Genomic DNA, 72,089 nt, shown 5'->3' on the forward strand with positions numbered 1-72,089 from the left:
TCAGGTTCCACGCAGGGAGGCTGATTCTCTCTCTACCTATGTCTCTGCCTCTCTCTCTCTCTGTCTCTCATGAATAAATAAATAAAATCTTTAAATTAAAAAAAAAGCAGTGCAACCAAATATCTTAGTTTTTTGGGGGACTATCTTGTCCTGACTCAAAGTTCCTAACAGTTATAAATATTTGCTTTTAATTTATTTAAAGATTTTATTTATTTATTTGAGAGAGGAGAATGAAACAAAGAGAGAGCTTGAGCAGGGTGGAGAAGCAGAGAGAGGAGAAGACTCCCTGCTCAGCAGGGCTTGATCCTAGGACTCTGATCCCAGAAGCTGAAGGCAGAAACCTAATTGACTGAGCCACCCAAGTGCTCCTAGATATTTGCTTCTAATGGCTATCTTTTTGATGGGTCTTCTACCTTTGTGTAGCATATAACTTCCACCATTATTGCATAAGCAACAATAGAATAAGTTGAGACAACTCTGGTATTGAAAATGTGCATCAAAAAAAAAAAGAAAAAAGAAAATGTGCATCAATTGATTAATTAATTAATTAATTTGCATTTCATCTTTCAGCAACACTTTTTCCCAAGTGGACACTGGAAGGGGGGGAAAAAAAGTTAATTTACCAGATACATTTCCAGTGGATTTTGGACTATTTGCATAAATCTACTTAAGATTCATTACAGATTTTCTGCTTTGAATAATACGATCATCTTGAGATGCACAAAACTGGCCCTCTCCTTCTAACATCCCTTAATCCCTTGGCAAGATGACTTACTTTAGTAGCATAAAATTATGGCAAGTAAAGAGTTTATTTGAAGTTGGAAAATCTGTGAAACCTAGTGTCAATGAAATAAAAACTTTTTAAAAGAGTTAGTAACATTTTTAAAAAGCATATCAATAAGGGATGGTTTCTTTAATATCATAGGACTTCTAATACAAAGAATTTCTTAATCAATTAAATCTTTAGCACAAGTGATCCCGCCTCCCATTCCTTTTCCCCTCTAATTTTAGTGTCCTGAACAGTTAATCTTTTCCTCTTCTTCTGGGTATATCAATATCTTTTTAAAAGTATAAACATAAAAATTCTTTTGCAATGTGATTTTATGCCTATGGATTATTAATCAATTTTTAAATATACTGTCTTTGGTAAAAATGAATCTGCAAGTGTTTTGATAACCAAATAAAGCATAAAGATAATATGTAAACCTGGAGAAATGTTTGACCTCAATTACAAACAATCACAACAATAACAACAGAAAAACAAAACAAAACAAAAAAAACTTTTTCTTTAAAAGGAGAGTGAAAAAGGGTTGGGATGACTAAATCTAGTCATCATTAAATCTAGAAAATTGGGCCATTCAAGGTTAGGAAGACCACCAGCCAGATATTACTTTGGAAAATATAACAACTGGATTAACTAAGGTACTTAATATTTTTTATGAGTAAGGAAAATAAAAGGAGTGAAACAAAAAACCCACAGGTGTTGGAAATACAGGAATGCATTGTTCATTCAGTTTTATATGAAAACAAAATATGAAAATAATACACATACAATAAGCTCATTCTGAATAAAAAGGGGATTGGGAGTAAAATTCAAATTACTATAGATTATTTGTTATTTGGATGTCTTTGGTAACAAGCTTTTCTTGCCAATGAATTGGATTACCTTCATGCCAGCTTTCTATCGGCAATGAATATATCATTTTACTTTAGTATTGGTAGCTACTCTCAGGAATAGATGTGCCAAGGGCAACATCATAGTAAGAAAGTAAAAAGCCGTGGGCTTCATCATAAAGACTGAAAAATAATCACTCACTTCTTTCACTTAATTGGGGCTGAAGTAGATTCTCAAAATTTTAAAAGGTATTTCTTTTTAGGAAATACAATATTATTGTATTTGTATGTATTTGTTTGTATGAAAAACCTGCAGCTATTTTAATCTCCATGATTCTTTTGAAAAAGTAACATTAGAGAATCACTTAAAAATATAATAAAATGTTTTAAGTTTGTCTGTTTAATAGTAGTCTATTTGAATGTTTCAGTTTTTAGATAAAATAGTTACATGGCTGACACAAAACTCTGAAATATTGCATAAGCAAAAGAGGTGAAATAGTTTATTATAACATGCACTGTGTATCTTGCACCTTCCCATAAGTTAAGGTTTTGGTTTTTCTCAAAGGTGGTCATTCACTGGACTACTAATCTATTTGTTATTTGAATCAAAATTTTAAAATAAACCTCAATTAATGTCACCAACATTGTTGTGACTTCTGGACAAAATATTCACCACCGAAAGTCATCATGGTTGTTCTAATATCTCTCTCAGACAGTACACACAATTTTGTACATTCAGGCCATCATTCTTGCCATAAATAACATGGGATGATAATCCATGCAGAAGAAAATGGAAGACGAAGTTAAAATAAATACTCTGCATCTACCATTGTTCCAATGTGGTACCATTTAACTTCAGCACAGACAGTAATGTCTATCATTGACATTTCAGTAAAGAACTGAAAACATTGTAAACTATTTTCTGATGTAAGAAATTATGGTACCCAAACAACGCTCCAGTCTAAGAGGGGAAGGCTGATGACTCTAACATAAAACAAAGCTCATCATAAAACCTGCTGTTACACTCCTGTTATAGGATGCATGTGAAAATTCACTAACAAGAAATTCAGCTTCTTTTCTACGGTTCTCAGATTTGTTTAGGCTCTTTCTGTGGCCACAAAATCGAATAGAATCCAACATGAAGGCAATAGTAAGGAGGGTATTATGGCAAAACTAAATACGCAGTAACTGTCCAAAAAATCACCAATCACATCCTTCAAGGCATATTAAATACTGACAACTTTTTTATTCTATTTTAATAAAGCCCTTTGTAATTTAAATAACTGAATCATAACACTCTCATGTTTGGTACATACACCCTTAGGAATCCTTTTTAAATGTGCCTAATTCTACCTACACATAGGTAGTTATGTTTGAGAACACTGGGGATAATTGAAGATTACAAATCGAAAAAAATAGGAATTTGATCTAGCTGGTGATAATGCTAGTGAACATGATAATGCTAGTGAACTCTTCAAAAATGGGATTTTTATTTAATGTTTGTGTGTATGTGTGTGTGTGTGTGTGTGCGCGCGCGCACATACGTGTGCCTTCATCTATTTTGGAAGATGGCAGATGTACACTTTGAGGGCTGTCAGGTTTTCTACCCAATAGAGTTGTTGAAAAGTACATTTTCATAATTCAATTTGCTACCCTAGGCCAAAAAAAAATGTGACACTTAAAGAGTGATATGATAAATTAATTGATTTCTCCACATCACCAGGCACAAAGATGGTTTCTTTTATGTCTGTGGAGGCAAAGTGAGGTCCTGGCAACTGACAGGATTGTAAAAATACTCATCAGGCTTTTCTTCAGCAATAAGTTACTAACAGAAAACAAATATTCCTGAGTCTTTTACACGGTACAAAATTATACTATTTATTCCCCTTTCGATAAGGAATATCTGAGGTATTTAGATATGGAAAACTGTAACCTTTGTCAGAGATAGAAAGTGAGAGGGGCAATCAAGTCTCACTCAATGCAGATTAAAATAATCAGCTTATTTATTTAAACTGAAATTCTATTTTTTAAAATCATTCTCAGTGGTTATTTTATGTTCAAAACAACAGGCAAGTAATCTAGCTGCAAAAGAATAATTTCTAAAAAACTTTAGGAAATACTGTGACTAATTTAGTGAACAAGTAGCTCAAAATATTTGCATTACATCGACAGAGAGATGATATTACTTTTTATTTATAATTACATAAAATTGAGGGGAAAAAGGGAGCCTAAAACCCCTTAAGCTGACAGGCTGCCGAGCTATAACTGGCAGAGTGAGTACAGAGAGATTCAATGTGAAAAGTGGAAGATAATGTGCTCACACACTAATGGGCACTGAACTAGGCATAGGCTCATTTTTCACATCATGTCATCTCTAAGGTTTGAAGAAAAAGTAATGGCCAGAATGAGCCTGGCTCTATCTCAGACATTATCATTTGCCTCCTCAGTTTTATTTGTGTTGACTTGTACAGTCTAAAAAGATGACAGTCTCTAGGCCTCTGGATCACTCAGAGTGATAATACACAGCACATTACACTGTTGGTGACAGGTTCTGTTCTCCTGGATGGCATCTGAAAGGAACGCATCTCCCTCCGTCATTTCAAATGCTATAAACTGACAGAAGAAAGAATCTTGCAGAGGGGACATCACAAACCCTGTCTGTTATGATTTTATGAGATAAACTGGAGTTTCCAGGGTATCTTGTTCAGGAAATTAGTGTCAGTCAAACTTTAGTGGTTTTTTTTTTTTTTTTAAGAGATAAATAGCAGACTCTCAAAAGTAGCCTTGCCCTATTTCATACTGCGAAACCTCCCAAACCATGTGTTCAATACTGTGAAAAACTGGTTTTCCTCTCTTTAAAAAAAAAAAAATAGCTCCTGGGTTACTAGTTAAAGTGCAATAAACTATCCGGGGCTTCAATGAGAAATAAATGTCTATACATCGACGAGATCTTTAAAGAAATCACTAGTCTGGTTGTATGAAAGAATAAATCAGTACTTTTAAATATTTTGGAAGGCTCATTTTTTGCTGAATTGCTAACTTAATATCCTGTTGAACTATAAACATGCCAAGACTATAATGTTTTTTTCTGGGTACATTTATTCAAGGTTTTATCTTCTTTCTCTTTATTTCAGTAACTATTACAGAATTGATTTACAGTAGTTTGAATTTAACTGAAGACTCCACAAAAATATCACTAAGGTAGATAATAATATGCAGAATTTTATTAATTTATCCTAAACTGAATAGCATATGGAGTCCCCACTCTTACGTTTTTTAAAACATTACAGTGTCATAAAAATTTACAGGTGCTTGAATCATAATCTGCCAATTGTCGTAGCTTTTTCCCATGTAATTTCAAGTACTTCTATTATAATAAACGTTCCTTCCACGACTTAAGTTTAAGTGATTATTTAAGTTAGACTTGCTCGTTGTACTTTTCTGTCCATTTCCATGTTTGAAACTTTTTTACTGTCAAGAAGAAAAGAAGTGAATGTCAAAGAATGTTTCACACATACATTTATAAATGTCTTTTAGTTAAATTTTTTTATTATAAACTTATTAAAAAATTATTTCAAAGTGGAGTTTGACCACATACTTGTATTTTAAGTATAGGATAAACCTGATGATTCAGATGACTTGCTATTAAGCCATAAGAGTGTTTTAGAAATTAAAGATCATAAGGATAACACTCATAGTGTGGTTAAATAAATGACTTTTAAAAAGAAATGAGAATTTATTTCACGTGTATTTCTTTTCTTGGATGTCTTATTAATTAATTAGTACTGAGACTGCATAGTACTTTGAAATGTAGATCTAGGTTCCTCTCTTAAAAAGGGAAAAAATATGAAGTATGAAGCCACTAGTCAGAAAAAGTATGAAGAGGGCAGCCCGGGTGGCTCAGTGGTTAAGCGCCGGCCTTGGCCCAGGTTGTTGTCCTGAAGACCCGGGATCAAGTCCCACATCCCGCTCCCTGCATGGAGCCTGCTTCTCCCTCTGCCTGTGTCTCTGCCTCTCTCTCTCTCTCTTAAATAAATAAATAAATAAATAAATAAATAAATAAATAAATCTTTTTTAAAAAAAGAAAAAGTATGAAGAGGATGTCTTTCAATATGTTCACATGGAACATTGCAAAGGTGTGATTTGTCATCCCACAGGTGAATTTTCAGAATTTTCTGGTGCTTGGAAGATAGATTTGAAATTCCCTGAATTTCAGATCAAGGAATGATGTGACCACTGTAAGTACCCAGCAGTGTTTGATCAGATTCTTCCTCACCTTACAAGAGGGCATTTTCATTCATACAATCCCCTATTCGGATTCAGACACCTGTCATCTGCTTGACATACCTAACAATACAGTCACTCACTCTTGTTTTATGGAAGACGTAGAGAGAGAAAGAAGAGTAAAGGGTTTAATAGAATTAGTTTGAAGAGGGACTATCTTGTTTTTTTCTTGGTAATTTTTAGAGTTGCTCATTTTTTTTTATGAGACCCAGCATCACCCAGCATCAGTCTCCAACCTGGAGATCTTCATTAGCTCTCTTCTCTTCTTGAGTAAAGTTAGGACTTGAATATAGCCTATATTTTCCTACTTACATTGTATCCTACAGCTTGATGCCCTTTTTTGGAGCCTACCTGTTCTCTCATGTTCTTATGTGATTTGTCTCCAAGTATCCTATTCTGAGAGGTGAACAAACACCCCAAATTATTATTTATTGTACGCACACGCCCTCATTTCCTCAAAACAGAGCTTCGTAAACAGTGAACACATAACTGGGAGCTGATGACCCGAGGATGGCCAAAGAACTGCTTTCTTTCTTGGAACTAACTAACCCCTCTAAGGGTGAGTTTTATTGAAAACAATTTTGACTTCTGCAGATAGACCTCAACTTTGTAAGTATACAAGAGGATTTAGAACCTGAAATGTTACTTTAATGAAATCAGTCCTATAACCTAGTAAGCAGCCCTATTTTAAATAATAACGAGACATAGCCCACTTCATTCCTCGACTAGCAACATCTGGTAAAACCCACTTATTAGTTGAAAATAGAAATAAATATAAAACTTTATATATATATTTATATATAATAAACATATATAACAAAGAACTTGTAGATATCCTTCTATATTATATATGTGAACAAAAAAAACAGAATTGAAGCCCTTTAAAATCATATCCTGAGTAGGCATACAGACATGTAGATAAAAGGGAATCTTTTTCCCCCCCACCTTGTTTCCAGGTAAATAACTGTAGCTACAGAAAAGAGAATGAACTGTAGCTCCTAGCAGAAGTGTGCAAATCCACCACGTTCTATACCTCAGGCAGGGTCACCACCACCCATCTACTGGCACAGGGACATGGAAAACGCAGTCACTTAAAAGTCATCTTTGCTCTTGGAAATGGGAATCGCTGCCCAATCCCATTAGGCTTCCACCTCCTGTCCTTAGGCTCACTTCCGCCCTTCTTTGTTGAGGTCTTATCCCTCCTTGTGGGTGTTGAACTCGCCTTCCAGACGAGTAAGCCTCCTGCTTGTAGTCGGCCCATGGAGTCACCAGGTTAAGGGTGTATCTACTCCACTCCTGATAAATGCCAGTTTTATCTGCCCATTTCTTTTGTGTGTCTCTCAGTTAGATAGCAGGGTTAGGACATATCAAATCTTGTATTCTCCGTGTCCCTTTTATTTTGGAAAGCTTTTGAGAGCTTAACATTTCCCTGTTTCTTGTTGTTCAGACCAAACCATTGCCTTCTGAATCCGTTTACTCGTGGCCTCTTGCCTCCTACAGCAAATCCAGGCTTCCTCTTGTCATCTTCAAGGAACCCGCCCCTATCTCGCCTCTCTGTCCTTGTACGCACTGCCCTAGCTGTCGCTTTTATCTCTAGTCCATTTTAACCATGTAAACAGCGGAGAATCATTATAACAGTTAAGAGGAAGTCAAGTGATTTCAAAGACAAACTCGGATTAAAAAGAATGGGATCCAAATTTCTCCAACCTAAAGGGTGAATAAATATTTACTAAAACTTTAACTTCTACAACATAAAAAAAAAAAAAACCTTCCACTTCTCCAGACATGCTTGTATCTAAACTGGAATAAGCATAAAATATATATAACATACATGCACATATATGTAAGTATTCGGTATTAGCTCAACCAATTGGTCTTGACTTCTAGAGGATTTTCATTTAAATTGCGTATGAATTTAAAAGGCCCACTAAAGTATAATGTTCCAAATCTCTTACTTTTCCTCCCAACTCGATAGATAGATCCCTTTTTATGTGCAACTTACAAACTGTTGTCTATAGTTTTAAAGCCCTTCAAGCATTTTTCTCTTAAAAAGCCCATTTCATTTTCAGATCGTTTTATTTAAAGAAACTTTTTCCTTAACTTGAATTTAAATCTGTCCCTTGGTAACATTGAATTGTTGGATTTTATTCTTGCCTCTGGAATCATATAAATCTTGGCTAAATAAAGTTTTACATGCAGTCTTTCAAATATTTAAAAATTTTATTGTGTCTCATTTAAACTCTCTAGGTTAAATAATCTCACTACTGAAACTAAGCATTTTATCATTTTTTGGGGTCTTTGATGATCTTACTTTGTGTTCTCTATTCCTGTTTACTAAAATTCCTTTCAAAATATAGCGATCCAAACTAAGTATGATGGTCTGGCCACATCACACTCAAGGTTAACTAAAACTCCAGTGCGATTGTTACATAGGTTTTTTTCCTAGGCAAGCTTTCCTTATTGTGTTCTTGTAAAGCTGGACTTTTTTAGACTTTAGAACAAGTTGACCTTACATTTGATGGTACCACATTATGACAATAATGGTTTATCTACTTTTTTTTTTGCCCATCAAGATTTTTTAGATATTGATAATAGGTACACATTTTCTATATCTCATTCAGATTCACACAATTCACAAATATAATCAGTATGTTGTCTCGGTTCTCATCAAAGCCCTTAACAAAATAGCCTATCAAAATTGTAAATTTCATTTTTTACAGGCCTAGAAGTTTATTTTGATCAAGAAAATAAACTTCAATTGATTTAAAGAACCGCAAAAATTTCAAAACTCCTATTTTAAACTATGATTCTCATGAAACGTTGCTATAACACGATACTTAGTTATTAGAAATAGTGTTCATACATTTTCACAACTTTTGTTCATTCATAATTTTAAACTTTAAAATGATTGTAAAAGTTGACAAATTTTTATAAAATTATCTACGTATTTTTCCAAAGAAGTTATGCTCAAAGGTTTCTAAAGAATTCCATGCACTAGACAATATTCTTACAGCTTCCTCTGTCTGGCTCTTCTGGTACAGAGACTACCAGTCCACCAAGGCATAAGGAGGCACCAAAATAGACTTGTAAGAGGAAAATACAATAGTAGTTCAATTACTGGTTTGTAAGCAAGGATTTTCAGAGTCATAATACATCAGAATTAATGGTAGCAAATATATGTGTTGTTGCCTTATTTCAAAAGCATTATTCTTACTTTTAGGAAATATCCATATCCGTTATGGTGAGCACAGTCTATACTATAATGAATTACATAACTTTTTTTTTTGCCTGATGTATCAAAAACTTAGGTGAGAAGTCATAGTTCTAGGTAAGCAAAGCCAGACATCCCACTGAGATTTACCTGTGGCTCTGGTTAAGTAACTCCATCTCCTGTCAAGTTTCCTTAACTATAAAGTAAACTAATGATATGTCACCTCTTTCAAGGGAATTTTGGAGAGTTAATGAATGCACAGTGAGCAATTTAAGGATCAAACACACTGGGCAAAAGACTAAATTTTTATTATAGTGGATACTCGCAGCCTTATGTAATCTGCCAGTCTAAACCATGTGCTGCTTTGGCACATACTTACTGAAAATAGCAGACCAGTTTGTGAGCTGGCAAGCTCTCAACACAGCAGATGGACATGCAATGAAATAACTAGCAAAGAGACCTTGTTTCAACATCAAATATGTTTCCTCAGGGCCAGATTCCTGGGCGAAAATGTTTTAGTGATGCTGCTGCAAGTAAGGTACGTGGTATGTGTCCTTTCCATTAAGCCTTAGCTAACTTTTTCCATCTCTTGTGGGAAGTTATTTCAGGCATTCACGCATTTCAGATATTGAAAAATTCATATTTAAAAGTCACAATGGCTTGGATATTTTGGCGAAGAGTTGTGAAACACCAGTGAAGAATGAGATTTAAATAATACTTATTTTTTTCATGATAAGAAGCTACAGTTATCTAGTCCCTTGAGCAAATGGGAGATTTATCGCACACTCTGTCACAATACTCTTTATTCAAAGTTTGTAATCTTTTAGTGTCTCAGTGCAATGTCATTGCACTCTTTACTAATCAGAATATTCCAGATATTTTTGGCTAGCTCCTTTGAAAAGTAATACATCCACACGGTGAGATAAAAAGAATAGAAACTCTCAAAATTAAGGGGAATCTCAGATAATTTTCAGCTATTGTCAAATGGGATCCCTTCATATTTTAACAATATTATAATTAAAATCAGAGAAATGTATGTGGAATATATGTCTGCAGAAGCAAATGGATATCTTAAAATTAATAGTACAGTCCACAATTTAAGGAATTAAATCATTAAGGTGTTTCATAGGCTTATCTGAATTTTTTTTGTTCTGTAATAAGTTTTATTATAATATTTGTTATTGATACAAATTTCATTGTGATTCCTAGACACATCATAAGCCCATCAGCATTGGGAAGCTTTTTGAGAATTCAATTAAGAATAGAAACTAAATAATACACACTTATGACAAAAAGGCAATCAAACAATGAAAAGTACAAATTTTTTTTTCTCCAGTAGAAAACCACTAGTGCCTCTCTGAATATATAACCACTTAATAGTTTCTTTTATTTGTTCAGAAATCCTTCATGTGTGTTTTTAAATTTAAAATTTTATTTATGTTTATATGTTTAAAATAGTATATTTTGGAAGTCTGCATATGAAATGCACATCTATTTTTAATAGCTTCATATTAATTATTATATAAAAGAACTAAAATTTATTTTAAAAGTCCCTCATTAGTGGCCTTTTAAATATCTGATAAGGGTCTCATTACTGGTCTTTTTCTGAAATTTCTTGGATATTGTCACATATTTATTCCCCCCTATGAACCCTGGTGTCATTTTGTCAAGTGCCCCCAAGTGAAAAGTCTGATGGAATTTTAATTGGTATTGAATAGAATTTATGAATTTATTTTGTAAGAATTATAATAATATAGCTTCTTATCAAAGAACATTGTCTTTCTTACTACACCTACAAGACTATTGCTATCATTTGTAAAATGCCTGGCATATAATAGATCATGGATTTATAGTGTTTTTCATATAGATTTCATGCATATCTGGTTAGGTATACTCAACGATTATGATTGTTACTAATATTATTTATGTGCATATAAGTGATAATAATTTTTTTCTTTATATTTTAACCTGCCATTGTTTATATATAGGGAAGCCAATTTCTGTATTAATTGGCTCTCTATTCACTTTGTTAAATTCTTTCACTGCTTGTTGATTATAGTTTATTATCTTGAGTTTTCTTGCTTATATAGTCATACCATCTGCATAAAGTGTTAAATTGTCATTCTTGCAAATATGTATGCCACTTATTTCCCTCTCTTCTTTAATTGCGCTGGCTAGATTTTCCAGAATATTGTTCAATAGTACTGATAAAGGAAGCATCTGTTTCATTTCTAGCACTTAAATAAAATGTGTTTAGTGTTAAGCTGTTAAAATGTATGTTGACTTTTGGGTTTTAATAGCTCGATCTCTATATTATTATGTCAAAAAAAATCCATCTATTTTTAGGATAGTAAAGATTTTTATTTGGCCACTAACACATGTTTATTTTGAGGGACAGATTTTATGGTGGCTGTTTCCCTTCACTCATTGTACACATTTCCACTCTATGGATTTTGGAATAAGTCACATGACTTGCTTTGACCATAGGTGCAGAAGCTTTAAATGGGTTTGTATCGTTTTGCCCATCCTTACCTCTCTGTCCCATGTCATTTAGAACAGCATGCTCCAGATGTATTTGTCCTTCACCCTGGGTCCTCAGAGGATCCTGTCGGTCCAACTCAGCTCAACATAGCCTAGCAAAGCTCAGTAGAATCCAGTCATATGGCATCCCATAGAACTAATGTGAGGAGTGAGTGACTAAATATTTATTAGCTTTCCTGTAGATACAAATTCAATATTTATAACTGTCTTTGGTTGTATGATAACTAATACATTATTTTAGCTTGTTTTATGAAAGTAAATGACCTTTCCTATGTCTGGGATGAAACCTGTCTGTCCACAGAATGTTATTTTGTACATTTACTTAATTTGATTTGATATTTTCTTTTGAAATTTGGTATCATTTTAGTAAGTGAGATTTGTCTATAGTTATTTTGGCTGTCTGGCTTGGTATCTTGGTCAAGTTTTACTATTGGTGATATGACAGGCTTTAAAAATGAATTTAGAAGCTTTGTTCTGAAAGTTATGTTTCAGATAAGTTGAAATAATATTTGGATTTGTTTATTCATTGTTTTTATTTGAAATAACTTACCAACAAAACAATACAGACTTGTTCATTTTTTATAGATAGCTCTTTGATAGTGTGACAATATAGTCTTTGTTTATTGGTCTATTAAAAGTTTATATATATTTTACTAAAAACATTTCACAGATTTTCGAATTTATTTGCCTAGCATTTTGCAATATACTCCCTTATAATTCTTTCCATTTTTGTTCCTATATTTAGTTATTTCCTTATGTTTATTTTAAATTTTATTTATTCTCTTGGACTAATTAAACATATATCTATTCTGACACTTATGAATATATTGCCTAATGTCCATCCAGTGGCCAAGAAGATATATTTACAATAGAAATTATAGTAACTCTTTCTCCTGATTAACCATTGCCAGATGATTCCCATTAAAACTGTCATTCTCAAATCACCTTGTGAACATGTTTATTCTTTCCATTAGAACTGACTTTCTTGCTAGTCTTGAAAACATGTTGTCCCTGCTTGAGGTCTTTGAATTTGCTCTTTCTCTGGTCTAGAACATTCTTCCTCTATAACTCAGATTCTAGACTTCAGCTGCACGTGGAAATCAACTGAAATGTTATGAAAGAATATTGATGCCTGAGACCCACCTTTAGGGGTTCTGATATAATCCATGTATGTCGCCTAGGAAATGCAATTTTTGAGACCCTCTTGATGCCTTTTAATGTGTAGAGAAGTTGAAGATTCACTTTCCAAGTTCAATGATTCCAACCACAGATGCACGTTTCAGGCTGCCAAGGGAGCTTTAATATAAACATGGCTGCGCTCTAACCCAAATCAATAAAATTAGATTTTTGAAAATGGGAAGTAGGAATGGTTGAATATTTCCAAAAGCTTCTCAGTTGAATCCAATGTGTAACTGGGTAGAGGTACACTTTCCTCCATATTCCTACGCAGATTCCTGTCACTTCTAAGATAACAATTAAAAAATTACTTGAGAAAGTCTTCTCTGACCACTATATATAACTTGCTTCAGTATTGTGAGTCCTCAACCTTAATATAGGTTATGTTTATTACCTAATTTTTAGAACTTTCCACAATCAAAAGAATATTGAATAGAATAAATGAATACATTTATTTTGGCCTGAGTTTTTTCTGCTATTTTTTCTCTATGTATTATTAACTCCTATGACTGATGTGCCTAGAACAATATCCAAAATTGAATTAATAAATTGTATGCTCTCTTGGCTTCACTCAGTAAACTTGGAATAATTTGTTATTAATTTTGTAATTCTTGCTTTGTTTTATTTAGAATTTGGATACTATATATTTGTACCCTGTACTTTATGTACCCTGTACTTTATATCATGGTATCATTTTGTTTTTGATGTCTCCTGTATAGGCAAGTAGTTGGCTATAGCTCCAACCTTTTTGGAATTGGAAGAAGGTATAAGTTTCTATTCATCTTCTGTCTTTTCTTATGTAAATTATCTTGTTCTTTATAGTTACATCTAGTAATTTTTTTAAAAAATTACATATTGGTATCAGTTTTGAGTTGCATGGTTGCAAACAAGAGATCATCCAGTATTTTATGTAGTGAATAACTTTCATAAAAATTTAAGCACCTCATAAAGAAAAACTACAAAAAAGCCAAGAAAGACCTTCAAATTTAAGAATAGGTATCAGTGCTCCATCTAGGTTCTAGGTTCTAGGATGTACCAGGTTGGAGAATTATTTTAGACTGAATAATATGGAAAAAAATATTGGATAAAGTATCAGAACTGCAAGATGAAATCTAACATACTTTTCAATGCAGAGGTAAGAAATGAGGCCATGACTTAAAATGAAGAAATCAGTTTGTATTAGATTCTACGGTTGTTTGACCAAGAATGAAATTAGATCAATTGGATAGAAAGATATGGTCAATTTCAGGAATAGGGTCATGAGTCTGTGCCCACATATGCTGGACTATTACCACTGGGATTTCTACAAAAACCAGTAACTTCAAAAAACCATGCCCTGAGGAAATGGATACACAGGAAAAACATTCATCCTTTAGTATTAAGAGATGGAAAAGAAAATTATCTTTTGTTACCTGGTCTCTTGTTAAGAATGAATATGTCTCCTCAAAATTTGTAAAAGTTGGCTTGAACTTTAAGTAGGTTTCAGGTTCAAATTTATTTTATCCACACAATCTGAGAATCTTTCAAACAACAATTAAAAGTAAATTTTTCTCTCATAATAATGATGGATCTGTTGTGTAACACAGAACAAAAACAAAGTCATTCTAGAGCACTCTAGGGTTACTTTGGGTAGTGATCTGTGGATTGGTGCTGGTTCATGAACTGATTGCTACTGATCAGTGATAAGGTAAGTACAGAAATTGAGAGTGTTAGAAATGTTATAGCTATTTGATAGAATAATTAATGTAAAATTGATCTAATATATTTTTTAAAACCTAGCAGTTTTATTTTTAAGTCTCTGTTAATCCAATTTATTCTAATAATTACTTTTTATTTTTTTAATAAAAGTATAGATCTATGATGATTTGAAATAAGTGGCTCTTCTACTGGTACTTTGAGAGGTAAACATGACCAATGCAAGGTGGAAAATAATTCAATAGATAAAATCTATCTCACAATGCAAAATTACAAAACACATGGAGAGATAAAAATACACTATGATTAGGTGTTTGTACAAGAAAAATAGCAAGATTAGACTCTAGATAACATAATTCATATGCTTAGTAAGTGGAAAAATTGCAGAATAGAAAATCAAAAAAATAGAACAAGATGATATAAAATAAAGCATAAGTTAATTGAACAGAAATATTTAATTTTAAGAAATGAAAACAGAATTAAATAAAGTCTTAGTTGACAAGTTAACCAGCTGACTAGACATAGTTGAATAGAGAGTTAGCAAAATAAAAGAATTTGAAAATTGTTTTGAATATAGCTAGAGTAAAAGACATGAAATATGAAAGAGGTTAAGATAAAGGTTAGACACAATGAATAGCCTCTAAATAACTGCGCAATGTTCTAAAAAGGAAAGTATAGAAATAATTGTATTTGAATTTGAATTTCAAATACAATTTGAATAATTGTATTTGATGGCTGAAAATTTCTCAGCATTATTAATCCATGAATTCTCAGAAGTGGGATACACTGAGGCACCTGGCTGGTTCTTTCCATGGAGCATGTGATCCTTAATCTTGGGATTGTAAATTTGAACCCCATGCTGGGTGTAGAGATTACTTAAAAATAGCTTTTTTTTTTTTTTTTAAGTGGGATACAAAATAAATCCTTAGCAAGATAATTAAATATATTATAGCAGGGCAGCCCAGGTGGCTCATAGGTTTAGCGCTGCTTTCGGCCCAGGATGTGATCCTGGAGACCCAGGATCGAGTCCCACCTCGGGCTCCCTGCATGGAGCCTGCTTCTCCCTCTGCCTGTGTCTCTGACTCTCTCTCTGTGTCTCTTGTGAATAAAGAAATAAAATTTTTAGGAAAAAAATATTATAGCAAAGTTCACTAAAAAAAGGAGGAGACCATCTTAAATGCAAACAGAGATTATAAATAGGATTACCTGAAAAAGAATGATATTTAGGATTACAGGTAAATTTTCAAGAATACCACAGAAGCCATAAATTAATGGGAGAGGGTAGGTGGGAGATATCTTTAAAGAGTGGAGAGAAGGGGTGCCCTAGGTAGCTCGGTGGTTAAGCATCTGACTTCTGCCTTCCTCTCAGGTCATATCCTGGGCATCCAACCCCATGTTGGGCTCCCTGCTCAGAGGAGAGCCAGTTTCTCGCTCTTCCTCTACCTGCAGCTCTATCAAATGATTAAATAAAATATTAAAAAAAAATTTTTTTTAAATAAAGAGTGGAAAGAAAATATTTGTTAAGCCTCAGTTTTATATATACTTAGCTTGTAATTTAGGGAGATAAAGGAAAAAGAGACAGTTTCAGAAAATGAGATAGAGGAAAGGCTGAACGATCAGAGAATAAATTAAGAGAATAAAGGAATGAGATACATAAAGCAAAGATGAACAATAAAAACTGATACATGTGTAGGCAAATGAATAGTCTATTACAGTAAAAATAGTTATTTTACTAATGAATACTGAATATTATATAAAATGTAAATAGTTTTTGGATTTGGGGATTTAAAAATTGGAAATTTTGTGAGGATGGGAAAAATAATTACTGTCATTTGCCTAGGCTATTTAGAGAGATTAAAAGTGATTAATATCCAAAGAAGAGAAATAAAATGATTAATTTCCATAGCAGTATAACAAAAATGTAATAGAGAACACTTGACCAATCTAAAAAAATAAAAGTCATCAAAATATAGGGGAAAGGAAAGCAAATGAAGGGAAATAGGAAGCAAAAAAATAATAATAATGTGGGAGTAAAAATCAATAAACATAACAAATATAAATGCACTGAACATTGTATTTAAAAGATAAAGTTATTTTTAAACTGATAAACCAACAATCTAAATAGCCCAATATATGTCCAATAATATGAAAATAAATATACTTGTAAAGCTAATATACAGATCTAAAATGGATATTTAAAAATAAAATAGGAGGAACATACCCCATAACACCTCTGAATTTTTGTTTCATTTAACATAGCTCCAAATAAATACAGACACTGATTGGCAAAATTATCAGGATAAAAGGACAAATCCACCACTACAGATTTTAGTATATATATTTAGTTATTAATAAATTAGGAAGAAATTAAATTGGTAAGACAATAAACTACTGGAATAAATATACATTCTTATGGATATATACAATACCCCTATCATTTAGAGAATTTGCATTTTTCCAGGCACACATTATATACTTAATGAAAATTGAACACGTACTAGGTCACAGAAGCAATCTTAACAGCAGCAACAACAAAATTCTAGGGGAGTAATTGTTGCTTGGAATGTGTTTTCTAACCTAGAAGGAGCTAAAATAAAGATAAATAAGAAAAAGTCAACCCCCAAAACCTATTTAACAATTTTTTAAATTTGTTTTTTATTTTTATTTTATGATAGTCACAGAGAGAGAGAGAGAGAGGCTGAGACACAGGCAGAGGGAGAAGCAGGCTCCATGCACCAGGAGCCCGACGTGGGATTCGATCCCAGGTCTCCAGGATCGCGCCCTAGGCCAAAGGCAGGCGCCAAACCGCTGCGCCACCCAGGGATCCCCCAAAACCTATTTAATAGGTTATTTTTGAATAATAACTGGTGGGTCGTATGAGAAATTATAATAAAAACTAGAAATATTTAGAATTGTACAATAATGAAAATGTTAAATGTGTGGGATGTTGCTAAAGTGATAGATACCCAAAGAAAAATCTAAGTTTTAAATATTTACATAAGAAAAAAAGTGAAAACCTAGAGAGTTTCTAAAATTTATAACATAACCAAAACTCCTCAAAAAATAGACTCTTTTATAGATGATTTTATGGGTATATTGTATATTGTATTTAAGCAATATAAGACCAATATTATAAAAATTCTTCTAAAGAAGGAAACAATTTAGTGCTTACCAAATCGTTTTATGAGGGTGATATACATTTATATTAAACAATGCAATATGTATCGGAGAAACTATAATTAAAACCAATCCTATTTATGAATATAGATGAATACATCAAAATTTCAATAAATGAAGGAAAAACTAATGATAAAATGTACTACATATTGTATCACTAGAAATGGAAAAAAATATTTTCCTTGATAAAGGTTATTTACCATAAATTTTCACAATATTATTCTTCAAAGTGAATGCAATAACTGCCCCTAAATCTATATACAAGGTAAAATGCCTTCTATCACACTTCTGTTCAATAATGAACAGATATTAGGTATTCTAAACATTGAAATAAGTAAAAGAAAAACATAGAAATTTAAAAAGAAAAGAAAAAGATAGTTTTCAGACAGGAATTGTCTACCTATAAATTCCAGGCATATCTATGGAAATATTAGTGGATACAATATGTTATTCTAAATCAGACTATATTTTATGCCAGCAAAGCATTATTAAGACATGTAAGTATAATTTAATATAAAGATAATACCAGAAAAGTAATAAAGACTATAGAATACCTAAGATTAAATCTAACATCAGTAAATAGTATAAAATGTATACATAGAGGATGAGATGTAAATAGATACGTTGATAATTGGGGACACTTAATATGATACAATGCAAACTCTTCCGTAAAATTCAAACAAAATTTTAAAGATTATTCTGCATAACAACTGATCCTAAAATATGTGAAAGAAATAAGGGCCTATAATAAGTGTGGTGATTTTGAAGAAAAGGGACAATATTGGAACTGTTTTATAATTAAGAATAAGTATAATGTTAATACGATTCAGGTGACTTAGCATTGGCAAAAAAAAAAAGGACAAAAAATCAGCATTGTATTACTTAATTTCATTTGGTTTAATATCTCTATAAATGAATTATTTGCAATTTGTAAATTAATTTCAATTTGTAAATGAGACCCACCTAAATATGGCAATTAGATGTATGTAATTGAAGACATTAAAAATCAATGGGAAAGGGGCACCTGGCTGGTTCAGTGGTTGAGTGTGCCTTCAGCTCAGGGCGTGATCCTGGGGTCTTGGGATTGAATCCCGCATCGGGCTCCCCCACAGGGAGCCCGCTTCTCCCTCTGCATGTTTCTGCCTCTCTCTGTGTGTCTGTCATGAATAAATAAATAAGATATTTTTAAAAATCAATGGGAAAAATAAATATTCAATAAATTTTCCGGCAAAAAATTGCTTGCCCCCCATTTACCCCCAAATAGGAAAGAAAAATTATTCTTATTTTAAAACATTCACAAAAATAAATTCCAGATAGCTTAATCACCCAAGATACAAAACACTTACAGAAGCAAACACGAAAAAAAACATAAATAAGAGAAAAATACAAACCACAAATAGAAATATGTGTAACACATGTGACTTTCAAAGATTAGTGTTATAAAGACTGCATATGTATATTAAGAAAGAAAGACCCTATTAAAATAAGTGGTTAAGTTTTTTTTTTAATTTTATTTATTTATGATAGTCACAGAGAGAGAGAGAGAGAGAGGCAGAGACACAGGCAGAGGGAGAAGCAGGCTCCACGCACCGGGAGCCCGACGTGGGATTCGATCCCGGGTCTCCAGGATCGCGCCCTGGGCCAAAGGCAGGCGCTAAACCACTGCGCCACCCAGGGATCCCTAAGTGGTTAAGTTTGAATAGGAAGTTCACATAAGTCGAAAACCAAATGGCCAGTTAATATATAACGAGGCATTTAATTTGGCTATTAATCAAGAAAACACTAATTAAACTACAATTAACTATTTTTTCAGACCAATTCGGTTAGCAATCCTTTAAAAGGATTGGGAAAGGGAAGGAGAAATGAATTCTCTCATACAATTTTTAAGACAAGAAAAGAAAAACAGAAAAAATACCATTGGAGGTGGTGAGATAGCTTTTCTGTCACCAAGAGTTTTCATGGGCCACGCTCTCTAGAAACCCTAATCCCCTATCACAGTGCATGTCTTCCACTCTCTTATTGCTCTTTGCCAAATGAATGATGGTTCTCTTTCTAGCTGCTCACAGGTATTTGGTCCTTGTTCTGTTGAACACTACAAAAAACTGTTCCCATGCTTAAAAATAACAGATGACAATGACAGCATAGTTTTATATTCATAATTATGGAATGATTTCTGAAGCTAATGCCTATTATTTACATTCAAGATTTAATAGATCAATCAGGCATTTACCAATTGAAGCAGCTCATTTATAGAGTGTATGAAAATAAATGGAAATAAACAAAATGACATCAATTTCTCCAAACCATTTTTCTGTTCCCTTTCAAATATTCCAAATTTATTTAAAGATTACCTTTTAATGAGATCTATTCTTTTCTTAAAAAAAAAAAAAAAAACCTTTGGGTGAATTTTATTTATATACAATAAAATACACTCATTTTAAGTATAAGTTTAGGTAAAAGTTGACAAATATATTATCTTGTGTAACCCATTGCCACAATCAAGATATAGAACATTTTAATCACCCCAAAAGTTTCCACAAGCTCACTGGCAATCAACTCCTTCCTAGAGTTTCCATCCTCCTCCACTCCAGCAAACCTCTGATCCATTTTAAAATCTACTTGAGTAGATTTGCCTTTTCTATTATATACATACAGAACCACATTGTATTTATGTTATCTTTTGTAATTGAGTTTATCTACTTAGCATAATGTTTTTGAGATAATCCATATTACTTTTCAGGCCAAGTAATATTTCATTATGTGGGTATGCCATATCTTGTATATCCATCTCTCTTATCATGTACATTTTGGTTGTTTCTAGGTTCTGACTGTTAATTAAATTGCTATGATCATTCCTGTAAAAATCTTTATGTAGGCATATATTCCTCTTTAATTGAATTTCAAAATAAATAACAAACTCAAAAATATTAAAAGATGAAGAATGAAAAACCTCCCTCCAGCTCAATCCAACAAGTAATGGTGTTAGTGGGTTCTTTATTCTTCCAGATAATTATTACGCAAACAGAAGCCAGTAGAGTTGTATGTCCTTTTTTCTTACCCCTTCCCACCAAAGGTGGCATATTATACACATTTTTTGTAACTTGCTTCTTTACTTTTTATTTTTTTTTAATCAACATAAAATTGTTTTTTTTGAGGTACAGTTATTTGAATTTTAACAATTCAATTTAATGTGTAGATTTGTGTTATCACAATCACAGAAAAAATATAAACTATCTCCCCTATATCATAAAATTTCCTAGTGTTATCACTTTGTAGTAAAATCCTTCACCGACTCCAAATGCCTGAAACTCACCGAGGTGTTCTCTATCACTATAGTCTTGTTGAGAACATACTGGAACCATACACCATACTTTTTGATACTGGTTCTATTACTCAGAGTAATGTCTTCAAGATTCATAGTTACCTATCAAGAGCTAATTGTACATATCAATAGTTAGCTTCTTATTTTGTTTTGAAATATTTTCTTTCACATTTGACTTTAATTGTAAGGTTTCTTCCCATGCACTTAAAGATATTTTAGTGAAGTTTACATTGTAAGATGACCTCTTTGATAAAGAAAATATAAACATAGTATACAGAATCCTCATAAATCTCATACCCACGTTGTCCTATTGTCAATTTCTTTTTTTTTTACATTTTTTTATTTTTATTTTTTATTTATGATAGTCACAGAGAGAGAGAGAGAGAGAGGCAGAGACACAGGCAGAGGGAGAAGCAGGCTCCATGCACCGGGAGCCGGACGTGGGATTCGATCCCGGGTCTCTAGGATCGCGCCCTGGGCCAAAGGCAGGCGCCAAACCGCTGCGCCACCCAGGGATCCCGTTAATTTCTTATATTAGTATATTTATCACTATTAAGGAACCAATATAGATATTACAAAGTCCTTACATTATTCATTTTTCTTTCATTTTACCTTTCGTTAACGGAATCATGTCGTGTTCCAGTTCTTTCTCAGGTCTCCTCTCTTTCTCCTGTCGTCCGTTCTCCTTTCCCATGTGTGTTTCTCTCGGTTCCTCCACCATGACAAGTGTATAGACTTGAACGCTCTGTGGTGTACTTGCAAGAACTGTGAAGTCCATATTCTTCCAAATGAAACCAAAAAAGAAGTCACCCCACATGTCTAAAAACTGTTGCTTCTCCTCCTCTGAAACTTCAGACTCCAACAATTTCCAAATATAATAGCTTTGTTCTCTTTAGTTTCTGTGATGGAAAATGTTATAAAGGAAATTTTACACCAGGCTTCTGGTTACATTAGAAGTCAAGTCCATTAGGGATTTTCTTTTCTTTCTTTCTTTCTTTTTTTTTTCAATTGGTTGTTGAGATGGTTCAAAAACCAGTTTTTAAGCTGTGGTCTTTTCAAACACATCTTCTGCACATAAATCACACATTCCAATAAAGCATTTTTCAAGACTGTTGACCACTTGAATTCCTTTGCTGTTGATGAATTAGCCTAACCGTTATTCAGGGATATTATTATATCTCCAATCCAGGATTTCTTTTTTCCTTTTTATGCTTACTTAACGTGGAGGTCCTGATTTTTTTTTTTGGGGGGGGGGTTCCTGATTTTGTGTGAATTCATTACTTTGGATATGAGAAGTAGAAATTGCCAATAATGTGCTTTCCCTTTTCTGCACAAATTCTGGGAATATGTAAAATCCTTTCTTTCTTTTTTTTTTTTTTTAATTTTATTTATTTGTGAGAGACAGAGAGAGAGAAGCAGAGACACAGGCAGATGGAGAGGCAGGCTCCATACAGGGAGCCCAACGTGAGACTTGATCCCAGGTCTCCAGGATCACACCCTGGGCTGAAGGCAACACTAAACCACGGAACCACCTGGGCTGCCCAATCCTTCCTTTTTAAAACATGGTTTGAAGGAACAACTCTAAGTCCATTCAGGGCAGTACAATTTAGATGATCAATTGAATACTTCAGACCTAAAGGTTCATAAGATTCCATCTCATGTAGAATATTGTATATTAATTATTTTTACCGGATACTTTACAAATACTTCACCTCATCTTGTATGTAATCAATAATAATGTATTTTAGGGTAGAAAGACACAGATAAAATAATGTACTTTATCAATATAAAAAGTATATTTAAGTCCTTCAAAAGAATGCTTTTTCTGTGCCAAGTATCAATTCATGATACTGCATCACATTTGCTGATGTCTCCTTAGGCTCCTCTTGGCTGTGACAGTTTCTCGGACTCCCCTTATTTTTGACGGTCTTTATAGTTTTGAGGACATTGGTCAGGCATTTTATAGAACACCTCTCAATTGGGAATTGTCTGATGTTTTTCTTATGATTAGAAAAAGATTATGGGTCTTTGGGAAGATGGCAAAAATAAAATGCCACATTCATCACAAAATATCATGGATACTTACTATCAACTATTGATATTAACCTTGATCACCTGGCTAATCCATTCCTTTTACAGTGCTGAATAGCATTCCATTGTATGGATACAATACTGTTTGTTTAACCATTCACCTATTGAAAGGCTTTAAGGTTGTTTACAGCTTTAGAGATTATGAATAGTGTTACTATAAATAAAAACTTTACATGGGTTTGGGCAAAAACACAAATTTCCCTTTCTGTGGGGTAAATGTCCACTAGTAGGATTATTGGGACATAAGGTTAGAGTAGATTTAATTCTGTAAGAACCTGCCAAACTGTTTTCCAAGTGTACATTTGGCATTTCCACCAGCAGAAAATAAGAGTTCCTGTTCCATATTATTACCAACATTTGCTCTTCTTGGTATTTTCTGAAAGAATATTTTAGCCATTCAACCAGGTGTGTAGTGCTAACTCATCATGGTTTTTATTTGCGTCTTCCAGATGGCAAATGATGCTGTAAAACTTTTCATGTCTTTCTTGCCCAGCTGTACATCTTTGGTGAAGTGTCTATTTTAGTCATTTGTCCAGTTTTTAAAGTTGGTTGTTTATTTTCTTACTGTTTAGAGAATTTGGTACATATTCTGGATATAAATCCTTTGTCATATATGTGATTTCCAAAAATATCCATTGATTTTTTTTTTCTTTTATGGATCATACTTTTAGTGTCATATCTAGAAACTCTTTAGCAAGGCCTAGTTCTCAAAAATATTCTCATATAATATCTTCTAAAAGTCGTATAGTTTTACATTTATATTGAAGTCTGTGATTTCATTTTGAGTTAATTCTTTACATAAGATATGAGGTTTAATTTCAAGGTTTTTTTGTTTATTTGTTTGTTTTGCCTGTGGATATTGGATTTCTCTAAAACTATTTTTTGAAAAGAATATTTTTCTTTCATTGAACTGATTTTACATCTTTGTCAAATGTCAGCTATCTGTATTTGTGTGATATTATTCTGGGCTCCTTATTCTGTCCCACTGATCTATATGTTGATCCTTCCACCAATACCACACAATATTGTTAACTATAGCTGTATAATAAGTTTTGAAATCGGGTATGATAATTCTGCTCTCCTTATTTTTCTGTTTCAAAATTCTTTTAGCTATTTTAATTCCTTTGCTATATAAATTTTATTTATTATTAATTTTTTAACAAGAAAAAACAAATTTAATAGGCTTACATACAGGAATCACATAGGCATGAAATTCTGAAGACAATAGCCATATAGATTATAGAGTAATCTTGCTTATATCTACAAAATATTTTGCTAGGATTTTGGTAAGAATTGTGTTAAACTTTTAGGTGAATATTCAGGTCTTTGAACTTTAGTTTTCAAATCATGAACACATCATGTCTCTCCATGTAGTTAGATCTTCTTTCATATGAGTGTTTTGTAGATTTAGCATACAGGTCCCATTAAGTGTTTTGTTAGATTTGTAGGTATATGTTTCATGATTCAAGAGCTACAAGATATGTTATTTAAAAAAAAGTGTTTCCTGGGGATCCCTGGATGGCTCAGCGGTTTAGTGCCTGCTTTCCGCCCAGGGCATGGTCCTGGAGTCCTGGGATCGACTCCTGCAGGGAGCCTGCTTCTCTCTCTGCCTTTGTCTCTGCCTCTCTCTTTGTGTCTCTCATGAGTAAATAAATAAAATCTTGAAAAAAATTGTTTCCAATTATTCATTATTAGTATATAGAAATATAATTGCTCCTTCTGTTTTTGTTGACCTTGTATTTTGTAATTTTGGTGAACTCTTGCATTAGTTCTACAATTCTCTTTTTGGTAGATTCCTTAAGATTTTCCATGTAGACAGTCATGTCCATACAAAGGAAGAGTTTTATTTCTTCTTTTCCAATTTCTGTGTATCTTATACTTCTGGGTTTTTTTTTCTTCATATTAAGTTGACTAAATCTAATAAGATGTTGTATAGAAGCTATGAGACTGATATTCTTGTCCTATCCTCTATCTTGAGAGGAAAGCACTTTTTTTAAGATTTTTTATTTTATTTATTCATAGAGACAGAGAGAGAGAGAGAGAGTGAGGCAGACACACAGGCAGAGGGAGAAGCAGAGAGGAAAGCATTTAGTCTTTCACTAGTAAGTATGATATCAGCTGTAGGGTTTTTTTTTTCTCTAGAATTCTTTTTATCATATTGAGAAAGTTCCCTTCTACTTCTTGTTTGCTAAAAGTTTTATCATAAATTGGTTTTGAATTTTGTCAAATGCTTTTTCTGTACCAATTGATATAATCCTGTAAATTATGATCAACTAATTGATTAATTTATAAATATTGAATATTGCATTCCTGGGATAAGCTTCACTAGGTCATGATGTGTTGCTTTTTTAATATTGGATTTGATTTGGTAATACTCTGTTCAAGTATTTTCTATCTTCATGGGGATATCAGTATGTAGTTGTCTTTGTTCTGTCTTCATTGATTTTTAAATCAGGGTATTTCTGGCCTCATAAAATTGGATAAGAATTGTTTCTCTTTTATTTTCTGGACTATATTGTACAAAATTGCTTTTTATTTGTTTTTTAAATGCTTTTAGAGTTCATCAGTGAACCATGTGGGCCTAAACATTACTGGAATGTTTTCTAACTGTAAATTTAATTCCATCTCTTTAACAGTATAGGACTATTTATGGTATCTGTTTCATCTTGAGTGAGTTTGGTAGCTTGTGCTTTTCAAAGAATTGTTCTATTTTATCTAAGTTTGGAACTTATGTTCATAGTTTCATAGTATTCCTTGCTATTTGAATATCTGCTGGGTCTTTAGTGACACATTTTTATTCTACTATAGACATATTTAATAATAGAATGGCTTGATTGGACTTATGTGCATTTAAATGTATTTTAAAAACTGTTAAAACAGTTTTTCAAATAGTTGTGCCTTTTATATTCCCATGAAAATTTATAAAATTTCTGCTTATTTTAGTTCTTTTCAATTCTTGGCTTTGTTTTTATTTTTAATTTTAGCCAAGTAGTTTACAAGCTGTACTATTTTGCATTCCAGCAAGCAGCGTATCAATTTCACATCTATGTCAACACTTGGTATTGTCAGTCTTTTAAATTTTAGCCCCTCTAAAGTAGATGCATAGTAACATAATGTTTTCAATAAGAATTTTTATGGGGAATATTAATGTCAGAATCTTTTCATTTGATTTTTGGCCATTCAATTTTTGTTTGTATTTGTGTGAATTGTCTATTAAGTGTCATTTTGAAAAAGTCAAATTTTCATATTCTTTTGACTATTTTTATTGTCAAAAAAGTCTTCTACTACCTTTTCACCTGTGAAAATATTCTCCGCCATCTCATACACTACACTGAAGATAAGAATGTTCATATAGTTTTATTTTGCTTAACTTTTATTGCCAAACATCCCTGACCAATACTCAAACTTCTATAATCTAGAATAATAATTTTACACTGTTATTAAAGTAAATACTTAATACTTTCAATATTTATATTTAGACTCATGTTTAATTGGGGTTGCTCATTGTTTTTTTTTTAAGATTTTATTTATTTATTCATGAGAGACAGAGAGAGAGAAAGAAAGAGAGAGAGAGAGAGGCAGAGGCACAGGCAGAGGGAGAAGCGGGCTCCATCCATGCAGGGAGCCTGACATGGGACTGGATCCTGGGTCTCCAGGATCACACCCTGGGCTGAAGGTGGTGCTAAACCGCTAAGCCACCCGGGCTGCCCTTCATTGTTTTTTTAACTTGAATTCATTTTTATTGCTTTTTTCTTCTTTCTTTCTTTTCTTCTCTACTTTCTGAAGTGAATTTTCTACTAGCATTATAATAGGTTAACTCCTTTTGTTGCTGTATTACTAAAATCTATTTTGTCTTAGTTTTTGTATGGTTATAGGGCTAGGAAAAGCACTGTGGATTTAAAGTAATTTCTCTTTTTGTTGAGAAATTCGAGGCCAAATTTTTTCTCATTCTGTTGTGCATGAACTATAAAAACACTGTGGTTTGAAAAAAACGATCTGATGTTTCTTAGTAAAATATTTTCTTGTGTTTTGTGAGGAAAAAAAATGTAAGCAATCTTCTTCTCTCCACCCCCTTTTTATTAATTCTATTATCTTATTTTTTACCTACTCTTAGACATATATTGGAACTTTTGAATATACTCTCTATACTTCTCAACTTCAATTTCATACTTTATGTCTTTTTATGTTGTTCAGGCAGATTTTCTTGTCTTCTTATTTACATCCATTCTACTATCTAGAACTCATATCATGACAAAATTTTTATTTCAATAGGCATATTGTTTCATTTCCAAACTCTCTCATTTTCTTATAATCACCTGTTCTTATTTGATATATATGCTAACTATTAACTAAACTTTTATATATATATGTATATATATTCATTTTATTTTATTTTATTTTATTTTATTTTATTTTATTTTATTTTATTTTATTTTATTTTTTTAGATTTCTCCAATGTGTTATCCTGGCTACTAGTTTCACTTAATACCAAGGTGTGGTCCAACATCAGATGTTTGGTGATATTTCTGTCACATAAAAATTCCATGGTTGAGAGAATTGTATAAACTCTGCAGAAGATGTTGTACTGGGATGCCCTATAATAATGGAGGACCCATTGCTTTCTCTAGGTAGCTGGGGCAGTTGTCATTGTTTCCCATTAAGTGGCTACAGAATTTTTTTAACAAGGTACATTTTAACTCCTGAAAAGGTTAACCCTCAAGGCTATTGGGCACTATGCTTCACCATTTTCCCAGAGAAGCAGCTTAAAAGTGTTTCCAAAGAAAAGCCTCAAGATCATGAACATGGCATTGGCTTTCTACTTTGGTTTTGCTTTTGCTGATTCTTCTGAAACAGCATCAGAGAATCAGTCCAGACATAATGTCACTTTTTGGCATTTAGAAATTATTAGTTCATTTACGTATTTGTTTTTCTATCATGTTGGAGTTTGTTGTGTATTAGAAGTAGAAACTGCCTTGAATTTCTGTAGAGGAAAATGTAATCCGTTAAACTCTTACAAGTAAAAGCCCACCATGTAAAGACAATTCTCTCCTAAGCAATATATTATTGATACACTTATTAAAGTAGAATTTCAAGTAGGCTGTATTTTAATATGTCTACCCATAGTAGACATAAACACTTTGAAGTCCGTGACTGTATATTAGACACAGTATGCTACCAAATAGTCATTCTTCCTTTCTTTACTAACAGAATTCCAACTTATTTGGAGTGTATGTGTGCCAGATAAAAATACATTTCCTACTTACTTTGAAGCTAGGTGTAGACATCAGACACAGTTCTGGCCACTGAGATATAAACATACTTCATTGGGTATGGTTTCTGGTGATTGGAGGCTGACTCAGTTGCATGTGTACCCTTTTACTCTTTGTCCTTCTTCTAGTTTGGAATGTAGACATGATGTCTACAGTTCTAGGATCCTTACTGCCTTCATACTAATGGAAGAAAGAGTTCACTATTCTGTTGACCATGAAATAAAATCTCTATCCTGCAGTATGACTGTCAACCAGGTCATGTACTCACAAGTGAAATAAGATAAGATGTCTCTAAAGGCTTCATTGTAAGATGATTTACATAAAGCTAAGTTTCTAGAAAAATAACTCTCCATAGAAATGCAAATACCTTAATTTGGCTTACTCTAAGCAACGTATATCTCTGTACCTGGGACTAATTTCTTCCAAACTACAGGGCTGATATACAATGGGGAAGTAGTAGAATTGGTGTTAAGAAGTAATGCACACTGTGGAATCCATAGTTTATATTTTCAGTTACCCATCATACATATAAATCCCTTCCCTTACACATTTAAAAACTTCATGCTTACATAATATAGTCACTCTATAGGAAGATAATCTAACCTTCAGTTTATGTAATTTATTCCATCTCTTCCCTTAAGAATACCCTTAGGCATGACTTTTCCCACAACACTTTCCTTGAGCTCCTCTTCCTCCAAGCCAGGTTATCTCCCCTGCTGTGTGCTTCCAACTCAACTTTACTTACTTCTTGTATTTTACTAGTCTCACTGGTTGGCAATTATCATATTATTCATCTGATCACCTCAACTAAAAGATCCATCTTTTTGTTTCTAGATCATGTCATATTCATCTTTGTATAGTTATTAATTCAACATTTGGACTGCATTGGATATTCAATAGTTATTTGGTGATCTGTAAGTGATTCTATTGAGTTCATTTCAATTTATGTTTTATTTGAACCTTTGTATTATTGGAATATCAGGAAAGGGGATGGGGACTGACTATAGCTGTTTTAAGTTTAAAAAAGTTCTCGGTCTTTGTAATATTTAATAATTAAAGTGTCATCATAAATATATTAATTGCTATAAGCTTAGAATGACCATATAATACTCCGAGAAATTTAAAATATAGCTGTATTCTGAAAAACAGGGACAAATTTTAGGCCTAAAAATAATCTATTAAAATAACTCTCTGTTCAAGTGTGCATGTGTGCCTCTCTCATGCAACCTGCACACACATTCAATGAAATGTCAGCATTTATTTCCTTAGAATGATTAGTTAGATTGTGATGCTACACAAATATAATTATGAGATATGATAGCAGCATAGCATGCCTACTTCCACTCATTTTCAGTGTTTTTAGAAAGTGGTTCCCATAATTATTTTATTAAAAAAAAAGAACAGGAGTAATTAAGACCTGGCAATATATCACTCTTAAGATTTTTAAATAAGAGGACAAACACTCAAAACTCAAAATATTATTTTTTCTGGAAAGAAGAGCATTTTATTTTCTAATTAGAAGTCATGAAATTAAATGAATGTGGAAACATTCAATTTAGGAAGATATGAGTATAATGATGAATTAACTTCTATTTAGAAAAAAAAAAAAACAAGCAACGTAGCTACACACACAGCACACACCCCATTGATATTTAAACAGCAACAATGGCCATAAATATATTTTTAAGATTCTGCTTATACATCTCTCTCTGTGGCTACAAATAATGTTCAGGTTAAATGAAAATGTTCCCAATTGAAGTGTACCGTTATCTCTTCTATCCTTTATCAGCCTCACATGTACAGTTCTAAGGTAAACATGTAATCGTACACTTGGAAATTTTGATTTTGAATCTTGACAGCACATTTCCAAAGGTATAACATCTTAATCAAATTTAAAAATAAAACATCCCAGTGCTGAGCTTGGTTGTAAACCTAAAATTATATAACATACATGTTTTTATGCTTTGTCAATTACATTTGAAATAGGGGACTGTTTGTTTCAGCCCTTCTAAAAATGAGACGAGGATGAGAAAACAACCTATTTCCTTATTAGGTTCAGAAGTCAAAGGACTCAGCCAGGAGCCGCAGGCTTCAAGAGCATAGAAGATTAAGACATATATTGGATTCATGATGGAGGGCAGAAAGTTCATTTTCAAAATAAAACAGAATTTTATTCATATTCCTTTTAAAATTCAGATTGCCATTTGCCAGCTGACCTGTGACACGGCAGCAGTGTATTACATTTTCAATGAGCAGTCTGTCTGGAGCTGCTAGTGGGAGAAACTGCTTCCTGGTTTCTAGGTTTGTATTTTTCTAACTAAGATATTGTTGTCAGAATTTTAGATGGTGCAAACAGGGGCAAGGTAACATATTTATTTTTAATAAGGAGGAGATATAGATAGTATAGTCATCAACATTATGCATGGAATAATCCTATGAAAAAAATCATAACAGCTCAGGTAAAATGTGTATATGGGACCGTCAAAGATGGGGATGCCAGCATCTCAATGAGAAATAAGGGCAGGCCAGAAAAATGCATCTTTATTTAAAAAATAAATACATGTGAATGCCTTTTTAAACAAGTTTTGGTAGAGTGCAAGTCAAGCCAAGGTTTTCGATAGTCAGGGACTAGATTTATCCAGCTCACCATCTGTCAAAATTATATTATAGATGACACATATGCATAGATACAAGACCACTGATTTTCATATATATTAAAACCTGAAACTACTTCAGGATATGAAAACCTACAAACTGTTAAGCCAAAAGGCTTACATCTAGAACTTTTTTTTTTTTTCCCTCCACATTGTTTTAATTCTATTTTCTTCCTGACCTGCATTCAGGAGAAAGGGACATGTAGTCAATGGAAATCATAAAAATTAAATTTCATTTAGAAAATATCAAAATAGAAACTTTTAGAAAAAATGAAAATAGGACAAAGGATTTATACTTCATTTTTGGAGCTGCTCTTGTGAGCGAATAGATACAATACATATTTTTAAATGTAGGACAGTGGCTTTAAGATGAGAATGAGAACAATTTTTAATGTCGGATAGAAAAAGGTAATATTTGTTAAAACAGAAAACTAGCAATAACGATAAAACATGTGACAAGTTGAGTTAACTTGAACCAAGACACTGCTGTCCATATTTCACCCTTGAGAATAGCTTTGTGATAAGAGTTACTCGTGTGTTATTTTTGTTAACCTCTCATAGGAGAAACAAAGGGAGAAAAGGCAGCGATTTTCACAATTTGATTTGGCACTATCCTTTTCAAGTGGAATCAGATAGTGGAAGGGAGCATCCTTCACCTCATATTTACCTTGAACAAATCATGTTTATAGATTTTTCTCACATATTGGTAAGAATAATATGTTTACCAAGTAGGAAACATTGGCTTTAATCCATTTGCAGCAATTAAGTGAATGATTGGTTTGTAAGTAGAGCTCTGAAGCTTTTTCCTTATAAATGAGATGTGAAATCATATCCTACCATTTCACATTTTTGAAAAAACCTTCCTATTGAACTATATAATTATCTTTTCTTATCAATAACACAAACTTTCCATATTATCCAAATCAGTATCAATACTCATTTTTTATTAAATAAATATTTTCAGGTAAATATCTTGATAATTTGTTATGTTTTAAAAAGAAATGACAGTAGAAGTAAATTGAATGACAATGGATTTCACTTTAAGAACAGCTGTTCTAAAAAAAAAAAAAAAAAAAAAAAAAAAAAAAAGAACAGCTGTTCTAAAAGCAGATCATTTCTATCATAATTTAAAATGCATGCTAAGAAAGGAAAACTGGATATCCTTCTCAGACTCTTCCCAAATGTGTTTGCATACTTTATCACTGTAGTTTAATTTCTATAAATCTCCTAATTATGATCTGTGAGCTATCAAAATCCATCCAACTTCTTAATGGATAATCTATAATTAAAAATGATCTCTTTTTTGTAGTTTTCAAGTTTAAATTAGATAAACACATTGTCTTTCTATGAAATGTTTTAATGCCATTCATTTTAAACATTTGGCTTTTTTGTGTAGGTTTGTAGCCAATGGGAAAACTTTAGAAATCATGCTATCATAAGGTTTGCTGCTTTTTTTTTAATTGCTAAAACGCATTTTTGAAATGCACACAATTTCCACAATATTCAAAGCAAAAGGAAAATCTTTTCATTTTTCTTAAAGGAAGAAAAGGAGGAAAGGAAAGAAGAAAAAAAGAGACTCCTCAAATAAATTCTAGATGCAATAGAACTACTTTGGGATAATTTGATTTGCATGTGCCATATGTTAAGTCATACACTCCTTTTCCTCCAAACGCACACCTCAAATACTACGAAAAGCCTGCAAATCCTGATATTCTGGCTCAGTCTATGCCATATACTACTCCAGCCTGCCTAGACCAAGTGCTCATGGAACAAGTTTCATTAGAGAGCATGAAAAATTACTGTCAAAATTGATGAAATTAGTATCTTTGGAGGTATAATGTGCTTGGCATATGCCACTGGGCATGTTTTCCAGTAGCTCACACAGTATCAAACAAAATTTTGAATTTCTTTCTTTGACTAGCAATACATTGATATACTTTAAATCATATATATATATATATATATATATATATATATATATAGTTTCAAGCCAGAGACTTCACCAGTTGAACCCTGAACAGAAAATAGATGCCAAATTTAGCAATACAATGGGATTGAGATTGCTTCTTCACTGAGCTAATTTTCCCAGAATCCACCGTTCATCTCATCACTCCTTATAAAATACAGAATCCTTAATTGGTCTCTGCTTCTCCAACATGTTTTTAATGAAAACGCAGCACATAACTCTTAGTTTGTTGGCTGCCAGAGCCCAATTTACAAAAGTGGGAGTGCGAGATAAGAAAAGTACATCTGCAGAGCAGACTGCGCAATGAATCACACGATGCCAGAGTTGAGTAGAATATAATTGAGTCCAACATCTCTGAGCACTTTCACCATAATTAATGATAATCTGTAACAGAGGAATCTGAGATTCCAGTTCAGAGAACTGTTTAATTAGGCCAAGTAATGAAAGCAGAAGCAGTACAAGAATATGGCCTGTCTCATGATTAATGATTCATGCTACTGAACACAAAAGTGCCGCACCGTTAACTCTAACGGATGCTGCATCTCTCTGGCATTTACAAAATAGTGAGATGCATGCATTTTTGTATTTTAAAGATGTAACTGGCAGTATCCTTTCCTGAGCTATTTACATGATAAATATGGTTCCGAAGGTAACTGTCTTCTTCACAGGTTCTTTGCTCTGGGGTAGTTTAAGATAAATATGGTATCTGCCTTTACATCAGTATTAAGGTAAGTGCTGTTCCAACACAGGATAATTAACACTTTCACTTTCTGAGTCAGTAAAACATCATTTTCAATATTACTTTTTTTTTTGGGGGGGGGAGGGTGTTAAAATGTATGTCTCGTTGACCAAAACAGGCATCTTAAGGTTTATATATGCACCTCACTCATGGATAACACAATGAAGAAAGAAGTAGGTTAAAGATCACATTTAAGGTATGGAAAAATAAAACACGTTCAATGGGTATTATTTGGGGGGCCAGAGTATAAAAAATCCTCTCAAGGTACAGCAATTTGACTTTGGGATTGCTCTGCAAGTGTGGGGGACAAGACAAAAGAAAGGATGGTTTATCCGAAGCTTTAACATACAAGCCAGCAAATTATATGGGCTTTATGTCACTACTTACTGTTTTTCTATAAAATAAGAAATAGTACTTATCAAAGGCATTGCAGAATTGCGCTGTACGTATGCAAGGACTGTGATAAGACAGCCTCCATAACACAACATGTGCATTCTGTCGTCAACAAAATTAGGTCTCTTTATGTGTCTGCTGCAGAAGCTTCTGTGATTCGACACCCACTGAGAATTAGACTAATTCAGAAGACACCTTATCTGTGATATGGATTCAAAGAAAAGATTTCTGGATTCTCTTTACCATTTACCCTGCCTTCTAATACATGGGGACACATAGTCAATCACAACAATGCAACTCATTCCTGACATGCAGATATCTCCTTGTTGGCTCAAAAAATATGTAATCTCATAGGCAATGTAATTCCAGGGTTGTCAGTAACTTTGGATTCACGTAAACGAGTAAGGATGTGAAATTTCAATGGCTGGCTTCCAGTAGGCTAAAATAAAATCCCCCATGTTTATACATTTTTCACTCAACCTAAAAAGTGGTTGATCTTCCAGGAATATTTTGTAGAAAATTAATGACGGAGCCACTGTAAGTAGAACAATTTTATAGGTATTAAAGAACCACACTTTATTCCAAAATTTTGAACATGCATATTAAAACTTTTGCCTAAATCACTGTATAGTACCTATGCTTAAAAAAAGACAAATAAAATTCTCTTAGTTTCCTCTACAAAAGTCTGAGTGGACTTTATTTATACATGGAAGGACTGTACTGTACGGTAATCATAAATGACATATGCATCATATACAAGAAATAATTTTCTTTCGAACAAAATAACATTTAATAAAATGCTTTGAAAAGGAATAAAATATATTCTTTAGCTAGTCTGATAAATTTTATATGTTCAAATAATTTTCAAATCACACTATTATTGGCTTCATGGATTGTAGAAGATAAAAAAGAGAGAAATATGGACTTCATGATAAATGAGGTTCTCAAAGGAAGAAACCACCTTACCAATTGTTTTACAATGCATAAAAATAGCTAACATTTTTAAAACAGGTTTTATTTGCCATGAACCGGGCTTCACAATTTAATACATTACCTTATGTATTCCTTACAACAAACAACCTAATGAAATAGTTACTGTAATTATACAAATGTTACACATGAGAAGATGAAAAGTTAAAAGATGATTCAGCTAAGATTAGCTCATCAGCATCTAACAAGAAAACATATCAGTGCCTTAACAAAATTACATATATACAGCCACATAAAAAAAGACCAGAGCTGGAGCTACCATGGTGACTCCAAAGTACCATCAGGAAATCAGAATTCTCTCTTTCTCTCCTGCCTTACTCAGCAGATCACCAAGTTATCAAAGATATCAAGTAGAGATCCAATCGTTACGTTGATATTTCAACCAGTAGGAAAAGTGAAGAAGGAAAACAGGATTTGTCTCATCCTCTGAAGGCACCTTCCAGTAAGTACCACACAACTTTTCTCCTTATATTAGATAGTCCAGAATCTATCTGCATGGTCTTCTATATCTATAATGTAGGCTGGATAACATAGAATTTATTCTTGGTAGCAATGTGTTAATCTCAAAATTAGGTTCACGTCATTAGGAAGAGTGGAAAAATAGTCTGCTGGCATGTGCCTGAATCAAGTGCCATTTTCTTAACCAGTATCATATATATCTAGTGACATGGCATAGTAGCTTCTCAATAAATCCTGGTTTGGGATCCCTGAGTGGCTCAGCGGTTTGGCGCCTGCCTGCAGCCCAGGGCATGATCCTGAAGTCCCGGGATCAAGTCCTGCATGGGGCTCCCCCAAGGAAGCCTGCTTCTCCCTCTGCCTCTCTCCCTCTGTGTCTCTCATGAATAAATAAATAAAATCTTAAAAAATACTGGTTGATTTTTATTACTTTTAACTAAATGACAAATGACAGAAAATTATATCATCATTTTATTTTAGCTTATAAGTATTTTTTTTAAGTAAAATATGATCCATTTGGCCCTATGAAGTGTCATTTAGGGATCCCTCGGTGGCTCAGCTGTTTGGTGCCTGCTTTCAGCCCAGGGTGTGATCCTGGAGACCCGGAATCAAGTCCCGCATTGGGTTCCCTGGATGGAGTCTCCTTCTCCCTCTGTCTGTGTCTCTGCCTCTCTCTCTCTCTGTGTCTCTCATTAATAAATAAATAAAATCTTTAAAAAGAAAATGAAGTGCCATTTAAAGGTAACATATGTAACTATGAGAAAGATAAGAGGTAGGTATGATGCATGGCCAGTTATTTGGCATTCACTAAGAGCAATATAATTCCATCTTTAAACCCAAAATCTACATGAAGATTTTTTAAATGAATGGACTCACAAACACTCTACAAGTTTCAGACTAAGGCTTTTATTATACATGTGGAAACAATGACCACTTAATAATAACACACATTTGGTGATAACAATTTTAATATGTAATTATGTATGAAATATATCACAATTTCAGAGGTGTTAAATATAAAAACATGCATGTTAGAATAGAAGAAATACTACAGTGTACTCACTGAAGAGAAGAACCCAATAGATGGATTAAAATATATACAATTGATGGATTAAAATAGATGTATTCAGAGAAAATAAGTGAATTGTGTAACAGATTTGAGGAAATGAAACAGAATTCAGACAAAAATGCTAGAAAATATGAGGGATTAAAGGCATGAAAAGTAGAATGAGAAAATCCACCATGTATTTCTTAACACTTCTAGAAAGAGACAAAGGGAAATTGGGAAGAAGACACATAGAAAGAAATAATGGCTGGGAATTTTCCAATATGTAAACAAATAAGCAAAAAAGAGGAGTTCTCAGGTTTGTTCTGAAAACTCACTGAGCTCTGAAATGCACAAGTTAAATACAACAAATAAGCAAGCAAACCAAAAAAACCCTAGATTCATTATAATAGAATTTCTAATTTTAAAGACAAAGAAAGGGCACCTGGTATGGCTCAGTGGTTGAGCATCTGCCTTTGGCTCAGGGCTTGATCCTGGAGTCCTGGGTTGGGATCCAATGGAGTCCCTGCATCGGGCTCCCCGCGGGGAGCCTGCTTCTCCCTCTGCCTGTGTCTCTGCTTCTCTCTGTGTCTCTCATGAATAAATAAATAAAATCTTAAAACAAAAATAAGCTAAAGGCAAAGAGAAAACAAAAACAGTCAGGAAGAAAATATAAACTACCTAAAAGTATCTCTCTACCTAAACTGTAAACTGACAATGCCATCTAAATGAATACAGAAAGATTTTATCAGTTACATATAATTTATTAACAATTAAAATACTGGGTCATCTGGGTGTCTCAGTGGTTGAGCATTTGCCTTTGGCTCAGGACATGATCCTACTGTCCTGGGATCGAATTCCACACCAGGCTCCCCACAGGGACTCTGCTTCTCCCTCTGTCTGTATCTCTGCCCCTCTCTGTGTGTCTCTCCTGAATAAATAAATAAAATCTTTAAAAAAATTAAAATACTAAGATATACTTCAGACAGAAGGAAATTGAAACTAAAAGAAAAAAATGAAATCCAAAAAATAATGAAGAGGAAAGAAATCAACACATTAACTGGTTAATGTGAGAAGTATGTCATTGCTAACAAACTACTTCTGGTTTCTATCTAAGGTGGAGAAAACTAAAAAGTGTAGCTGTCACTCAATAAAAGAAAAAGCCAGTTAATCCTCAAAATCATAACTTTTGTTGAACGTACTAAAACTGAAGTCTCAAGTTACCACGTTGTCTGAAATCAAATGAAAGAGAGATACACCTTCATGGGGAGGTGAGGCAAGAACAGTGGGTATCTGTGGGAGCAAGAATCAGAAGAGCTTTTGTTTCAAGTAGGGAAAAGAATTCACCTAAAATCTCTAATGAATGGATAAATGATGAATGCGGGAGAGCATGAGATTACAGTCCTAGAATCCCTGGGAGCAGCAGACATAAGCGGAGTTCACATCCACTAGTGGGATCTTCTCTACTGACCTTCCGGGGTGCATAAGAAAAAGATTAGGGCAGGGCAAGAAGTTGGAAAAAAACTACCTTAAGAATTTCAGATCTGTGAGAGAGGAGAGGCTGAAGCCCCTTCAGGCCTCTTTCCTCTTAAGGAGCAAAGCTATTCAGCTACGCTGGTGAGGAACTAGCAGCAAACCTGGTCAGCCCCACGAAGTTGAGCCCCACGGAGTTGTTGAAGACCTGTGGTCCCTGGGGAAAAGTTAAGTAAAAATTCCTATTTTTTTTTTCTTTTTTGAAAAAACAGAATGAAATTGTCCTAAGTGTAAACTATTGGATGTCTTGTGTCACTGTGGCACAGGTCTACCTAAGACTGGTCTGAATTGGACCAGCAGAGACCCCACCCCCAAGCAGGAGGTTAGGTAGCAGAGTTACAAGCTAGGTTGGTCTCCTCAGAGAGGGGCAAGACCTGGGATAGAGATCGTCTCTGAGATGCAAGTACCCAGAAGAGGTCTCAGAGCTCTTAAAGGAGCAATACTGAGAAACATCCTCCAGCAAACAGTCCACACTCTAAGTGCATGATTATACCAGAGAAAGAGGAAGAGGATCTGTGGCTCATCTAAGAATTAAATTGACAAACAAGATTCACAGGAGAAAACAGCCTATTTTAATTACGTACCTATGGGAGTTCCACAAAAATTTGAGACTCAAAATCACCCACACCATTCCGATTTATACACCATTCTCAACTAAGGAAGAGATAGGGGTTTGGGCCTTCTGTGGTTGTGGTATTAAATACACTGGTAGGTGAGAGAAGGAAATGTTTGGTAAACAAAATGCTCTGGGGGATCCCTGGGTGGCTCAGCAGTTTAGCACCTGCCTTTGACCCAGGGTGTGATCCTGGGGTCCTGGGATTGAGTCCCACATGGGGTTCCCTGTGTGGAGCCTGCTTCTCCCTCTGCCTGTGTCTCTGCCTCTCTCTGGGTCTCTCATGAATAAATAAATAAAATCTTAAAAAAAAAAAAAAAAAAAAAAAAAGAAAACAAGAGTTGCTCTGTTACCCAGGTGAGTTTTTGGGTAAAAGTTATCTTCTCTGATAATAGCTCACTTCCTGGTACAGACCTCCTTAATAATGTAAATTTCTTCATATTGCTGATTTCCCCTTCAAATGAAGAAATTTATACTGCATTATACTGCATCACAAAAATTTTAAAGGAAGTTTTTTAGACATAAAGGACTACAGTGCCATGCAGAAACAAATCCATACAAAGAAATGAAGATTTCCTGATAGTTGGGAAAATTAAAGTATTTTATCTTATTGTTTATTTACCTAAAAGAGCTGGCCTTTTGTAAATGCACTAGGAATGTATTATACTTTCTATAGAACTGCAAAAAAATACTCAGTTACATTAAAACTGGCCTAAAAAGAAAGGAGAAAATAATCAAACAAACAAAAAAACAAGTAGGAAGTTGATAGATTTAGATCCAATCATAATAGTAAATTAGATGTAAATAAGCTAAGCAAACAGATTAAAAGAAAGAGATTGTTAGATTATTAGAAGAAGGGTAGATTAACAACATGCTGAGTTCAAGAAGTATATTTTAAATATGGAAATGTAGAGAGGTTAAAAATAAAGGCATGAAAAATACTTATTGTATAAACATTTATTAAAAAAAACTTGTAGTGATTGCGGATAGATAAAGCAGACTTTAAAATAGGACTTATTACTTAAAAATAAGATTTAGTATCTGGGATGAAGAGGGACATTCCATGACTACAAAAGGGATGAATTCACCAAGAAGGTGTAACAATCCTAAGTGTGAATGTACTGCCTCGCAAAACATCAAAACACATCAAAAAATGATAGAAATGGAGGGGGGGGATCTACAGAGAATTTCAAAATTATGTTTTGAGATATCGATACTTCTCTCTCAATAATAAATAGAAACAGTAGATAGAAAATCAGGAAAGACATAAAATAACCCCCCCCCCAAAAAAAAGACAAAACCAGTATAAATCAAATTGGCCTAATAGAGAATTAAAGAGAAACAGCAGGACAGGTGTTCTTTTCAGGACCATGTGAAACATTCACCAAGGTAGCTATATGCTAGGCAATAAAATAAACTTCAAGGAAATTAATATATATTGATATCATATAGATTCTATTTTTTAATGAAAAAGGAATTAGAGTATGGAGATGCCTGGGTGGTTCAGTCAGTTAAGCGTCTGACTGTTGATGTCAACTCAGGTCATGATCTCAGCATTGTGAGATTGAGCCCCACCTTGGGCTCTGTCCTGGATGTGGAGCCTGCTTAAGATTCTCTCTCTCTTTCTGCCTCTGTCCCTCTCCCCCACAAAATAAGAGAGTTAAAGAGAAAATCATTAACAGAAAGATAGTGGGAAAACCCTAAGTTATTTGGAAATTAAGCAACATATCTTTTTAATTAAAAAAAAATGGGTCAGAGATCAATTCACCAGAGAAAGTAGAAACATTTTTAATTGAATGAAAATTAAAATGCATTAAAAAATACATATTACTCAGCTATTAGAAATGACAAATACCCACCATTTGCTTCAACGTGGATGGAACTGGAGGGTATTATGCTGAGTGAAGTAAGCCAATCAGAGAAGGACAAACATTATGTGTTCTCATTCATTTGGGGAATATAAATAATAGTGAAAGGGAATATAAGGGAAGGGAGAAGAAATGTGTGGGAAATATCAGAAAGGGAGACAGAACGTAAAGACTGCTAACTCTGGGAAACGAACTAGGGGTGGTAGAAGGGGAGGAGGGCGGGGGGTGGGAATGAATGGGTGATGGGCACTGGGGGTTATTCTGTATGTTAGTAAATTGAACACCAATAAAAAATAAATTAAAAAAAAAAGGAAATAAAACTCTTAAGCTAGGAAAAATGCTCAACCTTACCAAAAATCAAAGCAATGCAAATTGAAACAATAAGATAACATTTTTTGTCTACTAAATTATGAAAACATTTTAATAACAATAAATAAAACATTCAATACCCCCCCCAAAAAAAAATACATATCAGGGCATCCAGGTGGCTCAGTCAGTTAAGTGTCTGCCTTCAGCTTGGGTTGTGATCTTGGGGTCCTGGGATTGAGCCCCACTTCAGGCTCTCTGCTTGGCAGAGAGTCTGCTTCTCCTACTCCCTCTGCCCTTCCTGCTCATGCATTCTCTCTCTCAAATGAATAAATAAAATTCTAAAAAAAAAAAAAAAAAAAAAAACTTCAAAATTTAAGGGAGGCAGCTAAAGCAGTGCTTAGCAGGAAAATTAATTAAATTGAACATTATAACTATGATATGAATATTATAGAACATATTATAATTTATTATAAAATAATAATTATATATGAAATATATTATTATATAATTAGTACAAATAAAAATAGAAACTATACAATGAATTACACAAGGAGGATTTCAAATCATCTCGATCTAACATTCCACCTTAAGAAACTAGAAACAAATACTAAATACAAAGCAAGCAGAAGAAAGGAAATAATTAACATATGATTATATATCAATAAAATTGAAAACAAAACTTCAACAGAAAATGCCAAGTCAAAAGCTAGTTCTTTGAAACGTTCAATAAAATTAATAGACTTCTAGCCAGCATTGACCAAGCACAGAGAGATTGACAGAGAACAAGTGACAGAGAGAAAATGTGTCAAAATTACCAATACTGGCAATTTAACCGGGACATCCTTACAGATCTAATAGACAATAAAAAGGCAGTAAGGGAATATTATAGATAACCTTAAGCTTATAAATTCAAGAATTTTAAGGGAATGGATAAAATCCTGAAAGTCTCCATCAAAACGTAACTACAGAAGAAATATATAACCTGAACTGTTCTGTTATTTGTGGATTTGAATTTGTAGCTAAGAGTCTTCCAACAGAGAAAATATCAGGACAACATGGCTCAACCGTTAATTTCTTCCAAACATTTAAGGAAGAAATAGTATCAATCTCTTGAAAAATAGAGAAGTGACTATTTACTACTTATTTTATGAGACCAGCATCACTTTGCTACGAAAAGCAAAGGCAAGAAGAAAATTGTAGACCATTATTTCTTAAGAACATACATACAAAGACACTTGACAATCTACCAGCAAATGAATCCAATAATATGTAAACAGAAAAAATATTTCATGATAAGTGGGGTTTATCCTGAAAATCCAAGGCCAGTTCAATGTCCATAAGCCAATCAATTGTAAGTCACAATATCCATAGCATATAACGGAAAATACTTATCTATACAAAGTGCATCTACAAAACAACTAGAGTTAACATTATATTTCATTATTCAAATACTGCTTTTTTTTTTTTTACCCTAAGACATGGAATAAAGAAAGGAAATCTTTTCTTACCACCGCTATTCAACATCATATTCGGGATTCTAACAATGGAATAGATAGGAAAAATGAATGAAATTCATATGGATTGGAAACAAGAAATAAATTGTCTTAATTTTTAGATTGATGGGACTTTCTAGAAAATTCCAGAGAATCTACAAAAAATTTAATGTAAATTAAGCAAAGTTATAGGATATAATGACAATATACAAAAATCAATTGCATTGCAATATATGAATAGGAAAAGAATGGGAAATTTAAGGAACTTTGGAAAAAGTACCATTTAAAATAGCATCAAAACCATGAAACACTTAAGTATAAATCTAAGATGTATGTCCAAGATCCATATCTGGAACACTGATTAAAAAATTAAATAAATGAAGAAACATTGTGGTTATAGATGAAAAGTCTCAATATTGTTAAGATGTCCATTCTGAAATTGATAGCAAAATACTAAAAGTTTTCTGAAGGCAAGAAAAATGTCTAATTGAATTGTGTCGCTTTGTAGATATAAGGTCTTCGGTAAACTTCTTTTTTTCCTTAAGATTTTATTTATTTATTTGAAAAACGGAGGGGGAGAGAGAGCAAGAAAGAAAGACCACATTGGGGGGTGTGGGGATGCCCAGAGGGAGAGCAGGGAGGCCCACCAGACGCTCCAGGTCTCTGGGTCACAACCTGAGCTGAAGGCCACAGTGGACTGAGCCTCCCAGGGGCCCCAAGGTCTTCAGTAAACTGCTTGAATTAATTTAGGGACCAGGAACATACTCAGTGCTAAGAAGACATTGACAATATTAGATCACTAATGTAGTGGATCTCATGATTAGGTTCCCCCTTTTTTAATAGAAATTTCTTTTTTTTAATGTGATGAAATGGTAAATGTGAGGGAAGCTACATGTAGGTTTAGTAATTTTTCTTATATTTATGATTAAATGTAATTATCAAATTGATGGAAAACAACATAATGAACAAGATACAGAACACAAATTGTAAATGACTGTAGAATTCAATTAGCATTTCTGAGATTTTAGACCTTTTTCCCAGTAAAGTCACATCATTAACATCTACAGCAATTTTCATGTCAAGCTGGAATGAGTTTTTCTTTTTTTCCAAATAGGATATTTTCTTTTATGTTTATGTTTTAAAAGTGGAAAGGGAGAATAAAAATAATCTAAAAAATGGATATTGATAAAGGCTATGAAGTGAAGAAAGTCAGGGCAACGGACGCCTGGGGGCTCAGCGGTTGAGCGTCTGCGGTCGGCCCAGGGCGTGACCCCGCGTCGGGCTCCCTGCATGGAGGCTGCTTCTCCCTCTGCCTGGGTCTCGGCCTCTCTTTCTGTCTCTCATGAATAAATAAGTAAAATCTTAAAAAAAAAAAAAAAAAAAAAAAAGCAAGGCAAGAGTGAAATAATGCAAGTCTACCTGAGGCCCTGTTCTGGCAGCCTTCTGTGAGGACGTCACACCGCGAGCAGGCCCGACGCACAGGAGGGCCCCCGTGCAGAAAGTAACCGGAAGTCGGGGGGAGCGCCGGGGCCGCGCCGGCAGGAACTTGCGGACCGTCGTGCGCCTGACGAGAGGCCCGGGGTGTTGGGGCGTCCGCGCCGCTCCGCGGGCTCTTGCGTGACGTGACGTCCGACGGGGGCCGAGCGCCGCGCCGCTGACGCTCTGGCCCGGGCCAGCACGAAGTCGGGCCTAAAGTCTTTCCAGTCGCCTCCCAACGAATTTCCTTAGTTGCGCCGTGAGCCCTCGAGGTTAACCCCCAGCACAGAAAACCGGCGACCCTCACGAACGTGACGAAGTGTCCCGCTTCGCTTCAGTCAACTACAGGCCTTCGTCGCCCCCGGCCTGCCGCCCTCACGGCCTGCTCCGCCCTCAGCCGGGGCTGACTCTCCCCGAAACCGACGCTCGCTCGCCCCGTGCGCGGCCCCGCGACGGCCCGTCCCCGACCCCGTGCGTTCTTCCGTTTCCTTCCCTGTTGCGTAACACGATCCAGGCGAGTCATGACTTTCTTCTAGCTGCACCTCCTCCAGAACTGCTCACTGAACTCCGGTGTGTGCGAGGCCCTGGGCTTTTACTGGTAACGGGGAGAAAAGCCTAAGAATGTTGCCCGGCTCCTCGCACGGGGCCCTACGTAGAGTGTGACCTGAATTTAGCACGATTCTATGGACGTCTTGGTTAAGAGGAAAAAATGTTCGGAACTAAAAAAGGAAAATCAAAATAAAAGTCCCCCCTCCCCCCGCCCCGGGATACAATTTGTTTTTTCTTTTTTTCTTTCTTTCTTTCTTTTTCTTTCTTTCTTTCTTTCTTTCTTTCTTTCTTTCTTTCTTTCTTTCTTTCTTTCTTTCTTCTTTCTTTCTTTTTCTTTCTTTCTTTCTTTTCTTTCTTTCTTTTCTTTCTTTTCTTCTTTTCTTTTCTTTCTTCTTTCTTTCTTTCTCTTTCTTTCTTTCTTCTTTCTTTCTTTCTTTCTTTCTTTCTTTCTCTTTCTTTCTTCTTTCTTCTTTCTTTCTTTCTTTCTTTCTTTCTTTCTTTCTTTCTTTCTTTCTTTCTTTCTTAACTTACCTTACACCTTACTTTAAAACAAAACAAAACAAAAAAAAAAAAAAAACACCTGCAGCTAAATCTCAAAACAGATTTCAAGTATCAAACGAGGCCACGTTGAGGTGTCTGGGTGGCTCAGTGGGTGAGCATCTGCCTCCGCTCAGGGCATGAGCCCAGGGTCCTGGGATCGAGTCCCGCATCAGGCTCCTCACAGGGAGCCTCCCTCTCTCTCTGCCTGTGTCTCTGCCTCTCTCTCTCTATGTGTCTCTCATGAATAAATAAATAACATCTTTAAGAAAAAAAATGAGGCAGTGTCATATGCCAGAGTGCCATTTGAATTCTTATTTTACTCTGGGAGAATGCAAAGGCTTTAAAGAATAGATTAGAAGAAAATCACTGGTGTCTTTTTACCTCAGCAACAAATACAAACACGATAACAAAAAGTTTCCTTTTCTTCCTCACATATCTGCCTGAGCATTTTCTAATGCAAAGGTTGTATTCAATATACTTTTTTTTTTTTTTTTTTATGATAGTCACACACAGAGAGAGAGAGAGAGAGGCAGAGACACAGACAGAGGGAGAAGCAGGCTCCATGCACCGGGAGCCCGACGTGGGATTCGATCCCGGGTCTCCAGGATCGCGCCCTGGGCCAAAGGCAGGGGCCAAACCGTTGCGCCACCCAGGGATCCCCGTGTATTCAATATACTTTTATTTTTCCAACTCGAGGAAGAATTTTTTTAATGATCTTGACAGTATAGGCGGTACTAGATTTCTCCACTGTGTGTGATATTTGTTGAGTTCTACTATATATAAGACGTTTCATGAACTCATTTCCCATGCATTGACTCCCTGTCAATAGTGATCAGCATCAATATTTCATTCATTGATTAGTGTCATTTCTCTCTATATATATTTTCCCTTTAAAATTTCATGGTTTTCTAGAAACCATGCACATGATTTCTAGAACCTGCACATGATTATTATTTTGAATATTCAGATTTTCTTTTCGCTATGGCAGAAACATTTTCACTATATTTCTATATGGTTATTGCTTTCATTAAGAAACTCTTAATTTTTGAATATTTATTTTTTTACTTGTCATCTTATTGAACTCTCTTAATTGGTATAACAATTGTTTAGTGGATTTACTTTGCTACAATAAGAATTATCTTCTCTGCAAATAATGATAATTCTTTCCCTTATTATAGCTTTTTTCTTTTTCTTTGATGTATTGGTAAGATATTAAACAACAGATATGGGAATATAAAGATTATGAATTTTAACAGGAATTGCACTTATGTTTTGTCATTATAGGAAATGTTGTCTGATATAAGCAAATAATAATAATGAGCTATTGTGCCAAGTGCTAGAAAACCCATGGTTTAAAATAAACTAATATTTAGAGCTCAAATTTGACGAGTCATAGCTTTATAGAACAGTAGCATTTTTGTATAATTAGAAAAGCATTTCAAATATTTCTGATAACCTTCTTAGCATATATTGAGGAGTTAATATATTTCTTCCTTTTGAACTATCGATGTGAAAAACCATATACATAGATATTAGAATATTGAATTATTTTTTCTTTTTTAGAAAATAGCACATTTAGCAGTTTTATCAGTTTTGAGACTCTATTTTATGATATTCTTCTAATATCATACTTATGATATTTTGAGTCAGACTACAGGGATTCATAGTTTAAGCCTTGAAAAATCTGAATTTGTATCCCATTGGCATCTTAGGTTAGCTTGTAATCTTAGGCAACTGGTCCAAACCAGCTCAGCCTTAGTACTTTTGGTGTAATGTGGAGATAATAACATAACCTACGCTTTCAGATGGTTGAGCGTGTTAAATGGTATAATGCATGTACAGTCCTTAGCATAGAAGCTAGAATGCTCAATAAACATATAGTTATAAATGGTACTTGTCAGTCTTTCCCCCCACCTTTCTTTCCCTGATCAGATTTTTTTATATTAAGGCCATAAAAGCATCTTAAAATTAATTAATGAACTCCTTTCAATAAGGCTATAGAATATGCAGGACCTAACTGACATGTAGATTATTTATTCCTTAAAAATCAGCCACAAATCACCTCATGAAAACATCTAAAATCAGTATAATTTCTGAATATAATTATTTGCAAATTCAAATATTTGTCAATTTCTTCTAAGGCAATTTATGTACTCATTCTCTCAGATTAATTTTGATAATTTATATTTTCTCAACTTCATTAATTCCTTATAGCTTGCTACATTTATTAGCATGTAGTTACAAGTTAATTGTTTAAAATCACTTTCATATATAGTAATAATCTTTTTTACGTGCCTAAATCACATGCTTGTAAATATTTTTGCCATTTTTTTTTCTTAATGATATTTATCCTTGTACTATATAGCTACATGTTGGGCACATTTATGTCTATAATTATTTTTTCTCTTTTTATCTGATTTGGTAGTTTCATTTTTCCATAATTAATTTCTTCTTCTTATTTTTTAGAGTTTTTCTGCCTAACTCTATGGATTGGATGTTTAATTGATTATTTTCTAGTTATGCTTTTTAAAAATGATAGCATTTTTGCTCACGAGGTAAACCTTTGAGACAATGGTCATAAGTTTTCATAGAAAACATGCTCATTATAGTTATTTTCCAAATACCTCTTAGTTGTAATTTTGATTTCTTTCTGTTCAAAGTTTCAAGTAGAATTGGTCATTTTAATTAAGTAGCTAGATTTTCCTTTGCTGCTTAAAGTTTAGTTTATAATTTCCAAACCTTTGCATGATGATAAAAGAATGTGAGTAATGTAATTCCTTTATAGGATTACACGTGAAAAGGAAAAGCAGAAAACATGCTCATTGTAGAATGGATCAGTACTATATAAAATGAGAAAGTCCTTCATCTCCTCATAACCATGAAGAATATTTGTAGATTGAGTTTCCTGCAATTGGATGTTAATACAGACTTTCTTAGGGATCCACACCTGTGGAAGAGAAGGTGGGAGGCAGGACTGAGAGAAATGGAACTGCCATGAAAATTTTAAACACCTCAGGTAACTCCATGTGGAACACTGGAGCATACATGACACACCCCAGCTGTCCTGTGTGGTATCAAAAGGGCTGCCCTGAAACCCTCTTCTTCATCAGCTGTGGGATATGAGTCACCCAAAGAAGTGTGAGCCCTGAGGAGTTGGTCTTCTCTGCAGTTGAGGTAAACCCTGAAAGAGCTGACAGCTAGAGACTGTGGGAAGAGGCTATAAGTCCTTCCAAAGGGACATGGGAATTGTGGCTAGCTCAGTGTATAACATATATATATTTTTTTTGATACCAGCTTGGAATGTTTTATCAAAAATTTTTGTATATATTTTTATCTACATCTTATTTTTTAGTTAAATGATCTCTGGATATTATATAGTGTATTATATATAATATTATGTATATTATCTATACTATATTTAGCACACATTTACTCTTTTGATCCTTTACAAATTTATTCAAAGTTGTTTTTTAACAGCAAGATTTTCTATTTTTCAGTTTTGATTTATGTATTAGTCGACTGTATTAAATTGTCAAACAAATTTTGAGAAGACATAGGGTATATCTCCTGGGCTATTGCTCCATTAAATATTTCTATAATATTTACACATGAATAAACTCCTTTCAAAATAAATTTTCTTTGTTGTCTTTTGTCATTTGATATTGCATAGGTTTACTTATTTCTGTTTAAACACTTCAAGTCTTTACTTGTCTTTAAATTAGAAAAAATCTCAAGACCTGTCTAAAAATGATCAATTATTTTTACTAGGACTTTGATGATAACAGAAGTAGAGAAGAATTATGATCAGATTTACATTTTTAGAATTATCACCCTGACTTTAATCTGGAGGTTAATTTATGAGGAGAATGAATGAATGTAAGGAACAACAATTAAAATTGACTCTCAGCTTTATGAAAAGGATTTTAATGGATAAAAATAACACAAGAAGAGAAATAATACGAAAGAGATGGTGAAATCAAGTTTAATTATAAATTGAGTTTGAGGATCTATGAACAATCATATCTGAAATATATAAATGGCTGTCAGGTTTAGTGCCGAGGTAGTTGTATTGTAAATGACGTAATAATAATCATTAGTAATTCAAGATGTGCAGGATCTTCTAGAGATTGCATAGTATAAGAAAAAAGAGAGATTAGGATAGAGGCTTGAAACATACCAAGATATACGAAGAATATAGGAGAGAGGGAAATGCCATCAGAGGAGAGCAAGAAAGAGTTGTCAAAGATGTTGGAAGACTGTGAGAACATTTTGATACAGAAAGTGACCTCTGAAGGCTGCTTTGGCTGCTGCCCATGAATTCTGATACATTATGTTTTTAGTATCACTTAATCATTTATATTCTAGATTCGTTGTGATTTTCTCTTTTACTTTCTCTATTAACTTTTAAAAACACAAGTAACCCTTTGGTTACTCAATAAGCAGTGTGGTTTTTATGCCCTTAATATTATATTATGATTTATAATTAAATACCATTTTAGTGAAATAGCCAAACTGTGGAAATGTGGAAAGATCCCAGACGTTTATAGACAGATAAATGGATAAAGATGAATGGATACACACACACACACACACACACACACACACACACACAACGGAATACTACTTAGCCATCCAAAAGTTAAATCTTGAAATTTTCAATGATGTGGATGGAATTAGAGGAGAGGGTATGATGATAAGTGAAATAAGTCAATTACATCATCTCACTCATATATGGGATTTAAGAAGCAAGACAGAGGATCATAGGAGAAGAGAGGAAAAAATAAAACAAGACAAAATCAGAGAGGGAGACAAACCATGAGAGACCACTAATCATAGGAAACAAACTAAGAGTTGGAGGGGAAGTGGGTGGGGGTTTGGGGTAACTGGGTGACAGACATTAAGGGGGGCACGTGATGTAATGAGCACTGGATATTATATAAGGCTGATGAATCACTGACCTCTGCCTCTAAAACTAATAAAATATTGTGTGTCTGAATGTAAAAAAATTTTAAAAAATAAAAATAAAAAATATATCATTGTAGTGGGTAAACATGCTCTGAATGACTTTGATTTTTTGAAATACATTTAATATTGTTTTATGGCCCAGCGTATGGTCAATATTAGTACGGTATTCAAATGTGAGAAAAATATAGTATTTTACTGTTTTTGGCTACTTGACTGTATAAACATCCCTAAGGTTAACTTAATTGATGTTGTTGTTCAATTTATTATTTTCTAATCTACTTACACAATTACTTAGAGATTGTTGTTTGTCTCCAATTGTAATTGTAGATTTTTCTAATTTTTCTTTTATCTTTGCCAATGTGTTGATTTATGTATTTGAGAACTTTGTTATTATTTGTTACTGATTTAACTATATTTTTATTATTATTGTCAATATTGTTATTATTGTTTTCAGGTGTTACTGGGTACTTACACCTAACAACCATGTAATATGATTGCATTAAAAAGTTTAAAAGATATTTGTGACCTGCCCCCCCAAAATTAATAAAATATTTGAAGTAACAAAAATCCTTTTTACTCAAGTTTTTATTTAAATTCCAATTAGTTAACATACACTGTAACAGTTGCAAGCACAGAATTTAGTGATTCATCACTTCCATGCAATACCTGGAGCTCATCACAAGTACCCTCCTTTTTATTTTATTTTATTTTAAGATTTTATTTATTTATTCATGAGAGATACAGAGAGAGGCAGAGACATAGGCAGAGGGAGAAGCAGGCTCCCTGCGGGAAGCAGATGTGGGACTTGATCCCAGGACCCTGGGGTCATGCCCTGAGCCAAAGGCAGACGCTCAACCACTGAGCCACCCAGGGCCCCAGTGCCCTCCTTCTAAAAGGAGGGAGAGAGGACAGCCCGGGTGGCTTGGCAGTTTGGTGCCGCCTTCAACCTAAGGCCCAATCCTGGAGACCTGGGATCGAGTCCCACATTGGGCTCCCTGCATGGAGCCTGCTTCTCCCTCTGCCTGTGTCTCTGCCTCTCTCTCTCTGTGTTCTCACGAATAAATAAATAAAATCTTAAAAAAAAAAAAGGAGGGAGAAAATTTGCAATAAGTATGAATAGTTTACTTAAAGTTCTCATTAGTGCATTTTAAAGTGTTTTGGAATTTAAGTTTTCTTTAACTCTTAACACTTTGCCGTTTAAGCTTAGAGTTAGAAAATTAAGCTAAGGTGGTTGGAATAGTCAGAATTTCAAGAACAAATATAAATAAAATACATTGAATGTTAGAAGAAAAGGGGACTTCAAAGTTCAGCTAGTGAAACCTTGAAGTGCACATAGTCTTCTTGGCTTTTCCCATAGGGACTATAGGGTTTTCTTTTTGGAGTTTTCTAAGACAGTGACCATACATCTATATGTCCAAGTTTTGAAAAATTCTTATTTCTTCTTTTTATATTCATTTTAATTTTGTAGATTTATACATCACCACCATCACCACTCCCTTCTTTGGAAAGATTGTTCTCTTATCTTAGCAAGGATTTTGGAAGAAATGGAGGCTAATCAATGTATTCACAATTTGCCGTCATTAACTGCCAGGCCAACAAATAGGTTTTTGCATAAACTTCTTATTGCTATTATCCTACGTATGTTGCTGCTTCTGTTTGCTGTTTCTACTTCTAGTTTTCATTTGTGGAGACTTTTACCATGGGGTCTGGCACCTAGTGGACCCAGAGCCCTAACAAGGGGAACATGCTCCGTGTCTCCCAGGATCACAAAAAAAGGAGTGAGTTCGGCCGTGGGAGTAACAAAAAAAAAAAAAAAAAAAAAAAAAAGACTTTAATAAAAACTGGTCATTATGCATGAGGGATGTTTTTTAACATTAAGGATGTTAAAACATATATATAGAACATACAGATTTCCTTATGGGTACAGAGCAGCAGGAATGAAGAGAGAGTCTATATTTTAGTCTCCTTTATGTGGCCAGATATTCTGGCTTTTTAAAAATTAGATTTCAGTTTTGAAAACTATGATGGCACATTGCAGAATTCTGAAAACTCTCAGTTGTCTTGCAAATTCTTCTGTAGGTCTGCTCTTCGAAGTTAAGTTAAAGGTGCTGTGGCACACTGGTTAAGAGCACAGGGTCTATAGCTGGATTGTCTGGTTTCAAAACACAGTTCCACCATTTATTAGTTCTGTGATCTTAGTAAATACTGCTTAAATAAGTTTTCTTCTCAATTTTCACATATGCAATTGGGTTAATAATGGTACCTAATTCATAGAATTTTGGTAAAGTTTAAGTTACTTAATGCATGTGAATACTTCTTTGAAATGCATCTGGCACTTAGTAAACACTATGTTATAATGACTATTTGTTATTATTTTTTCATATTATCATCATTATTATTGGTGGGTGTGAGAATCATACAATGGTTTGTGCTTCAAGTACAACTCAAGCTGGGTTAAAGTAATGGTTACACATTTTTAATGAAAGGATATCCTCATAATAGCTTAATTATTCCACCGTTTAAAATTTCTGACTGAGGCTTCCTCTATGTGTGCTTATTTACCAACCCATGAAACAAAATCTAAAGAACTAAGGATCTTAAATATAATAACAATAATCATCTGTCAAATGAACAGTTATCTTGTGGGATCATGATTTGAGTGCTCAGATAAAAGTTAATAAAGTAGTCACAAAGGATTCTGTCCACTTTTGTGCTGAAGAAGATCATATTTAAGGCTCCATTTAATTTGCAAAATGTCAAAGAACATCAAAAGAAGAAATTTATTGCATTAATCTTTCAAAGACAGAATGTAAAGCTCATACTAGCCAGAGTTATTAATCAAAATTAGCTATTGATTTTGTCTGTCAGTAAATTCAAATTTACAAGGACTGTTGGTTATCAACACTTAGATTATGTAAGTGGAAGTTTGGGATTTTTTTTCTATCTAAGGATGTTTGATTAGCACTTCTTTTTTTTTTTTAATTTTTTTTTTCAATTTTCATTTATTTATGATAGAGAGAGAGAGAGAGAGGCAGAGACATAGGCAGAGGGATAAGCAGGCTCCATGCACCGGGATGCCCGATGTGGGATTCGATCCCAGGTCTCCAGGATCGCGCCCTGGGCCAAAGGCAGGCGCCAAACCGCTGCGCCACCCAGGGATCCCTGATTAGCACTTCTATTAGCATTTCTGTTATGACTATTAGCATTTCTGTTTATAGGAATCCTAAACTTCTACAAAGTTTGAATAAATGGAAGCATTTTCACAAATGACAAAATTAATGTCAACTTCACTAATCACATTAAAAATAATAGTGATATTAACAGATTTATGTTTTAATGCTATAAATGTGACAGAACTATACAGTATCAATTATAATGAAGACTTACTGGAGATAGGGAAATAAGTGACAATAGTATTTATTGAGAAATACAGATAACAGTTCTGAACTTCAGAAAGTAGAAATGAATCAAGGCATGGAAGTAGAAACAATAGGATTGGTCTAAAGATTAAAAATGGGGATTGAATATGACATTGGCTGTGAGTTTGTCATATATGGACTTCATCATGTTGAGGATGTTCCCCCCTATACCCACTTTGCTAAGAGTTTGTTTTTATCATAAATGGATGTTGAATTTTATCAAATATTTTTTTCTGCATCTCTTAAAATGATCATATAATTTTTATCTTTCTTTTTCTTAATGTAGTATATTACATTGATTAGTGGTTATTGAAATCTTTTAGCATCCCTGGAATAAATCCCACTCAATTATGGTCATATGGTCTATGATCCTTTTAATGTATTGTTGAACCCAGCTTCCTAATGTATTGTAGGTTTTGCATCAATGTTTATCAGGGATGTTGGGTTGTGATTTCTTTTTTTTATATTTAATTTATTTATTCATGAGAGACACACAGAGAGAGAGGCAGAGACATGATACTTTATGGGAGACATGATACTTTACGGGAAAACCCAAAAGACCTCCACCCCCAAATTGCTAGAACTCATATGGGAGTCCCGCAACATTGCAAGTTACAAAACCAATGCCCAGAAATCAGTCGCGTTTCTATACCCTGAGACAGAAGAAAGAGAAATTAAGGAAGAGATCCCATTTGCAATTGTGCCAAAAAACATAAGATACCTGGGAATAACCTCACCAAAGAGGTAAAGGATCTGTACTCTAGATACTACAGAACACTTATGAAGGAAATTGAAGAAGACACAAAGAGATGGAAAAAAACGTTCCATGCTGATGGATTGGAAGAACAACTATTGTGAAAATGCCTATGCTACCCAGAGCATTCTCTACATTCAATGCAATCCCTATCAGAATACCATGGACTTTCTTCACACAGTTGGAACAAATAATTCTAAGATTTGTATGAAACCAGAAAAGACTCTGAATAGCCAGAGGAATGTTGAAAAGAAATCCAAACCTGGTGGCATCACAATGCCTGACTTCAAGCTGTACTACAAAGCTGTGATCATCAAGATAGCATGGTATAAAAACAGACACATAGATCAATGGAACAGACTAGAGAACCCAGAAATGGACCCTCAACTCTATGGTCAACCCATCTTTGACAAAGCAGGAAAGACCCTCCACTGGAAAAAGGACAATCTGACAATCTCTTTAATAAATGGTGCTGGGAAAATTGGACAGCCACATGTAGAAGAATGAAACTAGACCGTTCTCTTACACCAGACACAAAGATAAATTCAATATGGGTGAAAGACCTAAATGTGAGACAGGAATCCATCAAACTCCTAGAGGAGAACACAGACAGCAACCTGTTCGACCTCAGCTGCAGCAACCTCTGGCTAGACATGTCTCCAAAGGCTAGAGATACAAAAGCAAAACTGAACTGTTGGGACTTCATCAAATAAAAAGCTTCTGCACAGTGAAGGAACAGTCCACAAAACTAACAGGCAACCTGCAGAATGGGAGAAGGTATTTGCAAATGAAATATCAGATAAAGGGTTGGTATCCAAGACCTATAAAGAACTTATTAAACTCAACATTCCAGAAACAAACAATCCAGTCAAGAAATGGGCAGAAGACATGAACAGACATTTCTCCAAAGAAGACCTACACACAGCCAACAGACACATGAAAAAAATGTTCCACATCATTTGTCATCAGGGAAGTACAAGTCAAAACCAATGTGAGATATCACTTTACACCAGTGAGAATGGCTAAAACTAACAAGACAGGAAATAACAATGTTGGCGAGCAGGTGAAGAAGGAGGATCCCACTTACACAGTTGGTGAGAGAATGCAAACCGGTGCAGCCACTCTGGCAAGCAGTGTAGAGGTTCCTCAAGAAGCTAAAAATAGAGCTACCCTATGAGCCAACAATTGTACTACTGGATATTTACCCCAAAGATACAGATTTAGTGAAATGACACAATACCTTCACCCCAGGGTTCATAGCAGCAATGTCCACCGTAGTCTCCATGGAAGGAGACCCAATGTCCTTCGACAGATGAATGGATAAAGATGAATGGTATATATACACAATGGAATACTACTCAGCCATCACAAAGGATGGACACTTACTGTTTGCATTGACGTGGATGAAACTGGAGGGTATTATGCTGAGTGAAATAAGTCAATCAGTGAAGACAGTTATTATGTGGTTTCACTCATATGGGAATACAGGAAGCAGCATGGAGGATCATAGGGAAAAGTGCCTGAGAAGTCATCAGAGAGGGAGAAAAACCATGAGAGACTTTTAACTATGGGAAGCAAACTGAAGGTTGCTGGAGGGGAGGTGGGTGAGTGCATGGGGTGACTGGGTGATGGGCATTAAGGAGGCATGTGATGTGGAGAGCACTGGGTGTTATACACTGGCAACTTGAATTTAAGTAAGAAAAATAAGGAAATAATAAATTTAGAAAAAAAAGAAAGAAACTTGTGAAATTGAAAGCCATTGACATTTGGAAGTTGTTTCCACAGCCAACTGGCCAATACCATGCACATTTCAGGCTTATTCTGAATTTTAATGAGAATTTCTCTAGCATAGTAGTCATTCAAAATGTGGGCCCCATACCACACTGTGAGGATGCGTGACTAATAAACTACAAGAGATCTCATGTATACAGTGTCAGGTGCCCTGTGTTCAGCCATTCTCATGGCCCTAGGATGAGAATTCCTTCCTCACCAATAGGTGAATAGGATGTAATCAAAGAGTAAAGTAGATCTTGAACTGAGGTGTGGCTGACTTCAATGTCTGTTCTCTAACATAGGAAGACACTGATATGTGAAACTGTTTATAAATAGAAGAAAACAGTGTAGACACCAACATGACTCTTACACAAATACTTTTTAAGTAAAATTTTACCTGGTGGAAAGGTTTTGTTCTTAAACATTGGTTTTGAAACTGGAGTATACAGCACATGTTAAAAATAAAGAACAGTTGCTAAACCCAAGAAACACTTGAAACAATATCGCATTGTGTATCACCTATACTCAAATAAAGAAATGATAACCATAATCATAATCATAATTTAACAGGAGCTGTGTACAACATGAATCAATCCCTCAAATAATGTTTTCTGAAGAATATCATATGATGGCATTCATATAAACATTAAAAATATGGGAATTGGAACACTTGTTTCAGACCGCATTGTCTGGATTTAATTAAGGATGTATCAGGGCGCGCGTGGGTGGCTCAGTTGCTTAAGTGTCTGACTTTGGCTCAAGTTATGATCTCTGGGTTCTGGGATGAGCCCCACAGTGGGCTCCCTACTCAGTGATGAGTCTGCTTTTCCCTCCCCCTCTCTCTCTGTCCCTCCCAAAGCTTGTGCTCGCATGTGTTCTCTCTCTCTTTCTAGATCAATCTATCAATAAATATTTTTAAAAATTTTAGAAAAGGGTGTATTAGAAAAGTGGTATGTTGAATCCAATATTACCAAAGGAAATCAGAGGTACAATTTTACATTAATTTGCTTTAATTGGAGATAATTTGTACCAGACACTGCAAAAGAGGACAGTACGATTAAACTGCACAATACTAAAGGATTTTTTTTTATTATGTGATACAGAAGAGGCCAGAAATAAGAACACCAAAGAACATGTTCTAAAGTTCTAGCAGTTACTTTAAAAAGTGTCCATTTTACAAAGAATGTATTGTCAGGAATACACCACAACATTGTAATTATCTGATTTAAAACTTTCTTTCCAGAGTTGCTGTGGCTGAAAGTCAGTATTTGGTATAGTAAAGCAGAGAAAATGAATATGCAGGGAAGTAAGTATAAAGGGTATGAGAGAACTGTTTGCCAAAGCGAAAGAGAAAGCACATACTAGTATTTTTTCTATCGATAATCATAAATGTTACATAATATATGCTAAATTATATGGAAAGTGTTAAGAGCTTTGCCTTGCCTTAAAGGTAGGGGAACCATTTGCAAAATTTACCATTTGCGGAATTTAAGAGTCCTGCCGTTTCTTTTTTTTTTTTAATTGAGATACAATTAAAGTGTATATTTCAATATATCTCCAAAATGTATAAAAATCACCACTATCTAATTCCAAAATATTTGCATCACCCCAAAAAGAAACCTCATACCTATTAGCGGTCATTTTCACTTCCTCCTTATCTCTATCCTCTGACAACCAGTAAACTACTTTCTGTTTCTATAGATTTGTTTATTCTGAATTATAGATAAATGGAATCATGATACATATCTTTTTTGTTTGGATCTTTCACTTTACAGGTTTTCAAGGTTCATGCAAATTGCAGCATATAATAGTACTTCATGTCTTTTTTTTTTTTTTTTACTGCATAACATCCCATCATATGAATATACCATATTTTATTATTCACTCGTTTACAGGTGAACATTTGGGTTATTTCCACTTTTTGGCTATTACTAATCATATTGCTTTGAATATTTGTGTACAAGTTTTTCTGTGAATGTATATTTAAATATCTTAGGTATATACCAAGGAGCAAAATTGCTGAGTTATACAGTAATTCTGTTTAACTTTTTGAGGAACTGCTAAACTATTTTCTGAAGTGGCTAGAACATTTTACATTCCCAACAGCAGTGTCTGAGGGTTTCAGTTTCTCCGCATCCTGGCTATGCTTGCTAATGTCCATCTTTTTTATTCTAGCTAGCCCGGTGGGTGTGAAATGGAATCTCATTGTAGCTTTGCATTTTTAATTTCCCTAATGACTAATAATATTGAGCATCTCTCCATGTGCCTGTTGACTATATGCATATCTTTCTTGGAGAAATGCCCATTTCTATCCTTTGCTCAATCTTTAGCTGTGTTGTTTATCTTTTATTGTTGAGTTGTAAGGGCTTACATATTCAGAATACAAGTCCCAGATAGATAATTTATAAGCACTTTCTTCATTTTGTGGGGTGGATTTGCACATTCTTAATAGTATACTTTGATGCACAATTTTACTTTTGATAAATTCCACTTATCTATTTCTTTTTTGTTATTACTTGTAACTTTCAGTGGAACATCTAAGAAATCATTACCTAATCAAAGATCACTAAGACTTATGTCCAATTTTTCTTCTAAAAGTTTTACAGTTTACCTCTTATATTTAGGTCTTTGATTCTCTTTAAGTTAATTTTGTATATAACAAAATTATGTGTTAAATCTTTGTCTGACTTCATTCTTTCTTACATGGATATCAGTCACCTTAGCATCATTTTTTGAGAAGATGATTCTTAATCCACTGAATCATCTTGTCACCCTGTTGAAAGTACATTGACCATTATCATGGGTTTCTTTCTGAATTCTCAATTCAGTTTCACTGATCTATATATTGATGTTTATGCTATTACAACACTGTATTGATTAGTATAGCTTTGTATTCTGACTTGAATCATAAAAACAGAGAATCACAGCCTCTCAATCAATTCTTATATTTGAGCCAGTTTTCAGATCCAGAACCCTTTGAATGAAGGGAAGACCAGGTCTTCTTAATGAAGGACCTCAGTATACTATCAAAAATTTATATGGTGGGACACCTGAGTGGCTCAACATTTGAGTGTCTCACTTCAACTTGGGGGGTGATCCTGGGGTCTGGATCGAGTCCCATGTCAGGCTCCTTGGGGGAAGCCTGCTTCTCCCTCTGTCTATGTCTCTGCCTTTCTCTCTCTCTCTCTTTCTGTCTTTCATGAATAAATAAATAAATTTAAAAAAATTTACATGGTTAATCTTTCTCCCAGCCTTCCTCAAAGGGGAGTGCAGCCTTTTACCAGGGTAACAGTACAGGTGGGGAAGAGATTATCAGACTTTTCAGAGGTGATTGAACACTGGTTCAGAACTGACACTAATTCCAGGAGAACCACAATGTCACTGTGGTGCTCTAGTCTGAACTGGGGCTTATGGAGGTCAATTCTGTCTCACAATGGGTTCCTCAACCTTTGGAGTAAGGGCTAATGTGGGTAAAAGCATGTGGAAGCCATTAGAAATACCTCTACCTAGGAAAATAGTGAACCAAGGCAGTATGAATACACATAGTGACTGCAGAGATTAGTTTCAACAATAAGGACTTAAAAGATATAAAGATAATGATTCCTGCTACACCCCCATTCAACTTGTCGATTTTGCCTGTGCAGAAGACAAATGGATCTTGGAAAATGACATTGGATTATCATAAACTTGACTGGGTGATGCCTTCAATTGAAGCTACTATGCCAGATGAGGTTTCATTGCTTGGGCAAATTAACATATTCCCTGGTATCTTGTATGTGGCCATCGATCTGGCAAATGCCTTTTTCTTTATACCTGTCTATGAGGTCTACTGAAAATATACTCTTGATTTTTTAAAGTCTGATTAATTTCCAGAGTTTTGCAAAAGCTGATTTTTGCCAGTGTTCTCACTGATTTTATGGAGGAGAGGATTTTCAGAGATCCTTAACATGGCATCCTTCTTTTTTTTTTTTTTAAGATTTTACTTATTTATTCATGATAGACACAGAGAGAGAGAGAGAGGGAGAGAGGGAGAGACACAGGCTGAGGGAGAAGCAGGCTCCATGCAGGGAGCCTGATGTGGGACTTGATCCCGGGACTCCAGGATCACGCCCTGGGCTGAAGGCAGGAGCTCAAACTGCTGAACCACCCAGGTTGCCCTCATGGCATCCTTCTGATGCTTGAGGCCTACCATTTCTAATATTAAATATATATATAATATATATAAATATATATAATATTTCTAATATAATATATATATAATAGAATTAATTAATTTACAAAGAACAATGAACTAGAAACAGAGGAAGACAATGGAAACTATAGACACAAGGGAGAAGTAACAAAACACATGAAAGTATGAGCTTTTTATGAGTGCTTGCAATAGTGGAGTTAGTAATATAGAATTCAACAGCATTTTTATTCTATATTAAGTAGATGCAGTTAATGGTCAAGTCTTCCTGTTCCTGACTTGAAATGTAGCATAGCACTAACCTTAGAATTACACTTTATATTATGGCACAATGCTGTGTTCTTGATTCTATTAAAAAAGTGGAGGGAGAGTCATTTGAAACTAAAATGTAAGCCTTTGTAAATTACATGGAAGGCTGAGATATGGGCCACTAAGTATGACTAAACTTTAGGTAAAAGTTGCCTGTTTAAGCATTCATAGAGAAATGTTTGGTATGAATATGAAAAGTTTTTATTCAAGAATATTCATGTCATAGGGGCACCTGAGTGGCTCAGTCATTGAGCGTCTGCCTTTGGCTCAGGTCGTGACCCCAGGGTCCTGGGATTGAGTCCCATGTCAGGGTCCCTGCAGGGAACCTGCTTCTCCCTCTGCCTGTGTCTCTGCCTCTCTCTCTCTCTCTGTCTCTCATGAATAAATACATAAAATCTTTAAAAAAAGAATATTCACATCATAGAATGTTTCTGAGTAAAGCAATTATCAGCATATAATCCTGATAAAAATATTAATGGACAGTGTCATTCCTAGGACAAAGAAATATACATATCCATAGTAATATAATTCAAAATCAGTCAAATAATTTTCTAATTTCATAGTTAGATATAAATTAAACTTAAATAAAATTAAAATCAAAGATTTTCTATAACAGAATTCAGCAATTTCTTTAAAAAATTATTTCAGAGAAGCAATTTGATTTGGAAAGTTTGTGAGGACACACATTCTGTCTCAATATCTCCCTCTCTCTCAGTCTCTTTCCTTCTCTTTGTATACTCTCACGACTTAATCTATACTTTTCGCTCATTTCTTTCCATCTTTGTCTATATTATTTGAAGAGATACGCCCTCTAAATACTTTAGAGGTACATTCCTTCAGCTGATAAATACCTATATACATAGTCACTTGAGACAAGTATGAAATATACTCTGATGATTGTATTTTCCCATCCTTTTCCATTCTTCCTTCATGAGACTGATTTCTGTCTTCTTTCTTCTGTCATCCTTCCCTTTCTTCCTCGTTTCCCTCCTTCCTCCCTTCCTTTTTTCCTTCATTCCTTTTTTCCTTCCTCTCATGTTCTGTGTGTATGTGTGTGAGTGTGTGTATATTAATATTCTCCCTAATTTGCACCTTCCCGTGTTCTTACAGCATCCATCAAGGTATCTGAGAGATTTTTTTTTCTCCATATTCTCAGAAAATGCTAAAATAGAGAATGAACCAAGGAGGCCACCAGAACTTCGAAGCTGGTCTTTAAAGAATTTCTCTCCTGGAGCAGTAGAAATGAGTAAATGAAAACAGATTAGTTTCTTTCTCTTGCCTTTCTACTTTAATCTCAGTCAACCTTAAATACACACAGAGCTTAAATTTAGAAGCCCAGTGTCTCCATCCAATTAGTATTTTTGTGAGAGAGCTTTGTCAGATGTCTCTAAGTCCCTTTATGATGATCTTAGGGTCATCTAAAAATCCAAAAGATTCTGATGTTGTGGTGTTTTAGGAAGTAATGAAAGGTGTCTTTGTGCAGATTGGAATGTGTGCACAGAAAGGAGAGAGGGTTAAGCACTTTGGGGCAGAACAAACGATGAGATTACCTGAACTCTGCTTCTCCTGAGTGGCTACAGGGGCAGTTTTTCTCAGCAGAGCTCACAAAATAGATTACAGAATAAGAACATAGCTTTAAAAATTATTGCAAAGGTCCACCCAAATCCCATAGTGAACTGTGTGCCTGAATGACTTCCATTTAGGTCTTCAGCTCAAAAGACGCAGCTAATCTTTCAGTGAGAAATAAAACATATTTAGATAACATAAATGTTTAAAGTGCAACATGACTGACGAACAACAGTAACAACTGATTAATTTGCCATTATTGTTTTGTATTTTAAAATTATGAGTCATTTTATTTTAAAGCTTTTTCTAAATTTGGAGAAGGCGGCCAAAACATTAACCACGTCTAATAAAACCCTACATAGATATTTTGCTATACTTGCTTTCCAAATTACATCTCATGCATTTATATTCAACACTTTCTTTATTGACTTTATATTTAACATTTTCTTTATTGACTTTATGATATGTATCATAAATGAAATTATTTATTTTGAGGCAAGATATATAAAGACAAAATAAACATCTTCTCCCTACCTCTCTAAGCATTTCCCTAGTCCTACAATTGAAAGAAATCAATATAAAACTTTGCATCTTGCTTATTTTCCAGTACCTTTTTTTTACAAATATATATTGTGTTTGTTTTCACAGATACAGAATCATACAGCACACATCACTTTGAAACATTCTATTTTCAATTAATTTAATATAAACTTTTATACAAATCAGTATACATGATTCTAGTTCATGTTATCATTGTTTATACATATGTGCACATATAGATATATATTTAAATAAACAGGAAGAAGATTTATCATATTTTTTTTTTTTATATTTTTGTTTTGAATAAGCTATTTTTCTTTTCTCTTCACCTATGTCCTCTGCATTTCTACCATCACTTTCTTTCTTTTATTTATGATCAATTAGCCAACATACATCATTAAACTCAGATGTAGTGTTAAGCAGTTTATCACTTGCCTGTAACACCCAGTGCTCACCACATCACATGCCTTCTTAATGCCCGTCACCCAGTTACCCATCACTCCATAAACCTCCCGTCCAGCAACTTCAGTTTGTTTCCCATAGTTCAGAGTCTCTCATGGTTTTTCTCCCTCTCTGATGACTTCTCATGCACTTTTCCCTCCTTTTCCCTATGATCCTCTATGCTGCTTCCTGTATTCACATATGAGTGAAACCATATGATAATTGTCTTCACTGATTGACTTATTTCACTCAGAATAATACTTGTGGGTTTTGGCACAATTGCAAATGGGATCAATTCCTTAATTTCTCTTTCTTCTGTCTCATTGTTAGTGTATAGAAACACAACTTATTTCTGTGCATTGGTTTTGTAACTTGCAATGTTGCAGAACTCCTGTATGAGTTCTAGCAATTTGGGGGTGGAGGTCTTTTGGGTTTTCCCATAAAGTATCATGTCATCTCCCAATGGTGAGTTTGACTTCTCTTTTGCCAATTTGAATGCCTTTTATTTCTTTCTTTTGTCTGATTGCTGAGGCTAGGACTTCTAGTACTATGTTGAACAATAGTGGTGGGCATCCACGTTGTGTTCTCGGCCTTAGGGGAAAAGCTCTCAGTTTTTACCCTTTGAGAATGTCTGCTGTGGGCTTTTCCAAGATGGCTTTTATGCTATTGAAGTATGTTCCCTCTCTCCCTACACTGTGGAGAGTGTTAACCAAGAAAGGATGTTGTAGTTTGTCAAATAATTTTTCTCCATCAATTGAGAGGATCACACGGTTCCTGTCTTTTATTAAAGTGATGTATCGCTTTGATTAGTTTGCAAATATTGAGCCACCCTGGCACCCAGGAGTAAATCCCACCAAATGGTGGTAAATAATCCTTTTAGTGTACTGCTAGATCCTATTGGCTGGTATCTTGCGGAGGTTTTCGGCACCTGTGTTCATCAGGGATGTATTGGCCTGTAATCCTCAACTTTGGTGGAGTCTTTGTCTGGTTTAGGGATCAAGGTGATGCTGGCCTCACAGAATGAATTGGAAGTTTTCCTTCCCTTTCTATTTTTTGAAACAGCTCCAGAAGAATAGGTATTATTTCTTCTTTAAATGTTTGGTAGAATTCCCCTGGGAAGCCATCTGGCCCCAGACCCTTGCTCCTTGGGAGGTTTTGATGACTGCTTCACTTTCCTTGCTGGTCGTGGATCTCTTCAGGTTATCTCTTTTTTCTCGTTTCAGGTCTGGTAGTTTATCAGTATCTAGGAATGCATCCATTTCTTCCAGATTGCCTAATTTGTTGGCATACAGTTGCTCATATTATGTCTTAAAATCGTGTGTATTTCCTTTCTTTTGTGTTGGTTCTGATCCCTCCTCTTTCATTTGTGATTTTATTAATTTGGGTCCTTTCTCTTTTTCTTCTTCATAAGTCTGACTAGGGGTTCATCAATCTTATTACTTCTTTTGAAGAACCAGCTCCTAGTTTTGTTGATCTGTTCCACTCTTCTTTTGGTCTCTATTTTATTGATTTCTGCTCTAATCTTTATTGTTGAATCTTTTTAATTCTTCTCTAATTTCCTGGTTGGCCTATTCATTGTTTAGGAGGATGCTCTTTAACCTCCAAGTGTTTGAGTTCCGCCCAAATTTCTTCTTTGTGATTGAGTTCTAGTTTCAAAGCATTGTGGTCTGAAAGAATGCAAGGAATAACCTCCATCTTTTGTTATCGATTGAGACCTGATCTGTGACCCAGTATGTGGTCTATTCTGGAGAAAGTTCCATGTGTGCTTGAGAAGAATGTGTATTCAGTTGCATGAGGATACAAAGTTCTGTATATATTGGTGAAGTCCATCTGGTCCAGCGTGTCATTCAAAGACGTGGTTTCTCTGGTGATCTTCTGCTTAGACAGTCTGTCCTTTGCTGAGAGTAGAGTGTTGAAGTCTTCTACTATTAATGCATTTTTGTCTATGTGTTCCTTTACTTTGTGTATTAATTGGTTGAAGTAATTGACTGCTCCCACATTAGGGGCATAAATATTCATAATCTCCTTCAAGATCTCCTTGTTGGATAGACCCTTTAAATGTAATATAGTGTCCCTCTTCATCCATTACTACCACCTTTCATTTAAAATCTAATTTATCTGATATGAGGATTGCTAGCTTAGCTTTCTTTTGAGGTCCATTTGCATGGTAAATAGTTCTCCGCCCCCTCATTTTCCGTCTGAAGGTGTCATTAGGTCTAAAATAGATCTGTGGCAGACTGCTTATGGATGGGTCTTGCATTTTTATCCCATCTGACACCCTGTGTCTTTTGACTGGAGCATTTAGCCCATTCAGATTTAAAGTAACTATGGAAAGATATTAATTTAGTGCCATTGCATTAGCTGTAAAGCTCTTGTTTCTCTAGATCATCTCTGTTTCTTTCTGGTGTATGTTACGTTTGGGCTCTCTCTTTGCTCACAAGGTTCCCCATAGTATTCCTGCAGGGCTCATTTAGGGGTTACATATTCTTTTAGTTCTCATTTGTCCTGGAAGCTCTTTATTTCTCCTTCCATTCTGAATGACAGCCTTGCTGGATAAAGATTCTTGGCTGCTTGTTTTTCTCTCTTGTACCCTGAATATATCATGCCAGCCCTTTCTGGCCTGCCAGCTCTCTATAAATAGGTTTGCTGTTAATCTAATATTTCTCCTCCTATATGTTAGGAATCTCTTGTGTTGAGCTGCATTCAGGATATTCTCTTTGTTTTTGAAATTTGCAAGTTTCACTATTATATATGGGTGTTGATCGATTTTGTTGATTTGGCGAGATCTCTCTATCTCTTGGTTATGAATGCCTGTTTCCTTCCCCAGATTAGAGAAACTCTCAGCTATGATTTATTCAAATATACCTTCTGGTCCTCACTTTCTCTCCATGCCCTGAGGAATTCTAAAAATATGGATGTTATTTTTTTTTCAAACTTCACTTACTTCTTGGAGCCTTTCCTCATGAGCCTTTCCTCATGGGCCCTTGGTTGTTTTTCTTTTTCTCAACTTCCTTCTCTCCCATCAACTTATCTTCTATGTCAATTATTCTCTCTTCTGCCCTTTTACCCTAGCTGTTAAGCATCCAGTTTAGACTGCATTTCAGTTAGAGTATTTTTAAGTTCAGCCTAATTAGATCTCATTTCTGCACTAAGACTCTTTCCTAAAGTATTTTATTCTTTTTACAAGCCCAACTAACATTTTACTTAAATCCATATCCATTAGATTTGTGGCAGAGTTTTACCTCTGGTTCTTTCTTTTGTGGTGAGTTCTTCCTTTTAATCATTTTGTCCAGTGCAGAATGGCTGTATGAGTGAGTAGAGTCAAAAATAACAACAACCCATGAAAATACACACTGTTCTTCCAGCTGGTGTTCTAGTGGAGGGGCCTGCCTTGCTAATTTTCAGGTGTCTGTGCCTGGGCAGAGTTGCATCATCCTTTGCCAAGTGGCCAGGCTCAGTGTCTGCTGTTTGCTGTGTGAGGTCTTAGTTCCCTGAAGGCCTTTCACATCTCTTGCAAAAAGTAGTCACTTTTCTATTTGTAGAGTTCCAGCTGTTCTTTCTTTACATCCCAGGTTGGATTTGTAAGGTGTTCACAATGGTTTGATAGTTATTTAGCTACACTTAGCAGACCAGATGAAAAAGGATCCCTTCTCTTCCACCATCTTGCTTCTTCCTCAAAAGTTTATTTCTTGATCATGTGTCATGAGCGTTGGTGGTTGATTTGAGTCTTCTCTGATTGAGTCTCTCATTCATGTACCTTCTTTGTTATGAAGTAATAGCTCAATCTGGGACATGCTGTTCACATAGCAGGGAAGAAAAAAACAAACAACCTATTGAAACCAAAGAAGCCTCCTAAAAATTGTTATGTGAATTGCATGCAGTCATTTCCACAATTATTCCATTAGCAAAAGTGGGTTATATGACCAAACATGATAACACAGGTAGAAAGTACACTGTTTTCACACAAATAACTCCATGTACTGGACGAGGGCATGCACTTCTTTTACACAGTTAAAATTTGAAAACTAATTCAATCTACCATGTTCCACATGCTTGATTACAAATATTCATGTCTCTTCTTGCTCTGCACAAAATACATTTGCTTTCTAACCAGGGAACACCTAAAAAATTCTCATTGAATCACAGCACCAGACTCAATGTTTCAAGATCATCTTTACTTCAGACCCTAACATGTTTTTTCTTGATGCAAAAAACTCTGAAGTAACAAATAAGCTTTTTACCCCCACGTATATGACATATATTTCTGGGACTGCACAAGATAACTTCAAAAAATCCCATTTGAAGGGATGCCTGGGTTGCTCAGTTGGTTAAATGGTCAACTGTTGATTTTGGCTGAGGTCATGATCTCAGAGTCATGAGATCCACCCATGTTGGTCTCCGCACTGAGTGTGAAGCCTGCTTATGATTCTCTCACTTTCTTTTCCTGTTCCTGCCTCTCTCTCAAAAAAAAAAATCCCATGCAAATAAGGGAGAATGATTAAAATGTTTTATACCAAAATCCCATGGGATGGATAAAGCAAAGGACTTCTTCTGGAGAAGTGGAAATATTTCTTGATTAAATTCCCAGATTTCCCTCACAGACATTTGTTCCATAGTCTGTCATTCTTCATTTCTCTTGGCTTGGTCTTTTGGAGGTTCTACCTTTCTATTACTTAGCCACATCTGTGTTAGCTTTTAGTAAATATTTTCTTCTGAGGGCTGAGTGATTTTCCACTCTGTTTTATGCCTATAGAAACTTGGGGACTCAAAGTTTATTTTAGGTCTCAAAAGTCCCAGACTCATTCAATGCTACCTGAAAGTTTTTTTTGTCAGTAAAACTTACTCAAATATGTAGTCGGGTCTTTGTTTCCAGTCAGCACCATGTGCCAAGAGGCATATCTGCACTAGCTTTTAAGGCATATTTCTCTCTGGTCTTAACTGTTGGTATTTTGAGCTTATCAATTATTTTGTTCTTTTTGTTCTTTCTTTATATACAGGATCTAGTGTATTACTTAGCATATATTAGAGACTTAGTAAATATTTATTAGATAAATGAACAGTTAAAAAATAAATGTGAATTCTTAATACTTATGAGAAAATTATTTAATGGTATCAGTACTGAAGAATTGGAAATTAATAAAAAGATATTGCTCTTTTCCAAAGTTATTTTACCCATTGTGGATTAGAGTAATACAGAGATAGATAATTGTGGTGGATAAATTGATGAAGACTTTCTGAAGGGCAATACAGAAATGAATATCAATATTTCTAAAGATAGGGGCACATGAGTGGCTCCATTGCTTAAGTGTCTGACTCTTGATTTCTGCTCAGGTCTTGATGTCAGGGTCATGAGATCCACCCTTTTGTCAGGTCTGCACTGGGTGTGGGGCCTGCTTAAGATTCTCTCTCTCCCTCACCCTCTGCCACTCCTCCTGCTCTCTCTCTTTCTCTAAAAGAAGAAAAAAAAGAAAAGATTGTTAAAATTTCTAAATATGTCTTATCCTTTTGTATCTTGGTAATTCAAGTGTAGGACATGTGGGGATAATAAATACCAAGGATATAAATTACAGTGCTGGCTACCTTAGCCTACAATAAGAAAATAGTCATACGAATTATGGCAAAATTATTTAATAGATTAATATGCAGTCATTAAAAGTATTTATCTAATTAATGCCACTTTCCCAAGGTATATTCTGTAAGTCTACATTTATAGCTAGTTATGTGTCTGCACATACTTTAATGTATATGCATATGGGTATATAAATAATCATGTGTATATATATGTGTGTGTGTGTATATATAGGAAGAGAGAAGCATTCATTTGTGTGGTGGGATTCCATTTTCGTAAAAAATGTATGTATGCATATAAGTATTCATATGTACTAAGAAAAAGTCTGAAAAGATAAATATAAAAATATATTCAGTGGTTATTGGATCATAAATGATTTGCATTCTCTTTTTGCTTAGCATTATATTCTAACATTTACAAAATTAAATATCCATTAGTTTAAATTAAAATTTAATAAAAGCAGAAGTGACAGCAAAATATTCAGTAATAAGCATCAGGGTCAAGACCTCTATGATTTATTGACTCATACACATAAAATTCAGATATGTAGATTGACTAATACACCAAGAATCTTGGTTATTTATTTATTTATTTATTTGAGAGAGTGAGTATACAAGTTGGGGTGGAGGGGCAGAAGGAGAGAGAGCATCTTAAGCAGGCTCCACGTCCTGCACAGAGCCTGTGTGGGGCTCAATCTCACAACCTTGACATCACGACCCTATGATTATGACCTGAGTCCAAATCAAGAGTTGGACAATTACCCAACTGAGCCACCCAGTTGCTCCACATGAAGCCTATTCTATGCAATGATAATTTATAAAGAGCATAATCCCTCTTAATACACAAGCAGCAGCATGTAAAAGATTTTTAAATTAAAATTTATGTTTTCATGAATAACTGGATAATCTGACCTAGGAAAACAAATAAAAAATAAAATAATCAAATTCAGGTCAAAGATTAGATTGTTTTCTATCAAGAAATTTGCATCATTTCATGTGATGATTTTCCTTGCCACTAATTTCCATTAGTGCTTTTTCTGTCATTACGAAGGAGTCAGATTAGGGGTTGGGTAGCCCTAAGTAACACCGAACATGTCTTATCTACCTTTGAAATCGGCATGTGCTGCAATGGAACCCTGTTTCTCGCGAATCGAGTGCTTCATTGTGAATATGGACCAGGGTCAATGCAGGCCACTAAGTGTGAAAGGATAATGTGAAAATCCATGCATTTGTTTTAGGGGAATAATTTCAATGAGGAAATATCTCCTTGCATTTCTTTTCTTGTTCATTCCCTTTAAAGAGATCATATTTATTCTGCTTTCAGGATTTAGTTCACTACTCTTATCTCAGGCAAATCTCCTATATTAGTCAAGGTTCTCCAGAAAAATAGAACAACAGAACGTGTATATATATAGAGATGTATTATAAGACATTGGCTCACATGATCATGGAGTCTGGCAGTCCCAAAATCTGCGATCAGAAATCTAGAGACCCAGAACAACCAATAGTGTGTGTACTTCTAGTCTTAAAGCTATCAGGCTCAAGAGCCAAGAAGAGCTGATGCTTCTGTTTGAGCCACTGGCATGAAAAGATCAATATCCAGCTCAATTAATCAAGCAAAATGTTCTTATTCTTGGGACGGGGGTCAGCCTTATTGTTCTATTCAGGTTTTCAATTATTTGGATGAGGGCCACTCATGTTAGAGAGGGCAATCTGCTTTGTTCAGTTTACTGAGTCAAATATTTATCTTATATAAAAACACGCTCACAGACATATCCAGAATAAAATTTGACCAAACATCTGGGTCCCCTTGCTGTAGTCAAGTTGACACATAAAATTAACCATTGTATCTGCTGATTCCCATCCTTGTCTTGAAATTGTCATATCTTTCAAGGATATAAATTCATTCAAACATCTTCATTATCCCATTGGCTGAATATCTTTTCTTTCATGTCACTGTCTGAACTTTGGGGACCCAGTAAGAAACCCAGATGAAATCTGAATCTCTGCTCCAGAAAACAAATCACTTCATTTATACCTTTAATGGTGGAAATGATTTTAACAAATAATAATGGTAAAAGGAGATGAAAGAAAGAAGGATCGATGTGTGCCAAGCCACAGAGGAAAGTACAAGATAGGTTTGTAAAGAAGAGAACTTAGATCAATGATGCTCTAGAGAAATTAGAAGGGTTATATCTCAGAAGAGAGATCTGAGCAGTATTCTAGACGATTGCAGTTATTAAGATGTTTAGTATTCTATTATTACCACGATTATTATTTTTAAAGTAGTAGTAGTAGTGGTATCAATGGAACACTACTGACAGCTTGATCAGCAGACTACATTAAGTAATTTGGTATGAATATTGATGAATTATTACATGTAGAAATACTTGATAAGGAATTATGGAAGGGAGGGAGACTGGTGAGGGGCCTTTTCTAAGAGGTCAGGGATATTACTTAGGGAAAATTAATAAACCATGGCAATCTTTTTAAAAAATATTTTATTTACTTATTTGAGAGAGAGAGAGAGAGTGAGAGAGACACACATGAGCGGAGGGGAGGGGAGGCCAGAGGGGGAGATGCAGGCTCCACCCCGACCCAGGGATCAGGGCCTGCCCCCGGCGGCCCCCCGGTGGGATCCTGTAAACAAAATGTGTGGGAGAGAGGGAGGGAGGACTCCGCCTACGTTCCTGGGAGAAGAGCACTATCATCGGAAGAGTGACAGGGCAGCTGGCACACGGCCTTCTGGCTGGTGGCCCATGAGGTTTAATCTGGGCCGCAGAGGCCTGCTGGGCGTGTCGTGCTCGGAGGGACCGCGGGGTCCGGCCACTCCGGCTGGGAGGTCGCGGGTGCGAGGGGCGCCGCTCGGCTTCTCCGCCTCCCCCGCCCTCGGGACCCCCTCGGCTCCCTGCTCCCTGCTCCCCGAGCTCCGCAGTGCCCGGCAGAGCAGCCGGGCCGCAGCCCACCGACTGCCGCCTGCCTCCCCCTCCCCGGGCAGGGCTCAGCTGCTGTTCCCCTGCTGCCCACTGCTGTGTCCCTGCTGCGTCCCTGCTGCCCCCCTGTTGCCCCCTCCTGCTGCTCCTCTGCTGCCCCCCTGCTGTCCCCCTGCTGCCCCCTGCTGCCCCCCTGCTGCCCCCCTGCTCTCCTCCTGCTGCCATCCCTGCTGCCCCTTGCTGCCCCCCTGCTGCCCCTCCTGCTGCCCCTCCTGCTGCCCCCCTGCTGCCCCCTCCTGCTGCCCCCTTGCTGTCCCCCTGCTGCCCCCCTGCAGACCCCTTGCTGCGTCCCTGCTGCCCCCTCCTGCTGCTCCCCTGCTGCCCCCTCCTGCTGCCCCCCTGCTGTCCCCCTGCTGCTCCCCTGCTATCCCCCTGCTGCGTCCCTGCTGCCCCCCTGCTGCCCCCCTGCTGCCCCCTCCTGCTGCTCCCCTGCTGCCCCCCTGCGGTCCCCCTGCTGCCCCCCTGCTATCCCCCTGCTGCATCCCGCTGCCCCCCTGCTGCCCCCTCCTGCTGCTCCCCTGCTGCCCCCCTGTGCCCCCTCCTGCTGCTCCCCTGCTGCCCCCCTGC

At 35.0% G+C, this 72,089-nt stretch overlaps 1 long non-coding RNA gene across 4 annotated transcripts; it reads right to left on the bottom strand.

The window, feature by feature from the left end:
• Window positions 1–3,681: 3,681 nt before the first annotated feature.
• On the bottom strand, window positions 3,682–44,355 carry LOC112674736 (uncharacterized). 4 transcript variants are annotated; one of them, XR_007408687.1, is made up of 5 exons: window positions 43,860–44,355; window positions 37,070–37,215; window positions 18,662–18,855; window positions 14,239–14,396; window positions 3,682–5,085 (listed from the first exon to the last, which is right to left on the bottom strand). It is a non-coding gene; the product is annotated as an uncharacterized LOC112674736 (long non-coding RNA). The 4 variants fall into 4 exon arrangements; XR_007408688.1 differs by lacking the exon at window positions 18,662–18,855 and having other exon boundaries at window positions 3,684–5,085; window positions 37,070–37,209; XR_007408685.1 differs by lacking the exon at window positions 18,662–18,855 and having other exon boundaries at window positions 3,684–5,085.
• Window positions 44,356–72,089: the final 27,734 nt, after the last annotated feature.

The sequence above is a fragment of the Canis lupus genome, chromosome 36, assembly GCF_003254725.2.
Source record: "Canis lupus dingo isolate Sandy chromosome 36, ASM325472v2, whole genome shotgun sequence".
NCBI classification, from domain to species: Eukaryota; Metazoa; Chordata; class Mammalia; order Carnivora; family Canidae; genus Canis; species Canis lupus.